General features: G+C 39.6%; 1 protein-coding gene across 1 annotated transcript; it reads right to left on the bottom strand.

The window, feature by feature from the left end:
- Positions 1-15,246: 15,246 nt before the first annotated feature.
- Positions 15,247-68,550, bottom strand: Stoml2 (stomatin like 2; the record flags this gene model as incomplete). The annotated part of the gene is given in 3 exon segments (XM_070094297.1): positions 15,247-15,858; positions 21,275-21,407; positions 68,441-68,550. Coding segments are annotated over 3 exon segments (479 nt in total), but the record flags the coding sequence as incomplete, so codon positions are not given.
- Positions 68,551-72,089: the final 3,539 nt, after the last annotated feature.

Below are 72,089 nucleotides of genomic sequence, written 5' to 3'. Positions count from 1 at the left end.
CAAAGACATATTATTTGTTGGAGCAGACTGATTAACTGCCTGGTTTACACATTTTAATTTATTCAAGGCCTGACTTTTACAAGAAAGAATATTTTCCTCTAATTCATAATACTGATTAATCATGAGATCTATTTCAGTCTCATCTACACAGTTTACTAATAAATCTCCTTCACATTTGTTGTAATATAATTTGTATGAATCATATCTATTACCTAAAGCATCTAAATACAATTTTAAATCATCAGTATTCACAGTTTCTTGATTCATTAATTCCAAGAACTTATTATATGCCTTGGTTACATGAACTTTTCTAGCCTGTATTGATGCTTTCTTTACTCTGTATTCCATATGTTTGTCTTCTATATTAATTTCCTCATTTTCAGCCATGATGCAATGTATTAAATTCAACTCAATTAATAACACTGATTACAACTTACAACACTGATACAACTTACCTTTGAATAAATCTTAGCTACTTGAGCTTAGCAATTACATGTATAATATAAATTTTAAATGTACATTAATACAAACTTGGCTCATCAAAATTAATATTACACAAATTAATAAATCCTTGCCAGAATTTGGCATAGCAAAATTAATATACACATTAATATAATTAGCTACACTTGGCTTGTCAATTACACATACACTTATACACATTAATATAATCTTTAGCCACACTTGACTTATCTTATCAAAATTAATATTGTAATTATTATAATCCACTACGCATTAAATTAATTTGTGAACTTAACATCCACCTCCTTCTGTTATTTCACATATAATTATTAAGTAATTAACTATTTAATGACTTCACTAATTACCTCTGGTTCAAGAAGGACCAACGGGCAAAATTAAATGTGGAAAATTGCATTTAGCTGAATGTATCATGATATACATAACAGTAAATGAACAAAGATAATTATTATTTATCAGTTAGACAAGTAGGAATTTGGGACACCTAGGTCACAAAAATGTCCCCCATCGATACCTACCACTGTCATATCCACAAGTTGCTCTGGACCTATTAATTACCAATGAAATACGTATAACCAGGAATACTGGTAAATATATAAATTTTGTGGACTGTATATTAAAAATAATAAATGGTTATATATATACACAATTACATAACAGAAGGAAAATATATCCTAATATCACTCACCAATTTGACTGGATATTAAGTTGTATCATACTCAGAAAAACCTCACTAACTAAATTTATGAAAACACTGGCCAGAATTATACACAAATCTAGAGAGCTTATCTGAGGTTCATGGAGCTGTCTTGTCCAGTCGTCTGATATCTCAAGTTATGCAGGAATGCATGTCCAACAATTTTGCCTCCTATTTGAGAGGTGTCAGCCCAATTTTAACCTCTAGAGGTCGAAAATTCCTTCCCATTACACTAACGTTGTATCCAATTCAAAACCAAGATGGCGAGTCTCCTCTCCGCAGACGCAGGCTTTCCGTTTTCTATTACATAAATATTATTAAATACAGTATAGCCATCTATTTACATATAAATACTGAATTTCTGGAAAATATATACAGTATTTTCCACAACATATGTGCATTTTCAAAATTATTATTCTCATAAACCTCCACCCTGACTACCTTGCATTAGTATTAAGATAAAATATAGATTTATTACAAAGTTAACCATTCTTATCTTGTCTAGACTTAAGTAGTTATTATGTACTAGGATTAGTTTGCCTGAAATGCCCCAGCATGATAGTGGCGTCCTTTTATGGTACTTAACAAATCAAAATTGTAATTACACATTGTAACCTTTGCAAAGAAATAAAATCTTTAATATTTTTTTAAACCTACAGTGACCACTCGTGGGAAAGCACTAAACCCAAAAAGGATATACATATTATTATGGAGATGCACTGAACATGTAGGGGCCATACAACACCTGCGGAACCCGACAATCAAATACAATTCAAGGGAGAAAGTCTAATTGCTTACATCAAGAGCCCCTCACTGGCATGAAAGCATCTCTCCTGGGAAGTCTTGCAGCACTCAGGTAAAAGATAATCAGGTTCAGTCTGAATAGGAATGTAGCTCCAGTTCCTCTGATCAAGAAACCCAGATGAATAATATACATTTAGATATCTTAAATGCTGAGAAGATTCGCTTCTGTAACAGGCTGGGTCTGTCGAACAGAAATGACTAATATATTGGAAACAGTTGAAGAAGTGTCATGCAGTACCTGGAGAATAGGATTTCAAAAAATATAACTAGTACATCATAATTAATGGGATCTGATAACTCATTGTGCTCTCTGTAATCTTCTCTTTTGGCATTCATTTATGTATTTATATTCATAATAGTGCTAAACCCTTAGGAGTCATAACGTGCCTAAGGAGTGGAAGACAATTAAGTTTGATCCAAGGGAAGAATATCTCTAATTTCTTAAATTAATAATTTTTCATTTGCATTATACGAGTACTGTGATGCAGACTATTGAGTTATAAGGATTATTAAAAATGAACACATAAGCCAAGACTTCACAGTCAGCTAACTGCATTTCCATTTTGGTCTTGCGCTTTTCTGTTAAAGAATAAAGAATAAAGATTTTATTACTTTGTAAAGGTTACAATGTATAATTACAATTTTGGTTTGCTAAATACGTACAAAGAAAGCCACTATCATGCCGAGGTATTTCGGGCAGACTAATCCTAGTACATAATAACTGCTTAAATCTGGACAAGATAAGTGGTTAACTCTTATTAAAATCTTTATTTAATCTTAATACTAATGCAAGGTAGTCAAGGTGGAGGTTTATAAGAATAATCTTGAAGTTGCACATAATAAAAACAATAGTATTACAATTAATTACCTGGAGTTTACCTGGAGAGAGTTCCGGGGGTCAACGCCCCCGCGGCCCGGTCTGTGACCAGGCCTCCTGGTGGATCAGAGCCTGATCAACCAGGCTGTTGCTGCTGGCTGCACGCAAACCAACGTACGAACCACAGCCCGGCTGGTCAGGAACCGACTTTAGGTGCTTGTCCAGTGCCTACTTGAAGACTGCCAGGGGTCTGTTGGTAATCCCCCTTATGTATGCTGGGAGGCAGTTGAACAGTCTCGGGCCCCTGACACTTATTGTATGGTCTCTTAACGTGTTAGTGACACCCCTGCTTTTCATTGGGGGGATGTTGCATCGTCTGCCAAGTCTTTTGCTTTCGTAGTGAGTGATTTTCGTGTGCAAGTTCGGTACTAGTCCCTCTAGGATTTTCCAGGTGTAATAGACTAGAGGTCATATAATATAACTGATTAGAAGTTGTTTTGGTTAGTATTGAGAGATAAGATGATTTTTAAGAAAAGTCCTAAATTTAAAATCAGTCAGGGGATCCTTTACCGGTTCAGGTAGTGAATTCCAGATCTTTGGGGACATAGAGTTGCAGCCCAGCCACCGTGGAGAGAAGACGTCGTCGTTCCTGCTCATCAGCTGAGCAACTCTGAACACTGTTGCTCGAGAATTTACTTGGGTTATCCTGAGTAGTTCTTCACCAGAGCTGAGAGGAGACTTGCTTGCAGTCACTTCGAGCCCCATCCCATCAAGAGGGTAAGGCGGTGACTTGCTTGCTTGTTCACCCCTCTCATCCCCATCCCCCCATCCTTCCCCATCCTCCCCTCACCCATACATCAACACTGGCCCACACACTTAACACACTACATACATTGCTATCCTTCTGACTGTCCTATCTTCTTATTTTTCGGCAACTTCGCTTTGGCGAGTTAACACAAGGCATTTTGACCATCTGGTAGCCCGTGTGGTTTTTTAAAATCCAGCCGATCTTTGCCTTGGGCCCTTTCCCCTCACTACTCGAGGGTAGGCTATCTTAGGGGCTGACCTTCATAAGTCAGCTGAAATAGGATGTTAGGCTAACATTAAGGAAAGATACCTTTTTGTTAAGCAACTCCTCTGCCAGATGCACCTTCCCAGGCATCATGGCGAGGATTCGTGTAAGATTACGCATTGATGGAAATCAAATGTCCATGAAAGACATTCTCAAATGTATTTGCTCTAATTCAACTGTTGCTCCAGTGGATGTTTTTCAAACCCACGCTGGAGCAGTACTTCTCCTCTCTTCGGAAGAAGAGTTACTTCAACTCCTAAAGCATGATGTCTTGGATAAACTGAGGACTTCTGGTGTTGTCCCAATTGCACCTGACAGCTATCAAGCTCAGAGGACTGTGTTTGTGGCCAGAATCAACAGTTTTATGAAACACAGCACTGTTAATGAAATTGTTGATAACATTAATGCCGAGAATTCTGACCTTAGGGCTGTAGAAGCACACAAATTCTCGAATCACAACAACAATAAGGTAACTTTAAAATTAATACTCGAGACACCTGAGGAGGCCAAACTTGTGTGTCAAAATGGCTTCAAATGTTTCAGTACCAGATGCACATCTGACCAAATTTCTATGGAACGTTTTGTCAGTGTGACACAATGTTTCAAGTGTTATGCCTTTGGTCATAACAACAACAAATGCAGTACACAAGGGCAAATTTGTAGCATTTGCTCTGGCCAACATTCCTATCGTGATTGTACCAATAAAAATTCACCTAAATGTGTCCTCTGTAATGGAAAACACAATGCTGTTTCTGCTATTTGTCCTGAAAGAAAAAAGGAAATGCAGAAAATTCTTGACGCCAAGAAACTATCCACTTCTAAGAAGACCACTCCCCAGGCACCGCCAACCATGTCCCAAACTTCCTTCCCAGCTCTGCCTGGATCAAGTGGGACTCCTCAGGTCTCTACCAATGGTTCCAATGTTTGGAATTCTGCCCCTCTTGGAGCGCCCCAATCTAACCCTCACTTACAACAGACACAACAACAAGGTTCAGTCGCATCTCATGTGTCTCAGGTATCCACAGACGGGGATATAACGAGAGCACAACTAATGTACTTGGTGGCCAAAGACACAGCAGGTGGTGATATTCAACTCTGCTCTCGTGTTTTAAATGATCTGTTAATGGCTAATGGGATCACTCCCATCATTATCCCTGAAAATGTGAAGGCCATTATGACCCAGCCTTCTCATAACAAGAAGTATGTACCATACTCTACATCTAAAAATAAGCCTAAGTCATCCCTGGCCCAGGGATCGCCCTCCTCGCAAACCCAGGTTGTCAACTCCTCTCAACCCGATAAGTCAACACCTGAACATAACAATGCCCCAGAAAGTGGTGCCTACTCTCTCGCTATTGTAGCTGATCCTGTTGAACAGGAACTTTCCCAAGGTAACTCACCTTGCCTATCTAATATTCACTTGGAGCCTACACAGTCTCCCATTAACTCTCACGAGCCTCTGCTTCCTGAAACTGAGAATAGCATACCTCAGTTTTATGATGATGACTCTAACGATTCTAATGAGTCTGTTAATATTACTGCCTCTAGTGAAGATGATGGCATTTTTAATACACAAGCATCCACGCAAAAGTTCTCTCCTCCCCTTGACGAGTCCAGCAGGAATAGTGTAGATACAACACATGACATTACTTGCAGGCGTTCAGAACGCAGTGTACGATCGAAGAATAAGAAATAATGGGGATTACAATCTTCCAACTTAATGTTCAACATTTCTTTAATAACCGTTACCTTCTTGAGGTTGAACTACATAACTATAATCCCGATGTTATACTTTTGAACGAGACAGCTGCAAGAGTTGATCAACATATTAAATTACGTGGATACTGTACTGTTGAGAAATCGAGAGGACCGTTTAGTGGTGTAGCCATCTTGGTTAAATTAGGCTATACATTTAAAAATATTCATGTGGATGAAGATAACATTCTTGCAATAGAACTAACAACGTCGCATGGACAACTAGTGATAGCAACTGGATATTTTCCCCCGAGACAGCCATATATAGAGTCAATTCCTCTACATAGGATATTAAGCAGAAATATTCCAACAATTCTAGCTGGAGATTTTAATGCTCATCACCCTGCCCTCTTTAACTGTGGAGCTGGTAATCCACTGGGTGACTTAAAAGGAAAACAACTCTTTAATATCATGACAGCTAGAAACTTGTCATTTCAAGGCCCATTCTTCAAATCGTACATTGGACCTCATCCAGGAACACCAGATATAGTACTGACAAACAGAGACTGTGACATCTTTCACTGTCGTATATCTCCTGGTGGAAATGTAGGATCTGACCATATCCCTGTTATAATACAACTACAAACTTCTCCATTTAGAATACCTGTAACTCCTAAACCCAATCTTAACACCCTAGGTTTTGACCCCTTCAGGGCATATCTGGGTGAAGATGAAATTGTGTCTTTGGAAAATCTACCTTCCAGTGCAATTGATGATGCAATCAGGTCCCTGCATAATCGAATAATTGAAGCTACCAATGCAACTTGCCAATTAGCTTCCACAAAGATATACCAACAATATAAACCTACTAGAGAAATTAGAGACACTTTAAGAAATTATCAAGCAGAATGTCGAAGGCATCTTCAAACGCGACAACCACCAGCAGCTACACTGCACCGATTAAGGCACGAATTAATTAACATGATTAGTCAACACAAACGAGACATATGGAAATTTCTAGTTCTTCAAGCTAATCAATATAAATGTGAACCAGCAAAATTTTGGAGTAAGATCCGACAACTTTTAGGGGCAAAGCACAAGGCTCCTAACTACCTAGTTCATACCTTCACTGATGAGGATGATGAAGATGTTGAAATTAAACTTGACGATCCACAGGACCAGGCTAATTTGATGGGTGATGTATGGGAGAAAATTCTCTCTCACAATAACAGTCGTCAATTTAATAATAATCATTATCAGTTAGTAAATGAATGGAGAGATGAGAACTTGGATGATCTACAACCACTACCTACCATCGATACTTCAACTCTTGAAGATACCCACCCGCTTACTAGACCTATTATATTACTAGAGATAAGTCAGGTTATTGGAAGAATGAGAAATAGAGCCCCTGGCCTCTCTGGAATAACAATGAAACAAATAAAGTACCTACCTAGAAATTGCAAACAGTCCTTGGTAAATATCTTTAATGCCATCTTGGCCTCAGGACATTTTCCAGTTGTTTTTAAGACTGCTAGGATGATCTTTCTTGCTAAACCCAATAAAGACATCCACCAACCTGGGAACTATAGACCTATATCTTTACTTGAAGTCACTGGAAAAGTTCTTGAGAAAGTCATTTCCAACAGATTGAATTACTATATGGAGTTTAATCACTTGTTTACTGAAAAACAATTTGGCTTTAGAACACATAGAAGTACCAATCATGCAATAAATGTCATTTTTGACACTGTAGCAAGTCTAAAACAGCAGGGCAATCTTGCCTTAATTGCCACCAGAGATGTTCATAAAGCTTTTGATAGCTTATGGCATGATGGCCTTATATACAAACTCATTGACCTACCAGACCATAACTGGACTTTTCTCAGAGTGATTTATAATTTCTTAACTCAAAGAAAAATCATTCCCACCTTTCATGGCAAGTCGACAGAACCTTTTATACCGACGGCTGGTGTCCCACAAGGTTCTTGTCTCAGTCCACTTCTGTTTAACATTTATGTGAATGACCTTCCTCAACCAGAGTTTAATGACACAATTGTGACACAGTTTGCAGATGATGTTATTCATGTCGTCTCATCAACTCCAGTAACAGGAAAATACAAGTATGAGAGAGTCATAGAAAAAATGAATATGGAACTTCGTCGAACATCTAATTGGGAGAAGAAATGGAGAATTACGACTAATCCTGACAAGGTCCTTGTTAGCACGATAGGATGTTTTGCATCAACCATCGAAGATAAAGGGGGTATCTCCATCAGAGGTACACCTGTAGCCATTAGAAACCCTAACAAGATCTTGGGATATGAAATAGACAGGTTGCTCCACTCAACATCTCATGTAACTAAAAAGATCAACACAGCGAAAGCTGGTCTTAGCAGACTCTTTCGATTCAATCAAGCCCCTCAACATATCAAAAAACATCTGTATAAAATGATAATAAGACCTATACTTGAATACCCTTGTGTCCCAATGTCATTAACAACAAAGACCAATATGCTACGGTTACAAAGGGTCCAGAATAGAGCTTTTCGCTTTATTACCGATACCAGGAGAGACAGAGTTAAAATGGCAGATTTACACACACAACAAGATATTACTGCCATAAATGTACGCCTTGACACTCTAAAAAAGAAACAACTTTATACAATGCAAGAACTATACATGCCAGATAGAGAACATCCTATACAAGTGATAAATACCACCGATTACACCATCAATACTCCGCCTCACAGGACTCAAAGAATGACTCTCCCTCAGAGGGTTCGTCGTTTTATTCATAAAGATGATTACCCTCGACCCATGATTTTGAGTAACTTACCTGACGAAGAAGATTGGATACCACCAGAACCCTTCTATGTATACTGAGAAAATCATCGCCCCCAATTAGGGAGACATCTTAAATAACTTTCTAATGTAAAATCATGCTATTGACTATTGTTGGACACCACCATTAAGAAGCTATTGTCACGAGCTTATAAACCGGCCAGAAAATTATTGCCTTTCTTGTTGTATCAATATCCGTTGTGCAATGGCTAAAAAAAAAAAAAAAAAAAAAAAAAAAAAAAGCAATTGCAACTTGTATAACTACTACCAATTCAGAGTCATGTACTTATATACCTATTATATCTATGTGACTCTGATGGGTTAGTATTATACCCCTTAAAGAATATATTATCAATTTACATACACTTTTTAACTTACACCAAAGTGGTTGGGCCACTTACCTTTTATATCCTACCTCTCCCCCCCCTCCAACCCTTTTCCAATATTTCCATCCTTACCCATCCTTCTTCCTTACCCATCTTACCAAAGCTCTGGTCATTAGAACTAGAACTTGAACTTGATCTTTGGGCCCTTTATGTGCATTGCATTTTTGCATAGTGTGAGACTGACACGAGGGATGTCGAAGAGTGTCTTATACCTTGTATTGTGACTGCATTCTGTTGTTGGCCCGGTGGCTAAAGCTCCCGCTTCACACACGGAGGGCCCGGGTTCGATTCCCGGCGGGTGGAAATATTTCGACATGTTTCCTTACACCTATTGTCCTGTTCACCTAGCAGTAAATAGGCACCTGGGTGTTAGTCGACTGGTGTGGGTCGCATCCTGGTGGACAAGATTGAGGACCCTAATGGAAATAAGTTAGATAGTCCTCGATGACGCACTTATTTTCTTGGGTTACCCTGGATGGCTAACCCTCCGGGGTTAAAAATCCGAACGAAATCTTATCTTATCTTAACCCATAAACAGTCCAAACGTATATATACGTTCACTACCCCAGTGCCCCGAATGTATTTTGAAAAATAAAAAAATATTTTTTTTTTTAATGAAAATAGAGAGCACATTTTTCTAAGTGTTATAGGATAAAAAAATTTAGAGTCAGTACTAAAGAGATATGAGGCCGAGAAGTTGGCACTGGATGCTCACTTGACAGCAACACCGAGTCCTGCCGCTTGCAGAAGTGTTGCCGATATACTTTTTTTCTATTTTTCTTAATATATTTTTTATGTTCTGATAATTACAATTTTTAGTAGTTCTTGTCATTTCATAACCAATCTTTGTTCTGACACTAGTATTAGGTACTGAAATTGTACTCAAATTGCCGCAAGCACACTGACAGGTGGACATTTACACCTGCCTTGGCCATTTACCATTGTCTTGGAATATATACAAAGTATTTGTATGTCCCAGCAATGTTTTGGATACGTGGAAGTATATAATAATAATGACAAGGAGGAGGAGAAGGAGGAAGAGGAGGAGATGATGGAGGTGGAGGAGATGGTGGAGGAGGAGATGGTGGAGGAGGAGATGTTGGTGGAGGAGGAGATGGTGGTGGAGGAGATGGTAGAGGAGGAGATGATGGAGGAGGAGGAGATGGTGGTGGAGGAGGAGCTGGTGGAGGAGGAGGAGATGGTGGTGGAGGAGATGGTGGTGGAGGATGAGATGGTGGTGGAGGAGGAGATAGTGGTGGAGGAGGAGGAGATGGTGGTGGAGGAGGAGATGGTGGAGGATGATGATGATACGTAATAATAATAATGTGTAATAATAAGTTCCCCTGAAGCATGAAAAACTAAGTCCACCCCTGACAGTGACATGATAAGATAACATTTGATAAGAGCTGACGTTTGATGAGCATTCGCGAGGGTGCAGTGATAAGATTTGATAAAAGATTAGAGGTGACATTTGATAAGCATCGGCCCTCGCTTTGTTTTCGCTGGTACACAAGCATGTTGGTCTGTCTATTTGTCTGTCAAGCTCCCTGTGTATCTGTCTATCCGTCTAGCTCTTTGTCTCAGAGAGCCACAAGACTGTCATCGTCATCACATTTACTTGCATCTTCAAGCAGAGTATAGCACTTTGTCTGGATTTTTTGGGTGATCCTAGGTAATTTACACTATGTATACTTGTATTTTTGTGTACCTGTGAGACAGAGATAGAGACAGATAGAGACAAAGATAGAGACAGAGATAGAAACAGAGACAGAGAGAGATAGACACAGACAAACAAATGGAACCAGGCAGCCGGCCAGCCACTCAGCTGGCCAGCCAGCCAATCAGCCAGCCTGCTGAACAAACAAGTATTATGTTCCCGAATTGTTTCTCTTTACTTAGGGCATAGGTTATAAGACATTCTGAAAGGGTGTTGCACAAATGTTGCACATGGGTTATTATCGATTTTTTTTTTACATTTCCTCCCACTTATGGCCACACCCACCTCAAAGCCACTAAACTCGGGATCAACATCAATTTCCTTTTAAAATGTAAGAGTTAATACTACATGAAATCAGTGGATCCCAGGTGTTTGCTGTGCTGTTTGCTCTAGCAGGCACTCATTTGAACTGGTGCTCCCACAAGGTACTAAGTGGTCCCAGATTTTTTTTAATACAGTGCACACTGAGTGTTATGACCCATTCTATGCTGACAAGGCATTTCAGGCCAATCGTGCCATATTTGCACGCAGGAAAAATAAAATGTTTATATACGTCTGGGGCACTAGCAGTAAGAACGTATGTATACGTTTGGACTGTTTATGGGTTAAGTGGAGGGTTTATATTGGAGTTTAACCCTTTCAGGGTCCAAGGCCCAAATCTGGAGTCATGCACCAGTGTCCAAGAATTTTCAAAAAAAAATTTGTTATTTTTTCTTATGAAATCGTAGAGAATCTTTTTGTGAAGGTAATAAAACAAAAAGTACGAAATTTGGTGGAAAATTGACGAAATTGTGCTCTCGCGAATTTTGATGTGTCAGGGATATTTACGAATCGGCGATTTTGCCGACTTTGACTCCCATTTTAGGCCAATTACATTATTCCAATCAACCAAATTCTTAGCTATTTCACTAGTATTACTTCTATTCTATCGATTGAGCACAAGAAATCGCCAAGTCAACTGTTTCAACTACAAAATAAAGTGATCGGAAATTGTTAATTTGGCCAATTTAACACAAAGTTCAAAATATTCCAATTTCAAAATAGGGTCCAGAATGAACAATGTAGGCATTCCTGGCACTAAACTAACATTTCCTCTGTTCATTAGTTATGTTTTGTGGCTTTACAAATAAATTCCATTTTGATTTTTTATTCACATAATGAATTTTTATTCACACCAAAAAATAGAAGATTTACTCTTATGCAATACTGTAATAATTGTATAAATATCATCACCATATTTGTGAATGTATATTAGACCCACCAGCTGACGTGTATTAGACGTGTGAGGTCGTTTGTTTACTCTTGAATATCGGCAAAAATTTAACATTTCTGCTACTTTGAGCTCAGTTTCAAGCCATTTCCAGTGCTAAAACCAATCAAAATCATCTCTATTTCTGTAATATGTCTTCCATTCTATCAAATGAGACCAAGAAATCGCAAATACAACTATAAAAAACATACGAAAAAACACTGCAAAGTTGCTGTTTTAATCGAAAAATCATGATTTATTTTTTTTTCTCTCATTATACACAGTGTGCTGCAGGATCTGTTTTATGTGGTGCACACATACCACATAGATGTATTCTCTCATATCTAGGCCCAAATGTACCACTCACAGTTTATCAGAGTGAGCTGAGCTCATGGCGTAGATCTACGGTTTGGACCCTGAACGTAAAGCTGTAGATCTACGGGACGGACCCTGAAAGGGTTAATGTTCTGTATATGTAGTAGGTACAATAATATGAGTGTATGTCTCATATATTTAGCAAGTTCAGGTTTTCAAAAGTGCCGGGGTGTGCTTTCTAGCAGAGGAGCTGGTAATCATCCACACATCAGCTTTTTGTTGGGTTATTAAAGGTTTAAGGCGGTTGATCCCCAGGCACAAATACCATAGGTAAGGTAGATATATATTAAAGAGTGGTATAGGGTAAGGAGTGTCGTTTGGGGTACATAGTATCATATCTTGGAAAGGATACCTACTGATCTGGAAATTTTCTTGGATATATGCTGGATGTGGAAATGAAATTTAAGATTACAGTCAAGGAGAAGACCTAGAAATTTACCCTCAGTGTGTCTTGAAATAGGGGAACCATTTATTGATATATTAAGATGGATATTCAAGGCTCTGTTTCCAAACAGCATGAATCAGAGGCACAGGCATCATCATGTGTTTTCTTTTATGGTCTGACAGTTCTTTGTCACTAATTTCCAATGCCTGTAATCCTAAAAATTCTACAAATACAACATAGTTAACAGTAATGTTTGAAAACAATTGGGTGATAACCTGCTGAAGAACCAAATCTCTACACGTTACTGGGAGACTACGCTTTCCCGTCTTTGCATACGGCACACACTCATGGGTATCCCGTGAAAAAGCACCCAGTTCCACTACGAGAATTGTCATGTTCCAATTTCAGTTTGCTATATTCTATTAGACTGTCCTGACTACAAGCAAGCATGACGAATTTAGCTCCAACATCGTCACTACCCTGACACCCTTTATCTTCCCTCATCGTTGACACAGACACAGACTCCCTTTGACGTTTTGATAGCAATAGATTTATTACACAAACTTTGATCATACTTCCTTCAGCACTTTACACTGCCCTTACTATCTCTGTTATACTCTCCACCCTTTCTAGTCTTTGATCAAGCATATTAAACCTTTAGTATGCCCTACCCTGCAGCACTATATGACCCATGTGGGTTTAGCACTTATGATTACAAAGGTAGAAAGTTGAAAGTGAACATAGATAAGAGTAAGGTAATGAGGGTATCAAACAATTTAGATAAAGAAAAATTGGATATCACATTGGAGAGAGGGAGTATGGAAGAAGTGAATGTTTTCAGATATTTGGGAGTTGATTTGTCAGAGAATGGGTTTACGAAGGATGAGGTTAACCATAGAATTGATAAAGGAAAAAAAGTGAGTTATGCATTGAGGTATCTGTGGAGACAAAAAAAAAAATGTTATCCATGGAAACAAAGGAGGAAATGTATGAGAATGTAGTGGTACCAACACTCTTATATGAGTGTGAAGTACGGGTTGTAAATGCTGCAGCGAAGAGGCGGCTGGAGGCAGTGAGATGTCGTGTCTAAGGGCAATATGTGGTGTAAATATTATGCAGAGAATTAATAGTGTGGAAATTAGGAGGAGGTGTGGAGTTACTAAAAGTATTAGTCAGAGATCTGAAAAGGGGCTGTTGAGATGGTTTGGTCATTTAGAAAGAATGGAACAAAGTAGAATGACTTGGAGAGTATAAATCTATTGGGGAAGGAAGGTGGGGTAGGGGTTGGCCCTGAAAGGTTGGAAGGAGGGGGTAATAGAGGTTTTCTGGGCGAGGGGCTGGATGATGATAATGATGAAAGTTTTTTCTTTCTTTTGGGGTTTTTCTTTCTTTTTGGGTCACCTTGCCTTGGTGGGAAATGGCTGACGTGATAAAAAAAAATACACATTATTATATTGATGGGAGGAGTGCTAAACCCACAGGGGTCATACAGTACCTGGGAATTGGAGCACAGGTTCAATTCCTTAGATCAAAAACTCCTCATCTGCATTAGGGGTATAGTTCTACAGAAGATGCATTTATCATTTTATTCATAGGAGTGCTAAACCCATAGGAGTCATTCAGAGCCTGGGGAAGTAGGATGCAATCAGGTTTGATTCAAAGAAGAGGAGGTCAGCTCCAGTTTCTTGGATCAAACACTTACCAACATCAAGAAATCCCATTCAGTGTTATACGAGAAATATACATCTACAATACTGCACTTATTTGTTTATACAGTATATATAACATGAAATATGTAGTGAACATCACTAGATCAAGGAAACATGTTCAATACAGAAACCAAGGCATTGTAACTGCCAAAGTCTACAAAAAGAACAGTTTTACATTCTAGTTGCTAGCAACAGTTATATTCCAGTGAAGATCAAACACTTATATGAAGGTTTGCCGAGATATGAATAATACGCAATACAGTGGACCCTCGAGTTACAGTGTTAATTCATTCCAAAAGATGTCTCATACCTCAAAACTACCAAAACTCGAACCCCAAAATACATGTTTTAATGGAACTGTAATTTACTCCAAGACCCTGGAAGTGCAACTTTTACTGTACCTTGAACTTGTATGCTCACAGTTATAACTTGCAGACACTATCTCCAGCTGCTGCTCTCTTATTCACAATAACAAGTCTTGATAATTAATAGTAGAGATGGTCGATTGTGGAAAGCCACATTCGCGCATCAGTCCACTAATTCCAATTCCTGCAGTGTGTCCTTTCACAATTTTTTGTTTGATCTTTACATTATTATAATCATGGGGGAGCGCTAAACCCGTAGGGACTAAACAGCGCCTATGGAGGGGGGGGGGAGTGAATGGAAGGTAGTCAGACTCAATTCAGAGAACTGGAGCACAAATCCAGTTCCCTATATCAAGAGCCTCTCAGCACCATCAAGGAACCTCCCTAGAGGGGTTTATTTGATCTTTAGAGAAATTGCCTGTTTACTGCATACTTTAAGACCATGATGACCTGGTAACAAAAGATGGCATAATAAATTCACAAATGCATATCATATCTCAAATTTTTCATGACAACTCAACTGGGGGTAAATTGTAACTCAAAATTATTGTAATTCCAGCCTATCATAACTCAAAGGACCAATGTATATTAAAAAAACGTCCTAAAGCCATGCAAGTGTCAGAATAAACAGTAAGGAGATTAAGTAGGACAGCACAAGGTTCAGAACATATTTTATTAACATTTGGACTCTTACCTTTTTCTGGCAATCATGTTTTGATATAATAGGTACAAGAGGTTTTGTACAGGAGTTTCATTATAAATACTTTTATGCAGTAAAGAATGGTTCACTCCATCATAGCTGTAATAATTATTCCTGTAAAATGATCCTAACCCAATACAAAAGTATTTAACATTCAGACCACATTCAAATATTGTATCTACAGGAGATACTGTACTTCAGTTATCTATATTCCCAGTGGAGACAAAACAATGCTGCTACAGAACAATACAAAGAAATCAATTAAATAATTTACACATTTACATGTCCTTGCATAATATATTGTAAAATATAATTCCAACAAATAATTGGCTATTTCTCATTTTCATCCACATTCTCAAGTATCTGCTGTAATGGGTCTTCTTCTTTGCTGCTGTCATTAACCTGTAGAGTCTTTGTCAGATTCTTATAAATAGAAACTGCAGATCCAACAATTCCAGTGACATCTGATACATTAGATGGCAATATGAGTGTGTTATTCTTGTCAGCCAAATTCTGGAATGCCTCAATATATGCCTGTGCTAGAGACAGAGATGCTGCATTCAGCCCTGAAAAGAATGGATAAAAAAAAAAATAAAATATGTGCACCAAGCCTGATATAAAATTAGAGTTCAATACAATAAACCCAATACTACAATTCACAGAGCACAATTCATAAAAACACTTAGAGTAGTGGAATGCTGTATCACTGCTCATTCTTAAAGTTTTTTTTTTTTTAACCCTTACTGTCCAAACGTAGATCTACGTTCACCTGCATGGTGCTCCGAATATTTTGAAAAATAAAAAAATTGTTTTTTTTTTTTGTGTGGTATATGACCAAAAAAAAAAAATTTTAGGACCAGTACTTACCGAGATATAAGACTGTGAAGCTGGCTCTGGATGCTCGCCTGATGGCAACAGCCAGTCCTGCTGCTTGCAGAAATGTTGCCAATTTACCTTTTTTTCTCATTTTTATTTTAATTTATATAATTTTTATGTTCTGATAATTAGAATTTATAACAGTTCTTGTGATTCCATAGCCAATCTTTGTTCTGACATTAATATTATGTACTGAAATAGTACTCAAATTGTAACAATCACACTGACAGGTTAACATTTTCACCTGCCCTGGTCATTTACTATTGTCTAGAAATATATACAAAGTATTTATAGGTTCCAGCAATGTTTCAGACACGCTGGAGTATGAAACTCCTTGAATTCAATACAATTCAATTCAAAGTTTATTCTCTATAAGGATTATAATGCTGAGTTTACAGAATTTGGTTATTGTGTGGTTTACATGTAGTAAAATAATAATTACAGAGTGTACCACTAGAACACCTAGCATGGCTAGGCATTTCGGGCAGACTTATATTAAATCTTAAGTTTAAAATATTACAAAATTATGAGGTAAGTTGGTAGTATGGCTAAGTGACTAAATACTAGTTGTGAGTTTAGCAATGTGAATGCTTTTGTTTTGGCACTATACATAGTTTCAGTATTGGAGTATCACAGGCCAACTTATGACTAGTTAAGATTCATTATTTTGAGATTGAGATTGATATTTCTGTTTATGGTCAAATGGGTGAGTGAATGTAAGTGTGAACCACCAGGTAGTATTCGTATTATTAGTTGACAGGGTGTATCAGGGAGATAAGATGTTTTCTGATGGTAGTTTTGAAGGTGATGAATGTGTCTGCAGTTTTGGAATTTTCAGGTGGGGTGTTCCAGATTTTAGGGCCTTTGACATACATTGAATTTTTGTAAAGGTTTAGTCGGACACGGGGAATGTCATAGAGATGTTTGTGTCTGGTGTTGTGCCTGTGGGTTCTGTCACAACTATCAAGAAAGCATTTTAGGTCAAGGTTAATATTGGAATTTAAGGTCCTGTAGATGTAGATTGCACAGTAGTAAGTGTGGATGTACTCAACAGGGAGTAAGTTTAGATCTATGAAGAGTGGGGGGGTGTGTTGCCAGGGATGGCATTTAGTGATTATTCTTACTGTGGCTTTTTGTTGGGTTATTATTGGCTTTAGGTGTGTTGCTGCAGTTGAACCCCAAGCACAGATAGCATAGGTGAGGTATGGATATATAAGTGAATGGTATAGTGTGAGAAGGGCAGTTTGCGGCACGTAGTATCGTATCTTGGAGAGGATCCCAACCGTTTTGGATACTTTTTTGGTTATGTGTTGGATATGGGTGCTGAAGTTCAGGTTATTGTCGAGGTATAGGCCTAGGAATTTGCCCTCATTATGCCTGGCAATTAGAGTGTTGTCGATCTTAATGTTAATTTGCGCATCTCCTGCTCTGCTACCAAACATAATGTAGTAGGTTTTGTCAACGTTAAGTGTAAGTTTATTGGCTGTCATCCAAGTCGATATTTTGATCAGCTCCTCATTAACAATGGTGTTGAGGGTGGCAAGATTAGGGTGAGAGATGACATAAGTCGTGTCGTCAGCAAAGAGAATGGGGTTCAGGTGTTGAGATACGTTTGGAAGATCATTGATGTATATGAGGAAGAGCAGGGGACCAAGGACACTTCCCTGTGGAACTCCAGTATCAAGTGGCTGTGTTGTTGATGCTGTGTCTTTAATGGTGACATACTGATACCTATTAGTAAGGTAAGATTTGAAATATGCAAGCGCATGGCCTCTTATACCATAATGGTCAAGTTTGTGGAGTAGGATGCCGTGGTCTACTGTGTCAAAAGCTTTTCTTAGGTCAATAAAAATTCCTAGTGGATATTCCTTATTTTCCAATGCTGTGTAAAGCAGATCTAGCATTTTTATGACTGCATTGTTAGTGCTTTTATTTTTTATTTATTTGTTACAGGCTGATCATCTAGTAGGCCAAGGTTGATGTTGAAGCCTCCAGCTAAGAGAAGGTGGTGCTTATTCATTTGTCTGTTTGTTATTAGTGCCTTTAATTTCTCACTGAAGTTTGGGATGTTTGTGTGGGGTATCCGGTAAATGGCACCGATTGTTAAAGGCGTCTTAAGGTATTTTACAGTAAAATTAGCAAAAATGTATTCTCCATATTCATCACTAAAGCAATTGGTGCTAATACAAGATAATTGGTTAGAGTAATAGATTGCAATACCACCCCCAACTTGGTATGGTCTGCAGTTGTGGACTGCTGTGTATCCTGGTAGAGGGTAGATATCTATTGTGTCCTGTTTAAGCCAGGTCTCAGTAAGAATAATGCAGGAAAAGGGTGTCTTTAGTGATTCAAGGAGTGCCAGGAGGTCATCATAGTGTTTGCTTAAGGACCTGATGTTGTAAAGTACTGATAGACTTTTATCCTTGTTTAGGATAGTGCTGGCTTGTGATGCTGTGTAGTAAAGGCAGTTACTTTCCAATAGGTTTTGATTGTGTGTCAGATTATGTAGGTTTAGATCAGGGTCAACGTGATCAATCATCTTCTAGGTTTAAATTATGGTTATTTATATCCTGAGTTGTGTGTTGAGTTTTAGTACTGATATCTGTACTGGTGGGAAGTTTGGACAAGTATATAGCTATAGCATTTTGGTCATGTAGAGTATAGTCACTAATACACATAATGAAGTTGGTGTTGTCTATGTGTTGTGCTGGAATGAGCTAAAGTACAACTAGGTATAAACTAATAATATAAAAATACAAATTAAAAATAGCACAAGACTCTCACTTGTAATTGCACTAAGGTCTAATGTAATGACTTTGGTATAGTCTATGTATTGAGCTAGAATGAGCTATAGTACAACTTGGTTTAATCTAATAATATAAAAATGCAAATTAAAAATAGCACCAGGCTCTCACTAGTAATTACACTATGGTCTAATATAATGACTTTGGTACTGACTATGTATTGAGCTAGAATGAGCTATAGTACAACTGAGTTTAATCTAATGATATGAAAAAGGCACAAGACTCTCAGTTGTAATTGCACTAAGGTGTTATATAAGTTGTTTACAAGAATTAGAGTATAACTAGATTTAAATTGACAAGATAAAATATACAAGTTAAGGTAGCAAAAGAATAAAAAAAGTAGAAAAAAAAAATATATGAGGTAGTTGGTACCAGTTAGCAAGAGATAGTCAAGGGCCTTGAACAATAATATAATTGAAATATACCCTAATTGCACACACAATATAGTCACTAAGATATGAAAACAATCTAAGAGTAAGACTTATAATATAAACTTATAATATGAAAATACAAATTGAAATGGTTCTTGCAATTGCACTAGAGTCTGGTATAGGTTGTTGACAAGATCAAGAGTATAACTAGATTTAAATTGACAAAATAAAATTCACAGTTAAAGTACCAAAAGAATAACAGTAAAAAATAACAATGGTAATGTCTTGGTTATAATATGACAAGGGTCAGATAAGTGACATTTGATGAATGTGCCCTGCTGGAGAGAACCTTGCCTCTGTATGTTTTTACTCTTGCACACAAGCATGTCTTTGCATGTTTGTCTGTCAGTCTATCTGTCTGCCTGACTATTTGTCTGCCTGTCTATCTGCCTGACTATCTGTCTATCTGTACATCTATCTGTCTGTCTATCTGTACATCTGTCTGTCTGTCTGTCTGCCTAGCTCTGCTTATTTGTCTGTCCAGTTCAGCTTATCTGTCTTTCTGTCTTCTGTGTGTGCCTGGAGTATAATATGAACTCCTTGATTTTTTTTTTTATCCTATACCATCTATAAACATTGCATATTTATATGCTATGTAACGTGTTTTTTTTATAGAATTTTGAAGAAAATGTCATAGATGGAATAATGAAAAAGTCTATACTAACATAAAATAAGACATTTATTGTGCTCGAGTGATTTATTATGCGTCCAATACGGCCGATCTCCGAAATAACGGCCAATAACGGGATAGAATTTTGGCCAAAAAAGCGGGCGAAAACAGAATTGGCCAATATCCAGAACGACCGATAACTGAGGGTCCACTGTATTCCTGTTTTTATTTTTTCTGAAATTTTATCATTCACCATCTTCTCTACACATCTAAATCAAAATGCATTTGTCTTTAATTTCTTATTACCTCTTTTTTTCCAGATGTAATTTTGTAACAATTTAACAGCCTGATTTCTTATTGTATATTCACTGCACATAAGAAATCAAGGTTATGTAACCATCATTTAAATTATAATTTATCTATCGTGACCTCTCTGAAACCTAAGCACAATATGAAACAACATACTGTAGTATATATTAAAGGATGATACTTGCTGAGAAACTCCAATTTCTACAAAGAGGAACAATTAAATGATTTTTAACATCTGAACAGGAAAAACAGAAATGTGCAAACAAAAGGAGCCATAAAAAAAAGATATGATTTCCTGGAGCTTTTGAAAATCCAGTCAACCTCCTTCTGATGGTGCCAGATAATCGATGAGCTATTCTTTCAACAAACCAGCCATATCCCACCGAGGCAGGGTGGCCTAAAAGAAAAACAAAAGTTTCTCTTTTGAACTTTAGTAATGTATACAGGAGAAGGGGTTACTAGCCCCTTGCTCCTGGCATTTTAATTGCTTCTTATGACACACATGGCTTATGGAGGAAGAATTCTGTTCCACTTCCCCATGGAGATAAGAGGAAATAAACAAGAACTATTAAGAAAAATAGAAAAAACCCAGAGGAGTGTGTATATATATGCTTGTACATGTATGTGTAGTGTGACCTAAGTGTAAGTAGAAGTACCAAGATGTACCTGAAATATTGCATGGTCATGGGATGAAAAAGACACCGGCAATCCTAGCATCATGTAAAGCAATTACAGGATTTTGTTTTACACTCACTTGGCAGGACGGTAGTACCTCCCTAGGCAGCTGCTGTCTAACAACCTATTACCTAGGTCAATGATTTATTGTATCATCTTAAATCCTCCTGAAATCCATTAGTGTGAAATACATACCACTGAGTATAATAAAGGAAAATCAATGTAAAATCAATTACAGCTTCTTAAAACAAAATTCAATAAATAATTTTGCATTTACCATGTTTGTGAATTAGAGCATCACAGAGAATTGCAAGTCCCTCAGCCTTGCCTTTGGCATTGTTGATCTGCTCAATTTTGTCTGCTTCAGATGCTAGAATACGGGCTTGCCGGGTACCCTCTGCTTTATTAATCTGAAAGTCATTAAAAGATACAATGCTATATTAATAAATAGTATTAAAATAAAAACAATACAAACCTATTTTTCTTTGACACTGTTTAACTATTTTGAAATTTAATAGGCAATACCTGTAACAAAGCATGCTAAAAGCTGTAAATATTAGCATGCAGATTTTTTTTCTAAGTTTTTTTAACACGTCGGCCATTTCTCACCAATGCAGAGTGACTCAAAAAGAAAGAAAATCTTTTATCATCATTCTACACTTTCACTATCACTCATACATAATCACTGTCTTTGCAGAGGTGCTCAGATACAAAATCTTAGATGTCCCTCCAAATTGCCAATATCCCAAACCCCTCCTTTAAAGCACAGGCATTATACTTCCCATTTCCAGGACTCAAGTCCAGCTAACTGGTTTCCCTGAATCCCTTCGTAAAATATTACCCTGCTCACATTCTAACAGCTTGTCAGGTCCCAAAACCATTCGTCTCCAGTCACTCCTATCTAACACGCTCACTTGTATGTAATTCTTTGGTTTATACATATACTACCAAGAATTCAGGATAACGTGATACCATGTGGAGATATGTGATTTTTGGGATTTGATGCACTGTTGGAGCTTCAGCACAGTAACAGTTAAGAAGGGAATCAGGAAAACTGGTAAGACAAACTTTTGTTTTGAACATTTCACTTAATGAAGTGGGGTTTGAATCCATGGTAAGCAAATGTAGACCAATGCACTATCCACTCTGTCTGGCGAGTTGTTTACGATCTTGTCATTATGATTTTTGTTTTGGAGTTGGGAAATACAAAGCCTATACAAAAATCTGAAGGATGGGTGGAAATGTTACAGTTCAGCAGATCATTTGAATCAAGTTTATAATGGTGAATGTTTTTTTTTTTTTTTTGGGTCACCCTATGTTGGTAGGAAAAGGCCAATGCTGTATGGTAAAAAAAAATCATCAAATGTTTGCCCATACACTGATTTTTTATCAGTAAAAACTACCTCTGCCAGCTGACAATTACCTAATGCCTATATTATTCTTCAAATTTTAGATAATAACCCCTTTACTGTTGGAAACCCTGAAATTGAAAGTCACTATGTTAAACCAAACACAAGCACAGAGTTTTGTTTTTCCCATCAAGCATTGCATGGGGCAGGACTTTTTTTTTTTATAATGTGCACACTCACCACAAAGGCCCATTCTCTTATGTCTAGGCCAAAATTTACTGCTCACAGCTTATCTGAGGGAGCTGCATTCAAAAGATGAATTTATGTAAGCAACCCTGGCATTAATAATGGATCTATGGACGAGAGAGTGAAAGGGTTAAGGGTTTAAAACCGGGTGCCAAATGATTCTAATTATCTAACAAAAGCCATTTCCATACTGCTGACAAAGTAATGTGCCAGATTCACTTGTCCGCTCTCAACATTATTATTATTATAATAAAAAAAGAAGCGCTAAGCCACAAGGGCTATACAGTGCTGCAGGGTAGGGAAGGAAGCGAGGGTATTGGGCGGCAGAAGGGAGGAGGGATGATCAGTAGGTTACAGAAAACAGCGGGGCAGGGGATAGTGCGGGGGTAAAAGGTAGCAAGAGACTGAGGTAGAAAGGGCTGAAGGCTTCAGAGTTTGCGAAGTAAGTCAGTTGTTGTCAAAAAGTCAATGAGAGAGTCCGGATGAAAGGTGGGTCCATCAGCGAGAGGGGAAGGTAAAGAGAGAGCAGCGGAGCGAAGACGACGATGGAGGTAAATTCTGCGTGCTCGTTGATAAAGTGGGCAGTCCAACAGAATGTGGCTGACTGATAATGGAGTCTGACAATTCTCACAGAGAGGAGCAGGGCGCCTCTCCATGAGATATCCATGAGTAAGACGAGTATGGCCAATGTGAAGACGGGAGAGAGTAGTCTCCCAACCTCGACACAGGTGACAAGAAGACGGTCAGTAACCTATACTCGGTTTAATAGATTGAAGTTTGCTACCGAGCATAGTAGACCAACGTTGTTGCCAACGGGTGTGAAGGTGGGTAGCTATTGCAGCAAAATAGTCCGTAAATGGAATACCTCTATATGAAACTGGTAGGTCATGTACTGCTGACCACGCAGCAGTGTCTGCCTGTTCATTGCCCTGTACGTCAACATGACCAAGGACCCAACAAAAAACAATATCTTTATGCTTGGTAAAGATGCGGCGTAGCCAAAGTTGGAAACGGAGGACTAAGGGATGAGGTGTATCAAATTTCTGTATAGCCTGTAAAGCACTAAGGGAGTCTGAGACAACCACAAATGATGACACAGGCATAGATGCAATACGGATAAGTGCTGCAAGGATGGCATACAATTCAGCAGTAAAAATACTAGCCGAAGATAGTAAATGCCCTCGTACGACGCTGTCCGGAAACACTGCTGCGAATCCTACGCCATCAGAAGACTTAGAGCCATCTGTGTACACAGCAATGGCATGAGAATGAGAGTGAAAGTGGTCAAGAAAAAGAGAGCGGGAAGCGACCGTAGACAGTTGGGCTTTCGAGCAAGGGAGAGAGAAAGAACTGACTCGAACAGCTGGAACTTCCCAAGGGGGTAGGGAAAAGTGAGATGCTACATGAACATAGAAAGGTGGTAATTGAAGAGAAGACAAGAGCGAATGAAGGCGAAGAGAGAAGGGACGGAGTAAACAGGGGCGGCGAACAAATAAAGAATGTCTACTAATATCAGTGACCATTCTATAAATGGAAGGATTGCGGAGATCATAAGAGCGTACATAGTAGCGAAGGCAATGGGCATCACAGCGATCGGATAAGGATGGAACGTTCGCTTCTGCATAGAGGCTCTCGACAGGGGAAGAGCGAAAAGCACCAAGGCATAAACGTAATCCTTGGTGATGAATGGGGTTAAGGCTAGAGAGAGTAGCAGGAGATGCCGCTGAATAGATCTGGTCACCATAATCAAGTTTCGATAAAATAAGGGTGGAATGTAGGCGAAGGAGGGTTCGACGATCAGCTCCCCATGAAAGATGAGCAAGGGTTTTAAGAAGGTTCAGCCGGCTGTGACAAGTTGCCTTCAGAGAGGTAATGTGAGGTTTCCAGGATAACCTACGATCAAAGAGGAGGCCCAGAAACTTGACTATCACGTTCAGGGATACGGGAGCCATAGAGGCACAAAGGATGATCGGAGATGACAGAGCGTCTAGTGAAAGTAATTTGGTGGGTTTTAGTGCTGGAAAATTTAAACCCATGTGTGGTGGCCCAATGGGAAACACAGTCGACTGCATGTTGGAGAGAAACTGTAATGAGGTGACAGTCAGCGCCTGCACAGGCAATAGCGAAGTCATCAACATAGTGTGATGACCAAATATTTGATGGAAGACTAGAGGCCAAATCATTAATAGCAAGGAGAAAAAGTGTTGTGCTCAGAACACATCCCTGGGGGACACCTTCAGCTTTGATAAAGTCCGGGGAGAGCACATTATTAACCCGAACACGGAAATGCCTGTCAGTTAAAAAGTTCTTAAGGAAGGATGGTAGATTGCCTCGAAGGCCTAAGGAGTGGGCTTGGGCTAAAATATTATACCTCCAAGTTGTGTCATATGCCTTCTCAAGGTCAAAAAATATGGCAATAACTGAGTGGTTATTCGCAAAGGCATTATGAACATACGTATCCAAGCGTAGTAAGGGGTCTATGGTAGAACGTCCCTTACGAAAGCCATATTGACGAGTGGAGAGACTGTTGTGTGTCTCTAAATACCACACTAAACGTCTATTTACTAGGCGTTCTATCACTTTGCAAACTGCACTGGTAAGAGCAATGGGACGATAGTGGGAGGTTTCATGTCCCGTAGTGCCTGGTTTGCGGAAAGGGAGAACAATGGCGGATTTCCACAGCTGTGGAAGAACTCCTTGTGACCAAATAAGATTGTAAAGGCGTAATAGGACTGCAAGGGCTGACTGATGTAAATGTTGTAGCATATGAATATGAATGTCGTCGGGCCCAGCTGCCGATGATCGGCAAGATGAGAGTGTTGCCTCCAGTTCTTGAAGTGTAAAAGGCACATTATACTGTTCTTCTCTGAGAGAAGAAAAGTCCAAGGGTGCTAACTCTCTGGCAGACTTTGAGGAAAGAAATGAGGGGCATAGATGGAGTCCCTGAGAAATACGGACCAGATGATTGCCAATTTCATTGGCAACATCTAGTGGGTTTGCTATATCAACACCGGCAACCCGCAGAACAGGAGCCGGGTCAGGAGAATATTTACCACTCAGTTTTCGTACTTTTTTCCAGACTGCACCTCTGCACTCATAGAGGAAGCAGAGGTGATGGTGGAGACATAATCTCGCCAGCAAGTGCGTTTAGCGTCACGGATGACACGGCGAGCGATCGCACACTTCTGCTTAAAATCAAGAAGTCTCTCTGTGGTTCTATTGTACCGGTACCTGCCCCATGCAGCGCGTTTCAAACGTACTGCAAGAGCACAAGCAGGAGACCACCAAGGCACGCATTTCTGAGAATGCCTGCCCGAAGTTTGGGGTATAGAATGAGAAGCTGTGGTTAAAACGGAGGACGAGAAGAGGTGTAAAAGCTAATCGATGGAGGACGAAGAAAGAACCTCTCTAAAAACAGTTAGGTGTGAGTCAAGGTTCCAATTTGCCTGATCAAATTGCCAGCGTGGGATGCGAAGAGGTGGTGAATATGAAGGGGAAGTAAGAATGATTGGGAAATGATCGCTGTCACGTAAGTCCGGGAGAACAGACCAAGTGAAGTCTAATGCGGCGGAGGAAGAGCAGACTGAGAGATCGATGCAAGAGAGAGTGTGAGTCCGAGGATCAAAATGGGTGCGAGTACCTGTATTTAAAACATGGACGGGGTGGGTGGCAAGAAAAGCCTCTAACTGAATGCCACGGGAATCACAGTGAGACCCCCCCCCCAGAGGAAATGGTGGGCATTAAAATCACCAAGTAACAGAATTGGTGGCGGTAATGACGAAACAAGAAAGGCAATATCTGGAATAGATAATGCCCGAGAAGGAGAGAGATATAAAGAACAGAGCGTATACCACCTATGTAAGTGGATACGGGCTGCTGTGTAATGCAGCAAAGTATGAACAAATAGCTGATGGTACGGAATATCAGTGCGTAGATGAAGGGCACTTTCATTAAAGGTCCCATCAGGGAAAGGATCTGAAGAATACAATAAATTATAGCCTGAGATGGGAGAGATAACAGCAGAGTGTAATTTTGGTTCCTGTAAGCAAACACCAACAGGGGAAAACTGGGAGAGTAACATCTGAAGCTCACCCCGATTACCTGAGGCCGCGTATATTCCACTGTAAATAGGCCATGATTGGCAATGATAAAGATACCTGAAATCCGCAGGGAAGGGTTCCTACGGACTAGAGGGGTTAGAAAAGTCCACATGCGGAGGCAGCGGAAAACGTTCAAGCAGCGAAGGAACGGTGTGCTGTGAAGAAAGGAGTTGTGCAGATGGAGGGGAGGAGAGAGAAGGAACAGAGAGTGGATCAGTGTCCATTGATGGTTTGGTCTCTGCAATATATTCAGAGATTGCTTCAAGTGTTTCAGAATTCAGAGATGTCGTATGGGAGACAATATTGGAGATGGTAGGGGGAGGATGAGTAAAGATTGGAACTGTAATGGACTATACCAAGGTAGGGGGGGGGCGAAAGGGTGGAGGAAACTGGAGAAGAAGCGTGGAAGGGGACAGAAGAGGCAGAAACCTGGGAGGTGGCAGAAGAGGAAGAAACTTGGGAGGGAACAGGGGAGGTGGGTATAGTACGAGGAGGAGGGTGATCCTCTACACTTGTAACAGAGCCAGTGAGAGGGGAAGAACCCGGTACAGAGACAGGGAAGGTAAAATGAGGTGGAAGAAGGGAAGGAGGGGTTAAAGGACCTTTTTTTGACTTCTGAGAAGTAGAGGGATGATTGGGAGGAGGTGTCATACGAGATCTCGTCGATACCGAGGCTTGTGAGGGAGAACACGAAGACGTGAGAACAGACTGAGGCGTTGAAGTAGGGACGTCTGAGCCTAGGACAGCAAAAGAATTAGATACAGGAGTGACTATAGGAGAGGTAACCACAGAGAAGGCTGCAGAAGATGGGACCCCAGAAGTGGGGGGGACATTTTGAAACACGGGAATAAGAAACACGAGGTAGTCTCCCTTGGAGGTGGAGATGAGAAACTGCCATGGCATAAGGGAGACCTTCTGCCTCTTTGAGGTAATGGATTTCCCGCTCATTTAAGTAGACTTGGCAACGGCGAGAGTACGAAGGGTGAGCCTCATGACAATTAAGGCAAGAGGGAGGTCGATTGCAAGAAGTATTTGAATTGTCATTGGCACCACAGACTGGGCATTCGGCTATAGATCTGCAATATTTCGCTGGATGGTCAAATCGCCAGCAATTTCTACACTGTTGCAGTGTAGGGATCACCTTTCGAACTTGTAACCCATGTCCTGCTACATAAACTGAGGATGGGAGTTCACGGCTGTCAAAAGTTAAACGAGCCACATTGCTACGGTATCATCTCCGCCCGCGGGCAGGAAGAACATAAGTGTCTACCTTGAGGATTGGGAGATCTTGGAGTTCCAGCTGTTCAAGAATGTCATTGCCACATGTCTGAAAATTTTGTTGAACTATGGTATGGGGCAGAATGACGGTACCACTACAAGAATTGAGGGAATGATGTTTTTCAATAGTGACAGGAACAGTATCTATATGGGAAAAAAGAGAAAGATCATGAGCTTGGGTAGCATTCTGTACCGTGATGATGCGCGTACCGCTCTTAAGAGCATGAAAAGGAATATATTTACCAACATGGCATAGGAGTGCCTTGCCAATACTGTGGTCGGGAAGATAGGCGGTAGAGGAATTCGGTCGTAAAGTGAAGAATTTAGTCCATTGTGCATTCTGAAACTGAGCATGGAAAGGGAGTGCAGGACGTGTCAATCTTTTCTGAGAAGAACGAGAAGGTGGAGAAGTATCATCAGCAGGTAATTGTAGTTGGTGTTTAGGCGTGGGACCAGAGTTGGTCTGACGTGGAACGGGCCGGCGATTCGAAAATTGCTGCACCGTAGAGGGAGAGGAGGTTGGAAGCATAGTCAAAGGAGAGCGAAGGTCAGATAAATCGAAGGAGTCAGTCGAGACCTCAGTACCTGAAGCGGGTGAGGAAACAGCACCGGCAAGAGGTACAGAGGCATGAGGAGTGTCCGAAGAGTGGTCCAAAGACGAGGCAGGATCAGAACGGGGTGCGGTATCAAGAAGGGGCCCGGGGGTAGCAGGTTCATGGATTGGGTTCTTCATGGTTAAGTTACTTCTTTCTTTTTGTTTTTAAGAAAAAAAAAAGAAAAAAAAATAAAAAAAAAATAAAAAAAAATAAAAAAAGGGGGGACCGGGGAGGGATAGTTCCTAGGAGGAATGAAAGGGCCAGAAATCTCTCTCCGTGCCCAAGAGGACCTCAGCACCACAAGTAGCGTAGATGCCAGTAAACCAGCAATCCGGGATAGCAACCTCACATCTGCCGAGCTACCTCGGTGGACAAAAGAGAGGGCGGCCGGATATCCACCACAAAGCACACCTCCTTCGGCCACCACCCCTGGAATCCGAAAGGTGGCTTCCAGAGATACACCCGTCACCCGAGAGACACCCAAAGCCACCCTCCGGGATACAGGAGAGGGATCGAGACATCCCCAGGCAATCCAGATTCCACGGCAAACTACGCCACCGCCAAGAACCTCAACGGAATGGGATGGACCCCGGTACCCCTTCCCCTACCTTGGAACTAGCATGCCTGTGGGAAAAAATCCCAAAGGCCAAAAAGGAAGGGCAAAAGGGAGGGGTGGGGAGATTTTTTTTTTAGATTTTGCCACCGAAGTGGCTAGTTTATTGTGCACCCCATATCCATCCTGTGGACGGTAGCGCGAGAGCATATGGATACACAAAAGGCCTAGGAACTAGGGTGGGGAGGAGGAGGAGGAAAGGAAAAAGGGGAGGATGGGATAGGGAAGGGGGGATTGGGGGCTAATTAGGTTTGGTCTGAGGAAGGAGACCGACAGGTCTAATTCCTCAGGCCAATAGCCTCTTCACCACAACAAGGAGCCCCCCTTGAAGAGGCCGCTCTCAACAGCAAGTGTACATCACACTTGTATGTTTAACCCTTTCAGGGTCCGTCCCGTAGATCTACGGCTTTACGTTCAGGGTCCAAACCGTAGATCTACGCCATGAGCTCAGCTCACTCTGATAAACTGTGAGTGGTACATTTGGACCTAGATATGAGAGAATACATCTATGTGGTATGTGTGCACCACATAAAACAGATCCTGCAGCACACTGTGTATAATGAGAGAAAAAAAATGAAATCATGATTTTTCGATTAAAACAGCAACTTTGCAGTGTTTTTTCGTATGTTTTTTATAGTTGTATTTGCGATTTCTTGGTCTCATTTGATAGAATGGAAGACATATTACAGAAATAGAGATGATTTTGATTGGTTTTAGCACTGGAAATGGCTTGAAACTGAGCTCAAAGTAGCAGAAATGTTAAATTTTTGCCGATATTCAAGAGTAAACAAACGACCTCACACGTCTAATACACATCAGCTGGTGGGTCTAATATACATTCACAAATATGGTGATGATATTTATACAATTATTACAGTATTGCATAACAGTAAATCTTCTATTTTTTGGTGTGAATAAAAATTCATTATGTGAATAAAAAATCAAAATGGAATTTATTTGTAAAGCCTCAAAACATAACTAATGAACAGAGGAAATGTTAGTTTAGTGCCAGGAATGCCTACATTGTTCATTCTGGACCCTATTTTGAAATTTGAATATTTTGAACTTTGTGTTAAATTGGCCAAATTAACAATTTCCGATCACTTTATTTTGTAGTTGAAACAGTTGACTTGGCGATTTCTTGTGCTCAATCGATAGAATAGAAGTAATACTAGTGAAATAGCTAAGAATTTGGTTGATTGGAATAATGTAATTGGCTTAAAATGGGAGTCAAAGTCGGCAAAATCGCCAATTCGTAAATATCGCTGACACATCAAAATTCGCGAGAGCATAATTTCGTCAATTTTCCACCAAATTTCGTACTTTTTGTTTTATTACCTTCACAAAAAGATTCTCTACGATTTCATAAGAAAAAATAACAATTTTTTTTTTTTTAAATTCTTGGACACTGGTGTGTGACTCCAGATTTGGGCCTTGGACCTTGAAAGGGTTAACCGAGTTTATAGGTAGTTAGGAAATATTCTCTGAATATTTTCTAATGCAACAATTTTGAGCAAATCTAGATTTAAGTTAATTAATATCAAACTCCAGGCAGTCCGCTACCCATGCAGTGCGAGTCAATATGCAGTTTAGGTTTTTTATTATTAATGTATTAGTTTATGTTTTTTATTATTAATGTATTTTTTCATGTACAATGGAACCTCGACTTACAAGTTTAATCTGTTCTGTGACCTAGCTCATAACTCAATTTGCTTGTATATCAAATAAATTTTCCTCATTTAAATTAACTGAAATGCCATTAATCCGTTCCAGTGGAATTCCTGCTCTTGGGAGGCATTACAAAATACAGTGGACCCTCGAGTTTCGGCAGCATCAACTTTCGTGAAATCCGACTTTCGGCAAGTTTTTTCGGCAAAATTTGGCCTCGCGGTTCGTGATTAGACTCGTGATTCAGCGACCGTCCGGTACCCGTCTGCCTGTCACCGAGCACACAAAGCCAGTCTCCCACGCCATTCATGCTCAGTGTGCCATTGTTTACCAACACGTGACCATCACCCCACGGGTTCATACATAATAATCCATTGTTTTTTTGTGATTGCAACTGCTAAATAAGTCAACGTGGGCCCAAGGAAATCTAGTGCAAGCCCTTTCGTAAAGAAAGTGAGGAACATGATCAAATTCAAGAAGGAAATTATTAAAAAATATGAGAGTGGAGTGCGTGTTTCAGAGCTTGCCAGGATGTATGGCAAACCCTATTCAACCATCACTTCGATCGTGGTGAAAGGAAAGGAAATAAAGTGTGCTGTTGTTGCAAAAGGGGGTAGATATGCTAACAAAAAGGAGATCACAAATCCTCAAAGAAGTGGAGAGGTTATTGTTGGTGTGGATTACCGAAAAACAGTTAGCAGGAGATAGTGTTACTCGGTCAATATGTGAAAAGGCAAGGCAGTTGCATGACAATCTCATAAAGAAAATGCCTGCAACAAGTGGTGATGCTTGTGATTTTAAGGCCAGCAAAGGTTGGTTTGATAGATTTAAGAAGCGTAGTGGCATTCACAGTGTGATAAGGCATGGTGAGGCTGCCAGTTCTGACAAAATTGCAGCTGAGAAGTTTGTACAGGAGTTTAAAGAGTGCATAGACACTGGAGAATTCAAACCCCAACAAGTGTTAAATTGTGACAAAACAGGCCTCTTTTGGAAGAAAATGCCAAAGACCTACATCACGCAGGAGGAAACGGCACTGCCAGGACACAAGCCTATGAAAGATAGGCTTACTCTCATGTTTTGTAGTAATGCTAGTGGGGATTTCAAAGTGAAGCCTTTACTGGTGTATCACTCTGAAAATCCCAGTGTGTTCAAGAAAAACAGTGTCACCAAGAGTAATTTGTGTGTGATGTGGAAGGCTAACAGTAAGGCATGGGTCACAAGGGATATTTTCCTAGATTGGTTTAATGAAGTGTTTGGCCCCAGTGTGAAGAAATACCTCCTGGAAAATAAACTGTCACTCAAGTGCCTCCTGGTAATGGACTATGCTCCTGCTCATCCTCCAGACTTGGAAGAGCAAATAGTGGAGGAGTTTAGTTTCATCACGGTGAAGTTCTTGCCCCCTAATAAAACTTCTCTCCTCCAGCCCATGGACCAGCAGGTCATTTCAAACTTCAAAAAACTCTACACAAAAGCAGTGTTTCAAAAGTGCTTTGAAGTGACCTCAGACACAGAATTGGCCCTAAGAGAGTTCTGGAAAAATCACTTTAATATCCTCCATTGTATAAACCTTACAGGTAAGTCTTGGGAGGGAGTGACATCCAGGACTTTGAACTCTGCTTGGAGAAAATTGTGGCCAGAATGTATAGAAGAGGGATTTTGAAGGGTTTGGGGCTGACCCCAAGGAGCCTATGCCAGTTGTGGAATCTATTGTGGCATTGGGGATGTCCCTGGGGTTGGAGGTGAGTGGTGAAGATGTGGAAGAGTTGATGGAGGACCACAGGGAAGAGCTAACCACTGAAGAGCTGCAAGAGCTTCATCTGCAACAGCAACAGATCACAGCTCAGGAAACTGCTGCAGAGGAGGAGGAGGAAGAGAGATGGAGGAAGGTGCCTTCTTCAAAGATTAAGGACATTTGTGCAAAGTGGACTGAAGTGCAAACATTTATGGATGAACTTCACCCTAACAAAGCTGTTGCAGGCTGTATTGGCAACATGTACAATGACAGTGTTGTGTCCACTTCAGACAAATCTTAAAGAAACGCCAGAAACAGAGCTCTCTGGAGAGAGATTTTGTGCGACAGGGTTCCAGTGACTCTCAAGTTGTTTCCAGTGCCAGTGTCTTTAAAAAACAAAGAAGGGAAGTAACCCCAGATAAGGACTTCATACCTCAAGTCCTAATGGAAGGAGATTCTCCTTCCTAACAATAGTGTACACCTTCCTCCTATCCCCTCCTCCCGTCTTCCATCCACCCATAAGTCTTCAGTAAAGGTAAGTGTAATGTTATTATTTTTTATATGCATGTACTTGATTTCTCATTGTTTTCAGTATGTAAATCTTTATTTAATTTGAAAAAAAATATTTTATTTTAATATTTTTGGGTGTCTGGAACGGATTAATTTTATTTCCATTATTTCTTATGGGGAAAATGGTTTTGCCATTCGGCAATTTCAACTTTCGGCAGGCTCTCTGGAACGGATTAATCATGAAACTCGGGGGTCCACTGTACTTCAATATGATGCTAATATCAACTCTATGGCTTATTTATCTATCACAATTCATCTAATATGACATAACAAACAAGATAAATATCACAGAAACATAATATATACTCGAGAATAAATAAAATACAGTGGACCCTCAAATTTCGCGATTAATCCGTTCCAGAGAGTCTGCTGAAAGTCGAAATTCATGAATGGCAAAACCATTTTCCCCATAAGAAATAATGGAAATCCAATTAATCCGTTCCACACACCCAAAAATATTAAAAAATATATATTTTTTCAAATTAAATAAAGATTTACATACAGAAAACAATGAGAAATCAAGTAGATACATATATAAAATAACAACAACATTACACTTACCTTTATTGAAGACTTCTGGGTGGATGGAAGATGGAAGGAGGGGAGAGGAAGAAGGTACACTATTTATTTATTTATTTTATTTATTTATTTATTAACAATTTGAGCACACATACAGAGGTACAAAAAAATACAGATAAGAGCAGCATGCCAAAGCCACTTATACTATGCATAGCATTACGGGCTGGCTTAAAATTAACTTAAGATTAACTAAGCAATGATGAAATCAGTGATAAAACATTAATGTAAACAGATTACTATAAAGCACAAGTGAGTATTACAAAGACAGGTCATATGGTTGCATGCATTGTTGTACATTCAGTCGTATGGAGTATTCTGTTAGGTAGTGTATTTAAAAAATAATAAAGTTAGATTGGGTTTTAGGTTTAACATTTATGTGATATAATTGTGAGAAACATTTAAGATATACAATTTATAAGGTTCAGTTATTCAGTATTTATTTGGTTTTGGGTGAGTAAGTGATCTTTGAGAAGAGACTTGAATTTATAAACAGGTAGTGTTTCTTTTATATTTAGAGGTAATGAATTCCAGATTTTAGGGCCTTTTATGTGCATTGAGTTTTTGCATAGTGTGAGATGGACACGAGGAACATCAAAGAGTGATCTGTGCCTTGTGTTATGGTCATGTGTTCTGTTGAGGTTGGCAAGGAGATGTTTGAGGGGAGGGTTAATATCAGAGTTAAGTGTTCTAAGTATGTAATAGGTGCAGTAATAAGTATGGATGTTTTGTATGGTGAGTAGGTTTAGTGTATTGAATATTGGTGGAGTGTGCTGCCTGTAGTGAGAATTTGTTATCATTCTAACTGCAGCCTTTTGTTGGGTAATTAGTGGTCTGAGATGGTTAATTGTTGTTGAGCCCCATGCACAAATTCCATAGGTGAGATAGGGGTAAATAAGAGAGTGATATAGGGCCAGGAGGGCTGACTGTGGAGCATAGTACCGTATCTTCGATAGTATGCCTACAGTCTTGGAAATTTTCTTAGAAATTTGTTGTATATGTGTATGAAATTTGAATCTATTATCAAGGTGGATTCCTAAGAATTTTCCCTCTGTTAGCTTTGTGATAGGTGATCTGTTTATCATTATGTTAAGAGGGACATCTGTAGCTCTGTTACCAAACTGAATGCAGTAGGTTTTGTCAATGTTTAGTGTAAGTTTGTTAGTCCTCATCCAGGTAGATATTTTCTGTAATTTGGTATTTACAGTATTGGCTAGCGTGACTGGGCTCGGGTGGGAGAAGACGTATGTAGTGTCATCTGCAAATAGTGTGGGTTTGAGTAATTGCGAAGCATTTGGTAGGTCATTTATGTATAGGAGAAAGAGAAGAGGGCCAAGGACACTTCCCTGTGGGACACCATTGTAATTGGTTGTGCAGAAGAGTTTGCCCCATTTGCATACACATATTGGCTTCTGTTGCTGAGGTATGACTTGAGGTAGTTGAGGGAGTGCCCTCTTATACCATAGTGTGACAATTTTACGTGGAGCAAGTCATGGTCAACTGTATCAAAAGCTTTACGTAAGTCAATGAAGATCCCCAGTGGGACTTCTTTTTTCTCTATTGCAGTGTATATATGTTCTAGCATGTGTATAATAGCATCATTAGTATTTTTATTAGGCCTGAATCCAAATTGGCAGGGGTTGAGTATGTTTTGGGAGATAAGGTAAGAGTAGATTCATTTATGAATTAATTTTTCGAAGATTTTTGAGAGAGGGTGTAAGTTGGATATTGGCCTATAGTTATTCAACTCTGTTTGGTTTCCTCCTTTGTGGATCGGGGTGACCCTTGCTATTTTGAGTACTTTAGGGAAGGTGGAGGATTCAATGGATTTGTTAAAGAGTGTTGCAATGATTGGTGATAGCACTTGTGACACTTTTTTGTATATAAAGGGTGGTAAGGTATTTAAATCTCCTGCCTTGTTTTTTAGTGCGTTGATAATAAGGGAGACTTCGTATGGGTTAGTCGGAGCTAGGAACAGTGTGTTCGGGTAGTTGCCGGTGAGGTAGTCATTTGGTGGGGTATCTGAGCTTGGGATTCTATTGGCAAGGTTTTGTCCTATAGTGGAGAAGAAATCATTGAGTCTGTTTGCTGTTTCTGTTGGTGGGAGTTGGGGTTCATCTGATTTTGCTAATTTTATTTCGCTATTTCGTGATATCTTTTTTGTTCCCAGAATTTCTGATAGGGTTTTCCAGGTCTTTTTTATATCACCTCCTAAGTTGGATAATCTGTTCTCATAATACAATTTTTTTGCCCTTCTTATCAGGCTGGTTAGGATTGACGAGTAACGTTTTGTTTGGTCTCTGGTTATGTGACCCATTCTGTACTGTTTTTCATATCGGTGTTTTGTATTTATGGATTTGAGAATGCTGGGTGTTAGCCAGGGACTGTTCAGTCTCTTAGCTGTCATCTGTTTAGTTTTTTTAGGGCAGTGCTTGTTATAGAGGTATTGGGTCTTTTTTAGAAAATTATTAATACATTCGTCAATATCTGTATAGATTTCTAGCTCAGTGTGCCAGTCAATGTTTGCTACTGCTGTTGTGAAGTTATTAATGGCTGCCTCATTGTGAAGTCTGAAGGTGACTTTAGTAGTGTCTTGGGGTAGTTTACCAAGAGTTGTTATGAGGAAGGTAGGGTAGTGGTCTGTGGTATTATCTGTAATTATGCCTGATTTTAAAGGGGATATGGTGTTGGTCCAGATGTGGTCAAGTAGGGAAACACTAGTCTCTGTAACTCTTGTAGGTTTTGTTACTGTTGGTAGCAACATACAGTTACTCATTGTGTTTGTGAATTCAGTAACGTGTGGGTCCTGGTCTTGCAGGAGATTTATACTGAAGTCACCTGAGAGTAGTAAGTGATCTTTGTTCATGCGTGCATCAGTTATCATACTTCCTAGGTTTTGACTAAATTGGCTAATGTTTGACTGTGGAACTCTGTAGATGTTTATCAATGTGAGAGGTTTTTGTAGGTATTTGGATTTGAATTTGGCTATTATATATTCCCCATGTTCATCCCTTGTGCAAGTATTAGTGATACATTCTAGTTGGTCTGAGTAGTATATGGCTGTGCCACCCCCTTGTTGGTCTGGCCTACAGTTGTGTATGGCTGTGTAACCAGGAATAGCATAAACATCTGTACTATCAGGCTTTAGCCAGGTTTCAGTTAGTGTAATGATGGACATATTGGCATGTAAGGAATTTAGTAATGCTATGAGGTCATCGTAATGCTTGCTTAAAGATCTGATATTGTAGTTAAAGATAGTTATGTTGTTGGCACTGAGAAGTGCCTTTGATTGTTCTGCAGTGTAGTAATTACAGTAACTGTTTGATTCATTTAAGTCATTAAATAAGAGGTTGGTATCAGGATCAATGCTTTGTAATCATAAGATTTGTAGTGAATCTATAGTTAGAATTAAGTATAAAACAAAGTAAATAGTCTTAAGCTAAAAAATAGCACCTGAATTATTTAACAAATGTAAAATAATGAGCTAAGGTAGTTTTTTTTTTTTTTTTAAGCTAAAATAAAGGAGACAATATAAAAGGGACTAATACAAATAAAGTGATGATCAAATAATGGAGCTTGGGAATATGATAGTAGGTAGTACTATAAAGGTAATTCTTTAAAGTTAGAATTATAGTATAAAATTATAATATAAAAGGGACTAATATAAGTTGTGGTGAACAATAAAGTGGTAATCAAATAAATGAGCTTTGGAATATAATGGCAAAATTGTGAACTTATTCTACTTTAGCACCTGAGAATAGCACCTTGATTATTTTAACAATTGTGAATATATAAACTAGGGTAGTTATATAAAGCTAAAATAAAGGAGAAAATATACAAGGGACTAAAATTAAGTAATGGTAAACAAAGTTAAATGGACAGATGGTCACTATGAAATAATATTGGTTTAGGAGTAAGATCTGATTTGTAATATTAAATAAATTGAGCAGTTTATTGCACAATAAAAAGTAAAAAAAAATGAGGTAGTTGGTACTAGTTAGCAAAAGATAGTTTTGGTACTTGCAAAAAAGTAATTGGAATATACACTAATTGCATACACAATGAAAAGTGACTAAAAAACAAGTAGTGATAAACAAAATTAAATGGAAAGTTAAGAATAATGAATATTATTAATTTGGAGTAAGATTTGACTTGTAATTTAAAATTATGAGCAATTAATAGCAGTAAGAAAGAAGTATAGAGTATTGGAGGTAGTTGGCATTAGCTAGTGATGAAAAATAATAAAAATAATAATGCACAATATAATAGTAACGTACACTATATGCACCACACGTATATATGTATTAAGGGCACTTATCTAATCTGTTACAGAAATGTCAGCTTTTCTAAGGAAGGTAGAGAAATCATGTTCGTTTGAGATGGTATATTGTTGTCCTGTTGATGTTTTCCTTACTAGTATTTTCCCATCTCGCGTGAAACACTGATGTATTTTGTTTTCCTGTAAGTTTTCTCAGCCTGAACAGAAGGTTTTGACGTTTTTTTGTTAGACACTCATTTATGTACACTCCATTTTTCATTGTAATTGCTGATTTAATTAGGTCCTTTCTTTTATCGTATGAATGAAGTCGGATCATTATACTGTGTTTACTTCCTGGTTTTCCTAGCAAACGTGTTTCTTTGATTTCATTGTTTTGCACGATGACTTGTACGTGGTTCTGTATTATCCTGATAGCAGTTTCTTTGCACTGTGCTTGTGTTATGTCACTAGGAATGTGTGGACTGTTTATTATAACTGCATCAGACAACTTATCTTGTTCAGTTTTGTCGTCTTGGAAATCAAGGTATTCATTTAGTCAAGTGTGCATGTTCTGATTCCAGTCCTTGATTGCTTCTTCAACCTTCATATTTATTGTTGTTATTTGCTCAGTGTGACTGGCTATAGCTGCTTTTAGAGTATTTTCTGTGTCAACACTTCCCGATGTAATCTTCTCTTCAAGGTTTTGGATCTTGTTCTCGAGGTTGGTTATCTTGGATTCTCGTCGCTCGAGTGTTGCTTTGATATCTTTGATTTCATTTTCTAGAGCAACGATGTAGTCCTTGATATTGTCAGGAATAATCATACTTGAGTTATCATGGGTGAATCCTTTGAAGGGAGTGGAGTTGGAGGGGGAGTCAGCCATGTTTGTTGTTGTTGTTCCCTGGGTGGCGGTGGTGAGGGGGGTTGATGATACACCGGCGTCCTGCTGGGTAGACAAGTTGAGTTCTAGGGTCCTTGCTGTTATTCTATTATTACTGGTGTTGTTTCTTCTGCGATATCCTTTCATAGTATCACTGAAGTAGATACTGTGTAGCTATGGAGGAGAAGGCTTGTTTTCTTGGAGCTTGGGTTAAGTGGTTGTCTGGCAGCGGAGGCAGTGTTTGGGTTAGCAGGGCTGTCTTCCTTAGATCTTCTAATTTTGTCAAGATTTGGGTTACATTCTTAGTATTCTTGGGTCATGTTGTGGTCTACGTGGGTTCATGTAGTTGAACTTTCACTTAGGCCATCACAAGTTTTGATGAGCAATGTTTTTGTGAGAAAGAAGAGCTGGTAGGATACCGTTGCTGCCGCTGCCGCCGCCGACGCTTGTAGATGAATGGTTCACAGAACCGACACGTTGATAAATTACACATGTGCAACTCTTGGGTATCTTTATTAAGGAAACGTTTCGCCACACAGTGGCTTCATCAGTCCATACAAAGGAGAATCTTGAAGAACAAGAGGAGAATGAGGTAATCAGTCCCTCAGCCTTGAGTCGATGTGGTCAGTCCATCAATCTTGAATAGAATATGGCATATAAGCGGAGAAGCAGCTTATAAACCGTAGGCAAGAGAGGTGCAGCAGTTGTAGGTGGTGTCACATTTGCCTAATGTGGAAGTAGGTTGTGCCCAAGGGTTAGGCAAGCGAAGAATAAAGATACCCAAGAGTTGCATATGTGTCTAATTTATCAATGTGTCGGTTCTGTGAACCATTCATCTACAATCCTGTCAGACACTGCAACTTCTTGGGATCTTAATACTTGGGAATTCTTCGCTTGCCTAACCCTTGGGCACGACCTACTTCCATATTGGGCAAATGTGACACCACCTACAACTGCTGCACCTCTCCTGCCTACGGTTTATAAGCTGCTTCTCCGCTTATATGCCGTATTCTATTCAAGATTGATGGACTGACCACATCGACTCAAGGCTGAGGGACTGATTACCTCGTTCTCCTCCTGTTCTTCAAGATTCTCCTTTGTATGGACTGATAAAGCCACTGTGTGGCAAAATGTTTCCTTAATAAAGATACCCAAGAGTTGCACATGTGTCTAATTTATCAAGGCACACTATTGTTTGTAAAAGGAATCCCTTTCCATAAAGACTTCAGGTATCAAGTCCTCTTCCAGGGTTACTTCCCTTCTTTGATTTTTAATGACACTGGGACCAGCTTGAGAGTCACTGGACCCCTGTCGCACAAAATATCTGTCCAGAGAGCTCTGTTTCTGGCATGTCTTTAACCCTTTGAGGGTCGACAGGCCCTCTCCGAAACTCGTTCTCAGGGTCGGCCAAATTTAAAAAAAAAAAAATTATTTTCTCTTATGAAAAGATAGAGAATCTTTTCCCGATCATAAAGACACCAAAAATTTGAAATTTGATAGAAAACTTACGGAATTATGCTCTCGCAAAGTTAGCGGTCTCGGCGATGTTTACGCATCGGCGATTTTGCCCACTTTGAGCCCCATTTTCGGCCAATTTCACTGTACTAGTCGACAAAAAACATGAATATTTCGCTAGAACTCCATTTTTTCTATCGAATGGATGCAAGAAACCACTCATTTATGAAATTCAACTATCCAGTACAGTGGTCAGAATTTAGCAATTTTGCCAATTTCACACAAATTTCAAAAGATGCCAATTTCGGAATAGGGTCCAGAATAAACAAGAAAGACATTCCTGGCACTAAAATGACATTTCCTCTAGTCATTAGTCATGTCTCAAGTCCCCTCTTATATTCTTTTGCTTTCCACTTTGAATTTTTATTTTCACAAAAAATATAAGATTTACTGTTATGCAGACTATTGCATTAGTGTAAAAAATGGTATAAATATTATTGGTGCACTTGTGAAAGAATATTAGACTCACCAGTTGACGTGTATTGCACGCTTGGCACGATTTGTTTACTTTTGAAGTTTGGTAAAAATCGAACATTTCTGCTACTTTGAGCTCAATTTCAAGGCACCTTTCTTTGTAAAACCAGTCAAAATCATCTCAATTTCTGTAATATGTCTTCCATTCTATAAAATGAGACCAAGAAAACTAGAATACAACAATAAATACCATACGAAAATACACTGCAAAGTCGCTGATTTATTCAAAAAAAATGGTCAAAGTTTTTTTTTCTCATTATGCACTGTGTGCTGCAGGATTTTTTTTAGACTGTGCACACTGACCACATAGACCCATTCTTTCATATGAAGGCCTACCAGCTTTCTCCCACTAGATTTGAGGCCGCTAGAATTTATGAGTACTAGTACGTCAAAAACCCCTACGTGTAAAACGTACTAGTACGACGAAAACCCTCAAAGGGTTAAAACATCCCTAAAACGGGACACAACATTGTCATTGTACATGTTGCCAACACGGCCTGCAACAGCTTTGTCAGGGTGAATTTCATCCATAAATGTTTACACCTTTGTCCATATTATACAAATGTCCTTAATCTTTGAACAAGGCACCTTCCTCCATCTCTCTTCTTCCTCCTCTGAAGCAATTTCCTGAACTGTGGTCTGCTGCAGTTGCAGATGAAGCTCTTTCAGCTCTGTAGTGGTTAGCTCTTCAAAGTGGTCCTCCACCAACTCTTCCACATCCTCAAAACTCACATCCAACCCCATGGAATTCCCCAATGCCACAATACTTTCCACAACTGGTATAGGCTCCTCAGGGTCAGCCCGAAACCCTTCAAAATCCCTCTTGTACACATTGTGGCCACAATTTTCTCCAAGCAGAGTTCAAAGTCCTGCAAGTCACTCCCTCTCAAGCCTTACCTATAAGGTTTATGCAGTGGAGGATACTGCAGTGATCTCTCCAGAAATCTCTTAGGATCAATTCAGTGTCTGAGGTCACTTCAAAGCACTTTTGAAACAATGCCTTGGTGTACAGTTTTTTGAAATTTGAAATGACCTGCTGGTCCATGGGATGGAGGAGAGGAGTGGTATTGGGGGGCAAGAACTTCACTGTGAAGAAACGAAACTGCTGCACCATTTGCTCTTCCAAGTCTGGAGGATGAACAGGAGCATTGTCCATTACCAGGAGGCACTTGAGTTCCAATTTATTTTCCAGGAGGTATTTCTTCGCACTGGGGCCAAACACTTCATTATACCAATCAAGGAAAATGTCCCTCATGACCAATGCCTTCCACATCACACACAAATTAGCCTTGGCGACACTGTTTTTCTTGAACACACTGGGATTTGCAATCGCCACTAGCATTACTACAAAACATGAGATAGCCTGTCTTTCATAGGCTTGTGTCCTGGCAGTGCCGTTTCTTCCTGCATGATGTAGGTCCTCTTTGGCATTTTCTTCCAAAGCAGGCCTGTTTCATCACAACTAAACACTTGTTGGGGTTTGAACTGTTCAGTCTCTATATACCCCTTGAATTCCTGAACACATTTTTCAGCCGCTTTTTTGTCAGAACTGGCAGCCTCACCATGCCTTACCACACTGTATATGCCACTACGCTTATTAACCCTTAAACTGTCCAAACGTAGATCTACGTTTTTTCAACATTTGAAAGTATGTAAAAAGTAGATTTTTTTTTTTACATTTGAAAATGTGTAAAAAAACATAGATCTACTTTTGGAGCACTACGCATGTGAACGTAGATCTGCTTGGACAGTTTAACCCTTTCAGGGTCCGTCCCATAGATCTACGGCTTCACGTTGAGTGTCCAAACCGTAGATCTACGCCAAAATTCTAGCGCCGTCAAATTTAGCCCGAAAGCACTCATAGGCCTACATGTGAGAGAACGGGTCTACGTGATGGGTGTGCGCCATAAACAAAAAATCTAGGCACCCGCAAAGCATTGTGGGAACGCCGGCTCAGTTACCCTTGTTCACCATGCCTCGTCGCAAGTCAGCTCTCACTCCCCGGAGAATTGGGACTCTCCTCTTCCTATCTGATAGTTCTGACACTGATGGAAGTGAAAATGAAGACGAATTCTACGGCTTTGATAAGTTAGTGACCGAAAAGAATGACCAGGATATCGATAATAGTGCAGAAAACCCTGACGATCCTCAACCTTCTACCTCTGGTGTGGGCACTCGTGACTCACGGTCGGTTGTTCCTCAACGCAAGAGAAAACTAATATTTTCGCATGGCCAGGCCTCTGACTTCAGTAATGATGATAGTGACGTGGATTGTGATTTTATTGCGCTCGACGATCATTCGAGTAGTGATAGTGAGGAATCATATTCACCAGTGAAGCGTCGGTATGTTCGCTGCCGCATGCGCTCGGGTAGTGTACCCTATGCTGTGCCCAGGGGACGGAGTACATCCCGGAGTACATCCCATGGCCCTACCCCAGTTTTAGGTAGTGATAGTGAGGATGATGTGGCTACACTTGGCATGGATAGACCACAGGCATCAGTGGATGGTGTTAGTGGTGATGGTAGTGGCACCGCCATGCGTGACTCACCAGCCCAGGGTGGGACCCACGCTGCTGACTCGTCAGTTCAAGGACAAAGCGGAACGTCAGCCACCAGGCCACCACAACCACAACCACCCGCACAACCAGCCTATGATGCCCAGTATCCACCAGCAAACCGTATGTTGGATTGGCAGCAAAATCCCAATTTTGTTCCCAAGCCTCACCACTTTGATGACTCTCAAAGTGGAATTCTACCTACTTGTCCCCTTGGAACCACGGCCAATGAACTGGAATTCTTTGAATTATTCTTTGACCAGCCATTGATGGAAACTATTGTCAGGGAAAGTAATAAGTATTTTGAGTACACCATGGCAAATACGATCATATCACCACAGTCAAGACTACACAGGTGGAAAGAGACGACTGTTGCAGAAATTTATTTGCTTTTTGCAACAATAATGCTTATGCCTCATGTCTATAAGCATAATATAAAAGCATACTGGTCCACAGATCGGCTAATTTCTACCCCGGTCTTCAGTGAAATCATACCAGTGAACAGGTTTATCTTACTCTTACGTATGTTGCACTTCTCTGACAAAACCAGGCCTGACAGAAGTGACAGGTTATACAAGATTAGAAATGTTTTCATGTATCTCAAACAAAAGTTCAGCATATACTTTTATCCATTCAAGAATCTTGTAATTGACGAGTCTTTGATTTTGTTCAAAGGTAGACTGTCATTCAAGCAGTATATACCGAGCAAGAGGAAACGCTTTGGTATAAAACTGTTTATACTCTGTGATTGTGACAGTGGCCTGGTGTTGGATATTGTTGTATACACGGGTAGTAAAACATTGAAAGATACCAAGATGTTATTGGGTATCTCAGGTGACGTAGTGAGAAACATGATGGCACCTTATCTTGGTAAGGGACATACATTATATACCGATAACTGGTACACAAGCCCATTACTCAGTGATTTCATGCGAGTGAACAAGACAGATGTGTGTGGCACAGTGCATTCTAATCGTAAACATATGCCCATGCTCAACGCAGGTGCTCGTGGTGATGACGTGCAGGTGTTTACTGGCAATGACATCATGGCATTTGGTGGCATGACAAACGAGATGTCACATTGTTGACAACCATTCACCGTAATGAAATGCAAGACAGTGGCAAAGTTGATCGAGTGACTAATGAACGTATTCGAAAACCAGTGACAGTGATTGATTATACACAAAACATGCGCTTGGTTGACATATGTGACATGCAGATTGGTTTTGTTGACTGTGTTTGTAAGAGTTACAAGTGGTAAATGAAACTTTTCTTCCATCTCATGGACATTTCAATGCTCAATGCATATAATATGTACCAAATAAAGAATGGCAACAGACCACCGTATGGTGAATTTTGTTTGTCTGTTGTCAGACAACTCATAATGAAGTACCAGGTAAGAACACCTGCTATACAACAAGGTCCTCGAATTACTCAGGATATACCCAAGCATTTGAGGAGGGAAGGTGATCATTTCATAATACAACTTCCTTCAACCCAGAAGAAATTTGCTCAGAAGAGATGCATCGTCTGTGCACAAACAAAACGATGGCAACAAAGACGCAAAGACACTCGGTTTATGTGTGAGGAATGTAAGGTGCCTCTGTGCATGGTGCCTTGTTTCACAGAGTTCCACAAGCTCCAGCAGTTCTAAAACCATGTCCAGTGATTGTAAATATGTAAATATATGATAGAACATTAGTATTATACAAGATTTGTGCATGTTTACTGTAATAACAGTGGTAAACAATAATATAATAATAACTTTAGTGCGGTTATTGTGTTCAATACAGTGAGTTTATATATATACATTATATACAGTATTGGTCTCTCAGGCCCCAAATGTAAGTAGGAATAGAAAAAAATTGGAAAAGAAAAGAAAAAACTATAAAAACCGCAAAATAATGTAATGCACGTATGTGGAATTCGTTGATGTTGCCGCCACCACATCATTTTTGACAAACTTCTTGGCACTGTGTCTCGGTAAGTACTGATCAAAATTTATTTTTTTTTGTCTTATTACCTTCACAAAAATATGCTCTTTAATTCTGTAAGAAAATTTTTTTTTTTTTTTCAAAATATCTTGGACACTGGAGCACCACTTCAGATTTTGGCCTTGGACCCTGAAGGGGTTAAGGGTTAAATCTCTCAAACCAGCCTTTGCTGTCCTTAAAATCACAAACATCAGCACTCGTTGCAGGAATTTTCTTTACGAGATTGTCATGCAACTACCTTGCCTTTTCACAAATTATCGACTGCATAACACTATCTCCTGCTAACTGTTTTTGGGTAATCCACACCAACAATAACCTCTCCACTACTTCAAGGATTTGCAATTTTTTTTTGTCAGCATATCTACCCCTTTTGCAACAACAGCATCCCAGATTTCCTTTCCCTTCGCCACGATCGAAGTGATGGTTGAATGGGGTTTGCCATACATCCTGGCAAGCTCTGAAACACGCACTCCACTTTCATATTTTTCAATGATTTCTTTCCTTAATTCGATCGTGTTCCTCACTTTCTTTGGGTCCATGGTGACTTATTTAGCAGTTGGAAGCACAAAAAAAAATGGAATACAGGTACCATCCGACTTACGACTGAGCTTGGTTCCGACCAACTGGTCTAAAGTCAAATTGGACGTAACTCAAACCTTTGAAAATTGCAGACATACTGGGTAGGGCATAATGTCAAACCTTTCCTATATAAACTATCTACATAGTACTGTAATGTAATGTACAATCATTATTTCATTCTTTTTACCATAATTTACTTCTACTGATTTTTTTTTTTTTCAACAAGTCGGTCGTCTTCCACCGAGGCAGGGTGACCCAAAAAAGAAAGAAAATCCCCAAAAAGAAAATACTTTCATCATCATTCAACACTTTCACCACACTCACACATTATCACTGCTTTTGCAGAGGTGCTCAGAATACAACAGTTTAGAAGCATATACGTATAAAGATACACAACATATCCCTCCAAACTGCCAATATCCCAAACCACTCCTTTAAAGTGCAGGCATTGTACTTCCCATTTCCAGGACTCAAGTCCGACTATATGAAAATAACCGGTTTCCCTGAATCCCTTCACTAAATATTACCCTGCTCACACTCCAACAGATCGTCAGGTCCCAAGTATCATTCGTCTCCATTCACTCCTATCTAACACGCTCATGCACGCTTGCTGGAAGTCCAAGCCCCTCGCCCACAAAGCCTCCTTTACCCCCTCTTTCCAACCCTTTCGAGAACGACCCCTAACCCTCTTTCCTTCCCCTATAGATTTATATTGATATATTTTAATCATTTATGTACTGTATATAATGTATACATGGTAGTGAACTGTATTGTAAATTTTACATCGCATACAGTATCATATGTTACTATTATCTTTAAGTATTGTTAACACAGTGGAATGGGAAAATACCACTGGTAGTGTCATCCTGGCAGAATGTCCTATAACCTATGCCCTAAGTAAAGAGAAACAACTCTGGAACATGTGTAATATGTATTCGGCTGGCTGGCTGGCCGGCTGGGTGGGTGGGTGGTTGGCTGCCTGACTGAATTTGGATCTCTCTCCATATGTATCTCTCTCTCTCTCTGTATCTCTATCTCTCTCTCTGTATCTCTATCTCTCTCTCTGTATCTCTATCTCTCTCTCTGTATCTCTATCTCTCTGTATCTCTCTCTCTGTATCTCCCTCTCTCTCTCTGTATCTCCCTCTCTCTCTCTGTATCTCTGTATCCCAAAAAATCCAGACAAAGTGCTATACAGTGAATCTGTGCTCCAGTGCCCTCAATTAATAATATTAATAATTATTATTACGTATTAGGAGGGGTGTTAATGTTGCAGTTTAATAATGAATTCAAACTTGTTTACGAAAGTTCCTGTTGATGATTTATTAAGTTTCTTATCTGAAGAACTCGTTAACTATGATTTACCATTGCCAGTTCCTACTATCATTAAACTTATTAAACTTTGCATTGTTGATGCAAAATTTGTATTTAATGATAAATTTTACACTCAGAAGTTTGGTATGGCAATGGGAAATCCTCTTTCACCTGTTCTTAGTAACCTATACATGGAATTTTTTGAAACAAGGTTACTTAACACAATCCTCCCTAATAGAGCTAAATGGTTCAGATATGTTGATGATATTTTGTGTCTTATGCCCAAAAATGTAGATATACACCATTTCCTTGGAAAATTAAATAGCTTAGCCCATTCAATAAACTTTACTGTTGAGTTTGAAGAAAATAACTCATTGCCTTTTCTAGATGTTTTAATTATTAAGGGTAATAATGAATTCAAATTTAAAATTTACAGAAAACCTACTAATAACTGTTCCTATGTCCACTATTATTCCTCGCATCAAGATAGAGTCAAACTGTCTGTTTTCTCATCAATGTTTCTGAGAGCTTTACGAATTTGTAGTCCTGAGTTCATAGATGAGGAAATATCCAAAATTTATGAAATAGGTAATGATTTAAAATACCCAAGAAATGTAATTGATAAATCTTTTAAAGTTGCCAGAAATACTTTTTACAATCCAAAAAGGGACAACCAGCCTTATTCAAATAAAAATATGTTGGTTCTCCCTTACCATGAAAACTTGGTTGATATGCCTTCTCTTCTTAAGACTTTTAATATTATAGTTGTATTCAAAAATCTCGATACAGTAAAAAAACTTTTGATAAAGAATTCCCCCCAAAATGCTGATGGATGTGTCTATAAGATTCCTTGTAAAATTTGTGATAAAGTTTATTACGGTCAAACTGGTAAAAATCTCGAACTAAGATTAAAACAACATAAATATAGCATTAGAACTGGACAAGATTCCAATGCTCTATTTATTCATGTAAGAGATTTTAACCATCCAATTGATTTTCAAAAAGTTGAGAAGGTAGTATCAAGCAAGTCCATGGTCGACAGGAATATAATTGAATCTTGTTTCATAAAAAGCAGTTTTGACAATAATATGAATATTTCCTTTGGTTTATATAAATTAGATCCATTTATAATTAATAGAATTTGGGAAGAATTTAATAATACACTGGACAAATAATCTTTAAAATTTCTTATTTCTTGGGTAGAATAGTTTGTGGGGTGAGTTGTGCCAAGGACCTTTCCAAGTTGGCTCGCCGCGCGTCACGTGTTTAAACCGTTGTGGGATCTGACAGTGAGGTGCCGACCAGACCCCTTATATAGCTTCCTTGGATGCTTTACTTTCATAGTTCCTTGATAATGTGAGTAGTCACGAAAGCGCTTGGAATTTCTCTATTCTTTCAGAGTGGTTGTTTTGCATATATATATATATATACATACATCTAGGTTTTTCTCCTTTTTCTAAATAGCTCTTGTTATTCTTTATTTCTTCTATTGTCCACGGGGAAGTGGAAAAGAATCTTTCCTCCGTAAGCCATGCGTGTCGTATGAGGCGACTAAAATGCCGGGAGCAATGGGCTAGTAACCCCTTCTCCTGTAGACATTTACTAAAAAAGAGAAGAAAAACTTTATAAAACTGGGATGCTTAAATGTGCGTGGATGTAGTGCGGATGACAAGAAACAGATGATTGCTGATGTTATGAATGAAAAGAAGTTGGATGTCCTGGCCCTAAGCGAAACAAAGCTGAACGGGGTAGGGGAGTTTCAGTGGGGGGAAATAAATGGGATTAAATCTGGAGTATCTGAGAGAGTTAGAGCAAAGGAAGGGGTAGCAGTAATGTTGAATGATCAGTTATGGAAGGAGAAAAGAGAATATGAATGTGTAAATTCAAGAATTATGTGGATTAAAGTAAAGATTGGATGCGAGAAGTGGGTCATAATAAGCGTGTATGCACCTGGAGAAGAGAGGAATGCAGAGGAGAGAGAGAGATTTTGGGAGATGTTAAGTGAATGTATAGGAGCCTTTGAACCAAGTGAGAGAGTAATTGTGGTAGGGGACCTGAATCCTAAAGTAGGAGAAACTTTTAGAGAGGGTGTGGTAGGTAAGTTTGGGGTGCCAGGTGTAAATGATAATGGGAGCCCTTTGATTGAACTTTGTATAGAAAGGGGTTTAGTTATAGGTAATACATATTTTAAGAAAAAGAGGATAAGTAAGTATACAAGATATGATGTAGGACGAAATGACAGTAGTTTGTTGGATTATGTATTGGTAGATAAAAGACTGTTGAGTAGACTTCAGGATGTACATGTTTATAGAGGGGCCACAGATATATCAGATCACTTTCTAGTTGTAGCTACACTGAGAGTAAAAGGTAGATGGGATACAAGGAGAATAGAAGTATCAGGGAAGAGAGAGGTGAAGGTTTATAAACTAAAAGAGGAGGCAGTTAGGGTAAGATATAAACAGCTATTGGAGGATAGATGGGCTAATGAGAGCATAGGCAATGGGGTCGAAGAGGTATGGGGTAGGTTTAAAAATGGAGTGTTAGAGTGTTTAGCAGAAGTTTGTGGTTACAGGAAAGTGGGTGCGGGAGGGAAGAGGAGCGATTGGTGGAATGATGATGTAAAGAGAGTATTAAGGGAGAAAAAGTTAGCATATGAGAAGTTTTTGCAAAGTAGAAGTGATGCAAGGAGGGAAGAGTATATGGAGAAAAAGAGAGAGGTTAAGAGAGTGGTGAAGCAATGTAAAAAGAGAGCAAATGAGAGAGTGGGTGAGATGTTATCAACAAATTTTGTTGAAAATAAGAAAAAGTTTTGGAGTGAGATTAACCAAGTTAAGAAAGCCTAGAGAACAAATGGATTTGTCAGTTAAAAATAGGAGAGGAGAGTTATTAAATGGAGAGTTAGAGGTATTGGGAAGATGGAGGGAATATTTTGAGGAATTGTTAAATGTTGATGAAGATAGGGAAGCTGTGATTTCGTGTATAGGACAAGGAGGAATAACATCTTGTAGGAGTGAGGAAGAGCCAGTTGTGAGTGTGGGGGAAGTTCGTGAGGCAGTGGGTAAAATGAAAGGGGGTAAGGCAGCCGGGATTGATGGGATAAAGATAGAAATGTTAAAAGCAGGTGGGGATATAGTTTTGGAGTGGCTGGTGCAATTATTTAATAAATGTATGGAAGAGGGTAAGGTACCTAGGGATTGGCAGAGAGCATGCATAGTTCCTTTGTATAAAGGCAAAGGGGATAAAAGAGAGTGCAAAAATTATAGGGGGATAAGTCTGCTGAGTATACCTGGTAAAGTGTATGGTAGAGTTATTATTGAAAGAATTAAGAGTAAGACGGAGAATAGGATAGCAGATGAACAAGGAGGCTTTAGGAAAGGTAGGGGGTGTGTGGACCAGGTGTTTACAGTGAAACATATAAGTGAACAGTATTTAGATAAGGCTAAAGAGGTCTTTGTGGCATTTATGGATTTGGAAAAGGCGTATGACAGGGTGGATAGGGGGGCAATGTGGCAGATGTTGCAAGTGTATGGTGTAGGAGGTAGGTTACTGAAAGCAGTGAAGAGTTTTTACGAGGATAGTGAGGCTCAAGTTAGAGTATGTAGGAAAGAGGGAAATTTTTTCCCAGTAAAAGTAGGCCTTAGACAAGGATGTGTGATGTCACCGTGGTTGTTTAATATATTTATAGATGGGGTTGTAAGAGAAGTAAATGCGAGGGTCTTGGCAAGAGGCGTGGAGTTAAAAGATAAAGAATCACACACAAAGTGGGAGTTGTCACAGCTGCTCTTTGCTGATGACACTGTGCTCTTGGGAGATTCTGAAGAGAAGTTGAAGAGATTGGTGGATGAATTTGGTAGGGTGTGCAAAAGAAGAAAATTGAAGGTGAATACAGGAAAGAGTAAGGTTATGAGGATAACAAAAAGATTAGGTGATGAAAGATTGAATATCAGATTGGAGGGAGAGAGTATGGAGGAGGTGAATGTATTCAGATATTTGGGAGTGGACGTGTCAGCGGATGAGTCTATGAAAGATGAGGTGAATCATAGAATTGATGAGGGGAAAAGAGTGAGTGGTGCACTTAGGAGTCTGTGGAGACAAAGAGGGGAATGTATGAGAGTATAGTTTTACCAACGCTCTTATATGGGTGTGAGGCATGGGTGATGAATGTTGCAGCGAGGAGAAGGCTGGAGGCAGTGGAGATGTCATGTCTGAGGGCAATGTGTGGTGTGAATATAATGCAGAGAATTCGTAGTTTGGAAGTTAGGAGGAGGTGCGGGATTACCAAAACTGTTGTCCAGAGGGCTGAGGAAGGGTTGTTGAGGTGGTTCGGACATGTAGAGAGAATGGAGCAAAACAGAATGACTTCAAGAGTGTATCAGTCTGTAGTGGAAGGAAGGCGGGGTAGGGGTCGGCCTAGGAAAGGTTGGAGAAAGGGGGTAAAGGAGGTTTTGTGTGCGAGGGGCTTGGACTTCCAGTAGGCATGCGTGAGCGTGTTTGATAGGAGTGAATGGAGACAAATGGTTTTTAATACTTGACGTGCTGTTGGAGTGTGAGCAAAGTAACATTTATGAAGGGGTTCAGGGAAACCGGCAGGCCGGACTTGAGTCCTGGAGATGGGAAGTACAATGCCTGCACTCTGAAGGAGGGGTGTTAATGTTGCAGTTTAAAAACTGTAGTGTAAAGCACCCTTCTGGCAAGACAGTGATGGAGTGTATGATGGTGAAAGTTTTTCTTTTTCGGGCCACCCTGCCTTGGTGGGAATCGGCCAGTGTGATAATAAATAAAAAAAAAATTAATATAGAGATGAAGAAAGAGATCATTGATAAGTATGAAAGTGGAGTGCGTGTCTCCGAGCTGGCCAGGTTGTATAATAAACCCCAGTCAACCATCGCTACTATTATGGGCAACAAAAAGGCAATCAAGGAAGCTGTTCTTGCCAAAGGTTCAACTGTGTTTTCGAAACAGAGATCGCAAGTGATGGAAGATGTTGAGAGACTCTTATTGGTGTGGATAAATGAAAAACAGATACCAGGAGATAGCATCTCTCAAGTGATCATAAGTGAAAAGGCTAGGAAGTTGCATCAGGATTTAATTAAAAAAATGCCTGCAACTAGTGATGATGTGAGTGAATTTAAGGCCAGCAAAGGTTGGTTTGAGAGATTTAAGAAGTGTAGTGGCATACATAGTGTGATAAGGCATGGTGAGGCTGCCAGTTCGGACCACAAAGCAGCTGAAAAATATGTGCAGGAATTCAAGGAGTACATAGACAGTGAAGGACTGAAACCTGAACAAGTGTTTAATTGTGATGAAACAGGCCTGTTTTGGAAGAAAATGCCAAGCAGGATCAGGAGGAGGAGGAAAGGCACTCCCAGGACATAAGCCTATGAAAGACAGGCTTACTCTGTTGATGTGTTCCAATGCTAGTGGTGATTGCAAAGTGAAGCCTTTATTAGTGTATCACTCAGAAACTCCCAGAGCGTTCAGGCAAAAGAATATCCTCAAGGCTAATTTGTGTGTGCTGTGGAGGGCAAACAGTAAGGCATGGGTCACTAGGGACTTTTTCTATGACTGGTTACACCATGCATTTGCCCCCAATGTGAAAGATTACCTAACTGAAAAGAAATTAGACCTTAAGTGCCTCCTGGTGTTAGACAAAGCCCCTGGTCATCCTACAGACGTGGCAGAGCGACTTTATGGGGACATGAGGTTCATTAACCCTTTCAGGGTCCAAGGCCAAAATCTGAAGTCACGCACCAGTGTCCAAGAAATTTTGAAAAAAAAAAAAATTATTTTTTCTTACAGAATTAAAGAGCATATTTTTGTGAAGGTAATAAAACAAAAAAAATTAGAATCTGATCAGTACTTACCGAGATACAGTGCCAAGAAGTTTGTAGAAAATGATGTGGTGGCGGCAACATCGACGAATTCCACATACGCGTATTATATTATTTTGTTGTTTTAGTTGTTTTTTCTTTTCTTTTCCAATTTTTTTCTATTCCTACTAACATTTGGGGCCTGAGAGACCAATACTGTATATAATGTATATATATAAACTCACTGTATTGAACACAATAACCGCACTAAAGTTATTATCATATTATTGTTTACCACTGTTGTTTATTACAATAAACATGCACAAATATTGTATAATACTAATGTTCTATCATATATTTACATATTTACAATCACTGGACATGGTTTTAGAACTGCTGGAGCTTGTGGAACTCCTTGAAACAAGGCACCATACACAGAGGCACCTTACATTCCTCACACATAAACCGAGTGTCTTTGCGTCTTTGTTGCCGTCGTTTTGTTTGTGCACAGACAATGCATCTCTTCTGAGCAAATTTCTTTTGAGTTGAAGGAAGCTGTATTATGAAATGATCACCTTCTCTTCTCAAACGCTTGGGTATATTGTGATGAATTCGAGGACCATGTTGTATTGCAGGTGTTGTTACCTGGTACTTCATTATGAGTTGTCTGACAACAGACAAACAAAATTCACCATACGGTGGTCTGTTACCAGTCTTTATTTGGTACATATTATATGCATTCAGCATTGAAATGTCCATGAGATGGAAGAAAAGTTTCATGTACCACTTGTAACTCTTACGAACACAGTCAACAAAACCAATCTGCATGTCACACTTGTCAACCAAGCGCATGTTTTGTGTATAATCAATCACTGTCACTGGTTTTCGAATACGTTCATTAGTCACTCGATCAACTTTGCCACTGTCTTGCATTTCATTACGGTGAATGGTTGTCAACAATGTGACATCTCGTTTGTCATGCCACCGTAATGCCATGATGTCATTGGCAGTAAACACCTGCACGTCATCACCACGAACACCTGCGTTGAGCCTGGGCATATGTTTACGATTAGAACGCACTGTGCCACACACATCTGTCTTGTTCACTCGCATGAAATCACTGAGTAATGGGCTTGTGTACCAGTTATCGGTATATAATGTATGGCCCTTACCAAGATAAGGTGCCATCATGTTTCTCACTACGTCACCTGATATACCCAATAACATCTTGGTATCTTTCAATGTTTTACTACCCGTGTATACAACAATATCCAACACCAGGCCACTGTCACAATCACAGAGTACAAACAATTTTATACCAAAGCGGTTCCTCTTGCTCGGTATATACTGCTTGAATGACAGTCTACCTTTGAACAAAATCAAAGACTCGTCAATTACAAGATTCTTGAATGGATAAAAGTATATCCTGAACTTTTGTTTGAGATACATGAAAACATTTCTAATCTTGTATAACCTGTCACTTCTGTCAGGCCTGGTTTTGTCAGAGAAGTGCAACATATGTAACAGTAAGATAAACCTGTTCACTGGTATTATTTCACTGAAGGATGGGGTACAAATTAGCCAATCTGTGGACCAGTATGCTTTTATATTATGCTTATAGACGTGAGGCATAAGCATTATTGTTGCAAAAAGCAAATACATTTCTGCAACAGTCGTCTCTTTCCACCTGTGTAGTCTTGACTGTGGTGATAAGATCGTATTTGCCATGGTGTACTGAAAATACTTATTACTTTCCCTGACAATAATTTCCATCAATGGCTGGTCAAAGAATAATTCAAAGAATTCCAGTTCATTGGCCGTGGTTCCAAGGGGACAGGTAGGTAGAATTCCACTTTGCGAGTCATCAAAGTGGTGAGGGCTGGGAACAAAATTGGGATTTTGCTGCCAATCCCAGATACGGTTTGCTGGTGGATACTGGACATCATAGGCTGGTTGTACGGGTGGTTGTGGCGGGCTGGTGGGTGACGCTCCGCTTTGTCCTTGAACTGACGAGTCAGCAGCGTGGGTTCCCGCGTGGCACAGCGAGTCACGCATGGCGGTGCCACTACCACCACCAGCCCCACTAACACCATCCACTGATGTCTGTGGCCCATCCATGCCAAGTGTAGCCACATCATCCTCACTATCACTACCTAAAACGGGTGTAGGGCCACGGGATGTACTCCGGGATGTACTCCGTCCCCTGGGCACAGCATAGGGTACACTACCCGAGCGCATGCGGCGGCGAACATACCGACGCTTCACTGGTGAATATGTTTCCTCACTATCACTACTCGAATGATCGTCGAGCGCAATAAAATCACAATCCACGTCAGAATCATCGTCATTACTGAAGTCAGAGGCCTGGCCACGGGAAAATATTAGTTTTCTCTTACGTTTAGGAACACCCGACCGTGAGTCACGAGTGCCCACACCAGAGGTAGAAGGTCGAGGATCGTCGGGGTTTTCTGCACTATTATCGATATCCTGGTCATTATTTTCGGTCACTAACTTATCAAAGCCGTAGAATTCGTCTTCATTTCCACTTCCATCAGTGTCAGAACTATCAGACAGGAAGAGGAGAGTCCCAATTTTCCGGGGAGTGAGAGCTGACTTGCGACGAGACATGGTGAACAAGGGTGACTGAGCCGGCGTTCCCACAATGCTATGCAGGCGCCTAGATGTTTTGTTTATGGCGCACACCCACGGCGCAGACCCATTCTCTCATATGTAGGCCTATGAGCGCTTTCGCGCTAAATTTGACGGCGCTAGAATTTTGGCATAGATCTACGGTTTGGACACTCACCGACCAGCCGTAGATCTACGGGACGGACCCTGAAAGGGTTAAGGTGAAGTTTTTGCCTCCTAATACCACTCCTCTCCTGCAGCCCATGGACCAGCAGGTTATTGCAAACTTCAAAAAACTGTACACAAAAGCTCTGTTTGAAAGGTGCTTTGTAGTGACCTCAGAAACTCAACTGACTCTAAGAGAGTTTTGGAGAGATCACTTTAATATCCTCAATTGTGTAAACCTTATAGGTAAGGCTTGGGAGGGAGTGACTAAGAGGACCTTGAACTCTGCTTGGAAGAAACTGTGGCCAGAATGTGTAGACCAAAGGGATTTGGAAGGATTTGAGGCTAACCCTGAGAGGAGTATGCCAGTTGAGGAATCCATTGTGGCATTGGGGAAGTCCTTGGGGCTGGAGGTTAGTGGGGAGGATGTGGAAGAGTTGGAGGAGGAGGACAATGAAGAACTAACCACTGATGAGCTGCTAGATCAACTTCAACAGCAAGAGGCCAGACCTGAGGAAACTGGTTCGGAGGAGGGGAGAGAGAAATTGAAGAATATGCCTACTACAAAGATTAAGGAAATCTGTGCAATGTGGCTGAAAGTGCAAACCTTTATGGATGAAAATCACCCTCACACAGCTATTGCAAGCCGTGCTGGTGACTATTACACTGACAATGTTGTGAAACACTTTAGGGAAGTCATAAAGGAACGAGAGGTACAGGCCACTATGGACAGATATGTTGTGCGACAGAAGTCCAGTGACTCTGAAGCTGGTCCTAGTGGCATTAAAAGAAGAAGGGAAGTAACCCCAGAAAAGGACTTGACACCTCAAGTCTTAATGGGAGGGGATTCCCCTTCTAAACACTAAGACTCTCTCCTCCTCCCATCCCATCAATCATCACCAGATCTTCAATAAAGGTAAGTGTCATGTAATTGTGCATGCCTTTTTCAGTTTGTGTGTATTAAAATTAATATTTCATGTGGTAAAAATGTTTTTTTTTCATACTTTGGGGTGTCTTGCACGGATTAATTTGATTTCCATTATTTCTTATGGGGAAAATTCATCCGCATAACGATAATTTCGCATAACAATGAGCTCTCATGAACGGATTAATATCGTTATGCGGGGGTCCACTGTAGAAGGTTCACGAGTTTTGTAAACAAACTAGTTGTTGTTGTTGCTGTTACCAGCCTGGACACGAATGGTTTTTGTTCACTCTGTCAAGCCGACTGGAAAAAACATCTCATATTTATGCTAATTTATATGTTACATAGCGTGTTTATTATAGAATTTCGAAAAAAATCATAGATGGATTAAGCAAAATGTTTATATTAACGTTTTATACATATTTAATGCGCCCCAGAGTGATTATTGTGATATTATCATCATTATTAATATGGTTCAGGGAAACCGGCAGGCTGGACTCGAGTCCTGGAGATGGGAAGTACAGTGCCTGCACTCTGAAGGAGGGGTGTTAATGTTGCAGTTTAAAAACTGTAGTGTAAAGCACCCTTCTGGCAAGACAGTGATGGAGTGAATGATGGTGAAAGTTTTTCTTTTTCGGGCCACCCTGCCTTGGTGGGAATCGGCCAGTGTGATAAAAAAAAATAAAAATATTAATATGGTGTCTTCAAGACCTATAACACATTCTTAATGATTTTAATGTGTAGCTGCACACCAGCACAGGTGCAAGATGTGGAGTTTAAAGTAGTTAAGTTCATATTTTATTCATTCTAGAGTGTATATCAGGTTTTTATGTTATTTATATTGTTTATTATGTCATATTAGATGAATTGTGATAGATAAATAAGCTGTATAGTGATATTAACATCATATTGAAGATGTGACAACTCTGCTTCGTGTGTAATACCTGTTGGTTCATGAGCGGCTCTGAGACAGACACAAGCAGACAGAAAGACACACAGGTAGACAAAAGACAGACAGATACAGACAGATATACAGGCACACAGATACAGACAGATTTATGTCCAACAGTGAAAACAAATAGAGTTCGAGAGTAAGAGCCTTTCTTGCCTTCTTGCCACAACCTTCAGTGCAAAATTCAGACTTCCTCTTAGGGACCATGGTGAAATTTACTGTCCAGTTAGTACAGTATGTATGATGCTGCTGATAGGGCAGGGTAACTCAAACTGATGTTGCCTGCATGGTGCACTGCTGCTGCGAGTATCGTCAAATATTGTACAGTGGCATGTATCAGCCACCCCAGCCCAGCTGCCAGATGTATGGTCGTAAGTCGAGTGGACGTATGTCGAGCAGGTTGTAAGCCGGATGGTAGGTGTATTACGAAATGTATTGTATGAATGAGTGCGATGATGGTCACTCACCGATAAACAATGGCACACCGAGTGTGAATGGTGCGGGAGACTGGCTTTGTGTGCGCGCTGATGCTGGGATGCCGCTCGGACACATACCAGACGGTCGCCGAATCATGAGGCCAGTCATGAACCACGAGGCTATATTTTGCCAAAAAAAGTTGCTGAAAGTCGGATTTCACAAAAGTTGTGGAGGCCGAAAGGCGGGGGTCCACTGTATGTCATTATGTGATGAGTGGTGGTGGCCATTGCTGCTCCTGCACTGACCATATCTTCCCATTCATCCCCTTCCTTACCAACCTCAACAGAACACATGACCATAACACAAGGCACAGATCACTCTTTGATGTTCCTCGTGTCCATCTCACACTATGCAAAAAACTCAATGCACATAAAAGGCCCAAAAATCTGGAATTCATTACCTGTGAATATAAAAGAAACACTGTCTGTTTATGAATTCAAGTCTCTTCTTAAAAATCACTTACTCACCCACAACTAAATAAATACTGAATAATTGTATCTCATAAATGTTTAATCTGTGACCCTATCAAACTTTGTTATTTTTAATTACATTGCCTAACAGAATACTCCATTCTACTGAATGCACAGCAACTCAGTAAATGACCATATGACCTGTCTTTGAAATACTCATTTGTGCTGAATTGTTATTTGTTTACAATAGTTTTTACCATTGAATATATCATTGCTTAGTTAATAAGTTAATTTTAAGCCTGCCCATAATGCTCTGCATACAAGGGGCTTTTGGCATGTTACACTTGACCACTGTATTTCTTTGTACTTCTATGTATCATGTCCAAATTAATAATAAATAAAATAAAATAAATTAAAATAAAAATAAATGCACTAGATCACTAGTTTCATAAGGAAAACATTGAAACAATGTATTTATAAATAAAATATACAGTGGAACCCCAGTTTTTGTCCGGTCTGGTTAACATACAATTCAGTTTTCAACCTCTTTTTTTCAGCAAAATTTTCTCCGTTTTCGTATATCTGCTCGGAAATCGTTCGTACTAGATGTGTACGCCTGCCCACGGGACGCGGCCGCTCATACTTTCCTGACTCAGTCTGCCTTTGTTACTTGTTCACTGAGCATGGTAGGGTGGTAGTGATGGTGGTAGAGGGTGGTAGTAATGGTGGTAGAGGATGGTAGTGATGGTGGTAGAGGGTGGTAGTGGTTGTGATGGTGGTAGTGATTATGGTAGAGGGTGGTAATGGTTGTGATGGGGATAGAGGGTGGTAGTGATGGTGGTAGAGATAATTTCTCCTACCTCTCCCCTCCTTTCAGTCTTCCATATGCCAACAAGAGTCTTCAATAAAGGTAAAAGTAATTTAAATGTTCATTTATCCATTTCATTAGTGCTTTATATTTATTTCTCATTGTTTTCTGTATGTAAAACTATAGTTATTTTCTATAAAATGCATTTTTTGTTAATATTTTTGGGTGTATGGAACAGATTAACTGGACTTACGTTCTTTCTTATGGGAAATATTACTTCAGTTTTCGTGCAAATTGGTTTTCGGCCGACCTTCTGGAACGGATTAACCCCTTGACTGTCGCAACCCCCAATCCTGAGGTGTCTCCTGGTGTCGCAAAATTTAAAAAAAAAAAAAAAAAAAAAAAAAAAATTATTATGAAATGATAGAGAATCTTTTCCCGATTGTAATGACACCAAAAAAACGAAATTTGATGGAAAACTGACGGAATTACGCTCTCGCGAAGTTAGCGACCTTGGCGATATTTACAAATTGGCGATTTCGCCCACTTTGAGCCCTATTTTCGGCTAATTCCATTGTTCCAGTCGACCAAACTCATAGCTATTTCTTAAGAACTCCATTTTTTCTATTGACTGAGTACAAGAAACTGCCCATCTGCCAATTTCAACTACCCAATAATGTGGTCAGAAATTTGCAATTTGGCCAATTTCACGAAAATTAAAAAATATGACTATTTCAAAATAAGGTCCAAAATGAACAATGCAGACATTCCTGGCTCTAAAATAACATTTTCTTTGTTCATCAGTCATGTCTCCAGGCCCCTCTGATATTACTCTTGCTTTCTATTTTGAATTTTTATTCAAACAAAAAATAGAAGATTTATTATTATGCAGACTACTCCAATACTGTAATAATTGTATAAATAACATCAACCCATTCATGACTGCATATTAGAATGGCTAGTTGGACATTTATTGGACAATTATGTCATTTGTTTACTTTTGAACATTGGCAAAAATCAAACATTTCCCCTAATTTGAGCTCTATTTCCAGATTCTTTTTATAGTAAAATCAATCAAAATCATCTCTTTTTCTATAATATGTTTTCCATTCTATCAAATGAGACCACGAAAACGAGAATACAACCATAAATATTATACGAAAATAGACCACAAAGTCGGCATTTTAATTAAAAAAAAAAACGGTCGGAGTTTTTTTTCTCTCTCATTATGCACTGCGTGCTCCAGGATTTTTTTTATGTGGTACACACTGACCACACAGACCCATTCTCTCACATGTGGGCCTACCAGCTTTCTCCTTCTTGATTTGAAGCCGCTAGAATTTGAGTATACGTATATACGTCAAACACGGTACCTCGTAAGACGTACGTATATATACAGCCGCGACAGTCAAAGGGTTAAAGACAAAAACTGAGGTTCCACTATATTGTATAAAAACATAATACAGAATATAAAGAAATAAACTGGTTTATAAAGTATATATACATATTTACCTGGGAGAAAAGATGGAGGGTGGAAGATAGGCAGAGCGGCATATGCTGTCAGTGGCCTTCAACCCACAACCTGCACACCTCCACCTTCCTTGTGTTTATCTATGATTTCATGCTTTAATTTCATGGATATCATCTTTTTTTCTCAGCACTGTCCTTTGCACTTACTTTCTTAGGACTCATGGTTAGAAAAAAGAAATTTGGCAAAATAAGTGAGCAAAATGCAAGCAAAGCACACGAGAAATCCTTCCACTACTCAGTTGATGTTTTGGCATTCACTGCGCCAACTAGTGGTGGTGTTCTGAAGCTCATTATTATTATTATAACAATAATAATAATAATAAATAATAATAATAATAATAATCTAGGTAATAGGTTGGTAAACAGCATCCGCCCAGGGAGGTACAACCATCCTGCCAAGTGAGTGTAAAACGAAAGCCTGTAATTGTTTTACATGATGGTAGGTTTGCTGGTGTCTTTTGTCTGTCTCATAAACATGCAAGATTTCAAGTATCACTTGCTACTTCTACTTACACTTAGGTCACACTACACATACATGTACAAGCATATATATACACACCCCTCTGGATTTCTTCTATTTTCTTTCTAGTTCTTGTTCTTGTTTATTTCCTCATCTCCATGGGGAAGTGGAACAGAATTCTTCCTCCATAAGCCGTGTGTGTTGTAAGAGGCGACTAAAATGCCGGGAGCAAGGGGCTAGTAACGGGAGGTACAGAGCTCTATGGACAGATTTGTTGTGCGACAGAGGTCCAGTGACTCTCAAGCTGGTCCTAGTGGCATTAAAAGAAGGGAAGTAACCCTGGAAAAGGACTTGCTACCTCAAGTCCTAATGGAAGGGTATTCCCCTTCTAAACAATAATTTCCATACTCTCCCCTCCTCCCATCCCATCAATCATCACAAGATCTTCAATAAACGTAAGTGTCATTTATTCTATTCTTAGTAGAGTAGTAATTGTGCATGTCTTCTTCAGTTTGTGTGTATTAAAATTAATATTTCATGTGGTAAAATTTTTTTTTTTTTTCATACTTTGAGGTGTCAGGAACGGATTAATTTGATTTCCATTATTTATGGGGAAAATTAATTCGGCTAACAATAATTTCGGCTTACGATGAGCTCTCAGGAACAGATTAATATCGTAAGGTGGGGGGTCCACTGTATATCTATATATATATATATATAAACACACATCTAGGGAAGTAGAAAAGAATCTTTCCTCTGTAAGCCATCAGTGTCGTCTGAGGCAACTAAAATGCCGGGAGCAACAGGCAAGTAACCCCTTCTCCTGTATACATTTACTAAAAATGAGAAGAAAAACTTTATAAAACTGGGATGCTTGAATGTGCGTGGATGTAGTGCAGATGATGAGAAAGAGATGACTGCTGATGTTACGAATGAAAAGAAGTTGGATGTCCTAGCCCTAAGCGTAACAAAGCTGAAGGGGGTAGGCGAGTTTCAGTGGGGAGAAATAAATGGGATTAAGTCAGGATTATCTGAGAGAGTTAGAGCTAATGAAGAGGCAGCAATAATGTTGAAGGACCAGTTATGGAAGGAGAAGAGGGAATATAATTGTGTAAATTCAAGGATTATGTGGATTAAAATAAGGGTCAGATGTGAAAAGTGGGTCATAGTAAGTGTGTATGCACCTGGAGAAGAGAGGAGTGTAGATGAGAGAGATAGATTTTGGGAGATGTTAAGTGAATGTATAGGAACCTTTGAACCAAGTGAGAGAGTAATTGTGGTAGGGGACCTAAATGCTAATTTAGGAGAAACATTTAGAGAGGGTGTGGTACATAAGTTTGGGGTGCAGGTGTAAATGATAATGGGACCCCTTCGATTGAACTTTGTATAGAAAGTATACAAGATATGATGTAGTGTGTAAAGACAGTAGTTTGTTGGACTATGTATTGGTAGATAAAAGACTGTTGAGTAGACTTCAGGATGTACATGTTTATAGAGGGGCCACAGATATATCCAATCACTTTCTAGTTGTAGCTACAGTAAGAGTAAAAGTTAGAATGGATACAAGAAAAATAGAAGCAGCAAGCAAGAGAGAGGTGAAGGTGTATAAACTAAAAGAGGAGGCAGTCAGGGTAAGATATAAACAACTATTGGAGGATAGATGGGCTAGTAAGAGTATAGGCAATGGGGTCGAAGATGAATAGGGTAGGTTTAAGAATGTGGTGTTAGAGTGTTCAGCAGAAGTTTGTGGTTACAGGAAAGTGGGTGCAGGAGGGAAGATGAGCAATTGGTGAAATGATGATGTAAAGAGAGTAGTAAGGGAGAAAAAGTTAGCATATGAGAAATTTTTACAAAGTAGAAGTGGTGCAAGGACAAAAGAGTATATGGAGAGAAAAACAGAGGTTAAGAGAATAATGAAGCAATCTAAAAAGAGAGCAAATGAGAGAGTGGGTGAGATGTTATCAACAAATTTTGTTGAAAATAAGAAAGTTTTGGAGTGAGATTAATAAGTTGTGGAAGCCTAGGGAACAAATGGATCTGACAGTTAAAAATAGTTAAATGGAGAGTTAGGGGTAATGGGAAGATGGAGGGAATATTCTGAGGAATTGTTAAATGTTGATGAAGACGGGAAAGCTGTGATTTCGTGTATAGGGCAAGGAGGAATAACTTGTAGGAGTGAGGAAGAGTCAGTTGTGAGTGTGGGGGAAGTTTGTGAGGCAGTGGGTAGCATGAAAGGGGGTAAGGCAGCTGGGATTAATGGGATAAAGACAGAAATGTTAAAAGCAGGTGGAGATATAGTGTTGGAGTAGTTGGTGCTATTATTTAATAAATGTATGGAAGAGTTTTTATGAGGATAGTGAGGTTCAGGTTAGGGTGTGTAGAAGAGAGGGAGACTACTTCCCGGTAAAAGTAGGTCTTAGACAGGGATGTGTAATGTCACCATGGTTGTTTAATATATTTATAGATGGGGTTGTAAAGGAAGTAAATGCTAGGGTGTTCGGGAGAGGGGTGGGATTAAATTTTGGGGAATCAAATTCAAAATGGGAATTGACACAGTTACTTTTTTGCTGATGATACTGTGCTTATGGGAGATTCTAAAGAAAAATTGCAAAGGTTAGTGGATGAGTTTGGGAATGTGTGTAAAGGTAGAAAGTTGAAAGTGAACATAGAAAAGAGTAAGGTGATGAGGGTATCAAATGATTTAGATAAAGAAAAATTGGATATCAAATTGGGGAGGAGGAGTATGGAAGAAGTGAATGTTTTCAGATACTTGGGAGTTGACGTATCGGCGGATGGATTTATGAAGGATGAGGTTAATCATAGAATTGATGAGGGAAAAAAGGCGAGTGGTGCGTTGAGGTATATGTGGAGTCAAAAAACGTTATCTATGGAGGCAAAGAAGGGAATGTATGAAAGTATAGTAGTACCAACACTTTTATATGGGTGTGAAGCTTGGGTGGTAAATGCAGCAGCGAGGAGACGGTTGGAGGCAGTGGAGATGTCCTGTTTAACCCTTTGACTGTCGCAACCCCCAATCCTGAGGTGTCTCCTGGTGTCGCAAAATTTAAAAAAAAAAAAATTATTTTTTCTTATGAAATGATAGAGAATCTTTTCCCGATTGTAATGACACCAAAAAAGCGAAATTTGATGGAAAACTGACGGAATTATGCTCTTGCGAAGTTAGCGACCTCGGCGCTGTTTACAAATCGGCGATTTCGCCCACTTTGAGCCCTATTTTCGGCTAATTCCATTGTTCCAGTCGCCCAAACTCATAGCTATTTCTTTAGAACTTCATTTTTTCTATCGATTGAGTACAAGAAACTGCCCATTTACTGATTTCAACTACCTAATAATGTGGTCAGAAATTTGCAATTTGGCCAATTTCATGAAAACTAAAAAATATGAATTTCAAAATAAGGTCCAGAATGAACAATGCAGACATTCCAGGCTCTAAAATAACGTTTTCTTTGTTCATCAGTCACGTCTCCAGGCCCCTCTGATATTACTCTTGCTTTCTATTTTGAATTTTTATTCAAACAAAAAATATTAGACTTACTATTATGCAGACTACTGCAATGCTGTAATAACTGTATAAATAACATCAACCCATTCATGACTGCATATTAGAATGGCTAGTTGGACATTTATTGGACAATGGCATGATTTGTTTACTTTTGAACATTGGCAAAAATCAAACATTTCCCCTACTTTGAGCTCCATTTCTAGGTTCTTTTTATAGTAAAATCAATCAAAAACACCTCTATTTCTGTAATATGTTTTCCATTCTATCAAATGAGACCAAGAAAACGAGAATACAACCATAAATACTATACGAAAATAGACCACAAATTCGGCATTTTAATTAAAAAAAAAACGGTCGGAGTTTTTTTTTCTCATTATGCACTGCGTGCTCCAGGATTTTTTTTATATGGTGCACACTGACCACACAGACCCATTCTCTCACATGTGGGCCTACCAGCTTTCTTCTGCTTGATTTGAAGCCGCTAGAATTTATGAGTATATATACGTCAAACACGGCACCTCGTAAAACGTATATATACGACCGCGACAGTCAAAGGGTTAAGGGCAATGTGTGGTGTAAATATTATGCAGAAAATTCGGAGTGTGGAAATTAGGAAAAGGTGTGGAGTTAATAAAAGTATTAGTCAAGAGGGCAGAAGAGGGGTTGTTGAGGTGGTTTGGTCATTCAGAGAGAATGGATCAAAGTAGAATGACAGGGAAACCATATAAATCTATAGGGGAAGGAAGGCGAGGTAGGGGTCGTCCTCGAAAGGGTTGGAGAGAGGGGGTAAAGGAGGTTTTGTGGGCAAGGGGCTTGGACTTCCAACAAGCGTGCGTGAGCGTGTTAGATAGGAGTGAATGGAGACGAATGGTACTTGGGACCTGACGATCTGTTGGAGTGTGAGCAGGGTAATATTTAGTGAAGGGATTCAGGGAAACCGGTTATTTTCATATAGTCGGACTTGAGTCCTGGAAATGGGAAGTACAATGCCTGCACTTTAAAGGAGGGGTTTGGGATATTGGCAGTTTGGAGGGATATGTTGTGTATCTTTATATGTGTATGCTTCTAAACTGTTGTATTCTGAGCACCTCTGCAAAAACAGTGATAATGTGTGAGTGTGGTGAAAGTGTTGAATGATGATGAAAGTATTTTCTTTTTGGGGATTTTCTTTCTTTTTTGGGTCACCCTGCCTCGGTGGGAGACGGCCAACTTGTTGGAAAAAAAAAAAAAAGTATGGAAGAGGGAAAGGTATCCAAAGATTGGCATAGAGCATGCATAGTTCCTTTGTATAAGGGCAGAGGGGATAAGAGAGATTGCAAAAATTATAGGGGAATAATCTGTTGAGTATACCTAGTAAAGTGTATGGTAGAGTTATTATTGAAAGAATTAAGAGTAGGACGGAGAATAGGATAGCAGCTGATCAAGGAGGCTTTTAGGAAAGGTAGGGAGTGTGTAGACCAAGTGTTTACAGTGAAACATAGGTGAACAGTATTTAGATAAGAGTAAAGAGGTTTTTGTGGTATTTATGGATTTGGAAAAGGCATATGACAGGGTGGATAGGGGGGCAATGTGGCAGATGTTGCAGGTGTATGGTATAGGAGGTAGGTTACTGAAAGCAATGAAGTTTTTATGAGGATAGTTAGGCTCAGGTTTGAGTATGTAGGAGAGAGGGAGATTATTTCCCAGTAAAAGTAGGCCTTAGACAAGGATGTATGATGTCACCATGGTTGTTCAGTATATTTACAGATGGGGTTGTAAGAGAAGTGAATGTGAAAGTCTTGGCAAGATGTGTGGAGTTAAAAGATAAAGAATGAAACACAAAGTGGGAGTTGTCACAGTTGCTCTTTGCTGATAACACTGTGCTTTTGGGAGATTCTGAAGAGAAATTGCAGAGATTGGTGGATGAATTTGGTAGGATATGTAAAAGAAGAAAATTGAAAGTGAATATAGGAAAGAGTAAGATTATGAAGATAAAAAGATTAGGTGATGAAAGACTGGATATCAGATTGGAGGGAGAGAGTATGGAGGAGGTGAATGTATTCAGATATTTAGGGGTGGACGTGTCAGCAGGTGGGTCTATGAAGGATAAGGTGAATCATAGAATTGATGAGGGGAAAAAGGTGAGTGGTGCACTTAGGAGTCTGTGGAGACAAAGAACTTTGTCCATGAAAGCAAAGAGGGAAATGTATGAGAGTATAGTTGTACCAACACTTGTATGGGTGTGAAGCATGGGTGATGAATGTTGCAATGAGGAGGAGGCTGGAGGCAGTGGAGATGTCATGTCTGAGGGCAATGTGTGGTGTGAATATAATGCAGATAATTTGTAGTTTGGAAATTAGGAGAAGGTGTGGGATTACCAAAACTATTATCCAGAGGGCTGAGAAGGGGTTGTTGAGGTGGTTCGGACATGTAGAGAGAATGGATCAAAACAGAATGACTTTGAGAGTGTATAAATCTGTAGTGGAAGGAAGGCAGGGTAGGGGTCGGCCTACAAAGGGTTGGAGGGAGGGGGTAAAGGAGGTTTTGTGTGTGAGAGGCTTGGACTTTCAGCAAGCATTGGTGAGCGTGTTTGATAGGAGTGAATGGAGACATATGGTTTTTAATACTTGACGTACTGTTGGAGTGTGAGCAAAGTAACATTTATGATGGAATTCAGGGAAGACAGCAGGCTGGACTCGAGTCCTGGAGATGGGAAGTCCTGTGTCTGTACTCTGAAGGAGGGGTGTTAATGTTGCAGTTTTATAATTGTAGTGTAATGCACCCCTTAGGCAAGAAAGTGATGGAGTGAATGATGATGAAAGTTTTTCTTTTTTTTCGGGCTACCCTACCTTGGTGGGAATCGGCCGATGTGTTAAAAAAAAAAATAATTAAAATAAATAAATAGCTTGAAAGCAAGATAATTATAGTACAACCTCTCCTCACTTAATGACGGAGTTCCGTTTCTAGGACCATGTTGGTAAATGAATTCGTCGCTAAGTGAGGAGTAAACTATAATGGTAGTGGGTTTGTGTCATCCATCTTCGATATTGTTTTAATGTCACCTTTGCACCATTTATAAAATTTCTGGTATATTTCTAAATGTTTATACAGTAGTGTTCTGTATGCTGTAATAAACAGAATAGAGGAAATCAGCTCTAATATACATTAATTAGGTATGCATACTGGTCAGAGAGCCTATCGTAAGTCCGAGTCGTCGGTAAACGAGTACATTGCTAAGTGAGGAGAGGCTGTATTTATTATGCATCTTAGGCCTTAGTAAGATGATATAAACCTTGGTAATAGATACCGACAAGTTGGTTTAAAAAGACATGTAAGCAAACACTGACATTTTATTATAAAACATTTCAGTCGGAAGTGGTCAAAGTTCCAGGACAGAAATGTTTTCTAATAAAAATGTCATTGTGTTTGATCATGTGTCTTTCTAAACTGCACTAGTGAGATGTTGGGTGTATATGATACCTCAGCTTCTCGCACTCCCTCTGATTCAAGAATGGCTGCTCGTTTTTTTCTCTCTGCTTCTACCTGCATTTGCATAGCATCTTGTACACGCTGTGGCAGTTTTATGTCACCTGAAGGGAAAAAATATAAACTGTTAACAATAAGAAACCCCTGGATAAAACACAGAAACAATAAAAAAAAAGGTAAATGCAACAACAATTGAAAGGCTCTGTATAAACAATCATTTCAGAATACTACAGGAGGGCCCCACTTATACAGCAGGTTAGGTTCTGGGCTATTACTGTAAAGCCAAAAATCGCTGTATAGTGAAACAGCCTTTTTTTCACTTTCAAATGCACATAAAAGTCTGATAACAAGTTTACACTTTCATATATTAAGTAAGCAATAAAGCTAGGCCTAAAAAATTCACATACAGTACACACATTATTTACCTTAAAATATTTTTGTCATAAGAGTATAGTGAGTAGTGAAAATATTTACTGTAGGAGGTTTGAATAAATGAAGGATGGGTATACAGTTGAACCTCGGGTTACGAACGTCCCTCCATTCAAATTTTTCAGGATACGAACCGTCGTTTGGATGATTTTTTGCTTCAGGAAATGAAAGAAATTTCAGGATACGAACTTCCCCCTCAACAGAGGTTCCTTAACCCTTTGACTGTCAAAACCCCAAATCCTGAAGTGTCTCCTGGTGTCAGGAAAAAAAAAAAAAAAAAAATTCTTATGAAAATGTTAAGATTATTTTCCTGATTGTTTAAAGCCCCCCCCCCCCACCAATAAAAAAAAATATTTTTGGTATCAGTATTTACTGAGATATAGAGGCATCAAGTTGGCAGAAAATGAGCTGCGTATGACAACAGTGGCGCCGCTCACCCAGTAAACTTTTTTTTTTTTAATCCCATTTGAAGGTATCTTGCTTTTTCCACTACTTTTTTTTCAGGTAACTTATGTGGCCTGTGAGACCAAAGTAAGGTGTAATGTACATATATACACTCGTTGTATACAACACAATAAGCGCACAAACATAATTATCAATATATTGTTTACAAAACTTGTTACACAAGCAAACAATACAAAAAATTTTTTATTACTATTGTTCTATAATATATATACAGTGGACCCTCGACCAGCGATATTAATCCGTTCCTGAGAGCTCATCTTTAATTGAAATTATCGTTAGTCGAGTTAATTTTCCCCATAAGAAATAATGGAAATCAAATTAATCCGTGCAAGACACCCAAAAGTATTGAAAAAAAAAAATTTACCACATGAAATATTAATTTTAATACACACAAACTGAAGAAGACATGCACAGTTACATGACACTTACCTTTATTGAAGATCTGGTGATGATTGATGGGATGGGAGGAGGGGGGGGAGTGTTGATGGTGTTAGTGTTTAGAAGGGGAATCCCCTTCCATTAGGACTTGAGGTGGCAAGTCCTTTTTCGGGGTTACTTCCCTTCTTCTTATAATGCCACTAGGACCAGCTTGAGAGTCACTGGACCTCTGTCGCACAACATATCTGTCCATAGAGGCCTGTACCTCCCGTTCCTTTATGACATTCCTAAAGTGTTTCACAACATTGTCAGTGTCACAATTAAACACTTGTTCAGGTTTCAATTCTTCACTGTCTATGTACTCCTTGAATTCCTGCACATATTTTTCAGCTGCTTTTTGGTCCAAACTGGCCCGAAAAAGAAAAACTTTCACCATCATTCACTCCATCACTGTCTTGCCAGAAGGGTGCTTTACACTACAATTTTTAAACTGCAACATTAACACCCCTCCTTCAGAGTGCAGGCACTGTACTTCCCATCTCCAGGACTCAAGTCCGGCCTGCCGGTTTCCCTGAACCCCTTCATAAATGTTACTTTGCTCACACTCCAACAGCACGTCAAGTATTAAAAACCATTTGTCTCCATTCACTCCTATCAAACACGCTCACGCATGCCTGCTGGAAGTCCAAGCCCCTCGCACACAAAACCTCCTTTACCCCCTCCCTCCAACCTTTCCTAGGCCGACCCCTACCCCGCCTTCCTTCCACTACAGACTGATACACTCTTGAAGTCATTCTGTTTCGCTCCATTCTCTCTACATGTCCGAACCACCTCAACAACCCTTCCTCAGCCCTCTGGACAACAGTTTTGGTAATCCCGCACCTCCTCCTAACTTCCAAACTACGAATTCTCTGCATTATATTCACACCACACATTGCTCTCAGACATGACATCTCCACTGCCTCCAGCCTTCTCCTAGCTGCAACATTCATCACCCATGCTTCACACCCATATAAGAGCGTTGGTAAAACTATACTCTCATACATTCCCCTCTTTGCCTCCAAGGACAAAGTTCTTTGTCTCCACAGACTCCTAAGTGCACCACTCACTCTTTTCCCCTCATCAATTCTATGATTCACCTCATCTTTCATAGACCCATCCGCTGACACGTCCACTCCCAAATATCTGAATACATTCACCTCCTCCATACTCTCTCCCTCCAATCTGATATTCAATCTTTCATCACCTAATCTTTTTGTTATCCTCATAACCTTACTCTTTCCTGTATTCACCTTTAATTTTCTTCTTTTGCACACCCTACCAAATTCATCCACCAATCTCTGCAACTTCTCTTCAGAATCTCCCAAGAGCACAGTGTCATCAGCAAAGAGCAGCTGTGACAACTCCCACTTTGTGTGTGATTCTTTATCTTTTAACTCCACGCTAATACAGTGGACCCCCGGTTAACGATTTTAATCCGTGCAAGAGGGCTCATCGTTATGCGAAATAATCGTTATGCGAATGAATTTTCCCCATAAGAAATAATGGAAATCAAATTAATCCGTGCAAGACGCCCAAAAGTATGAAAAAAATTTTTTTTTACCACATGAAATGTTAATTTTAATACACACAAACTGAAAAAGGCATGCACAATTAAATGACACTTACTTTTATTGAAGATCTGGTGATGATTGATGGGATGGGAGGAGGGGAGAGCATTATCTTCTTACTGTTTAGAAGGGGAATCCCCTTCCATTACGACTTGAGGTAGCAAGTCCTTTTCCGGGGTTACTTCCCTTCTTCTTTTAATGCCACTAGGACCAGCTTGAGAGTCACTGGACCTCTGTCGCACAACAAATCTGTCCATAGAGCTCTGTACCTCCCGTTCCTTTACGATTTGTCTAAAATGGGCCACAACATTGTCATTGAAATAGTCACCAGCACGGCTTGCAACAGCTGTGTCAGGGTGATTTTCATCTATAAAGGTTTGCAGTTCAACCCACTGTGCACACATTTCCTTAATCTTTGAAGTAGGCACAATGGATTCCACAACTGGCATAGGCTTCTCAGGGTTAGCCCCAAACCCTTCAAAATCTTTCTTAATTTCCATACTAATTCTCACCCTTTTTACCACAGGGTTGGCACTAGAAGCTTTCTTGGGGCCCATGGTCACTTATTTTCCAGAAACAGCACCGAAAACACTGTAATAATACGAAATATTCCGAGTGTATGCTTGGATGTTACCGCGGAGGCTGGCTGGTAAACAATGGGACGGCCGGCACATGTGAGGCTGGCTGAGGGCACATTGGACGCGTCTCGGACGAAAATCGGTAAGCGGGTTTTTAATCGGTATGCGCGGCAAAAATTTTGC

This window comes from Cherax quadricarinatus, chromosome 45 (genome assembly GCF_038502225.1).
Source record: "Cherax quadricarinatus isolate ZL_2023a chromosome 45, ASM3850222v1, whole genome shotgun sequence".
Classification (NCBI taxonomy): Eukaryota; Metazoa; Arthropoda; class Malacostraca; order Decapoda; family Parastacidae; genus Cherax; species Cherax quadricarinatus.
The sequence above is the reverse complement of the archived record's forward strand: the minus strand, read 5'-3'. Positions and strand labels throughout refer to the sequence as shown.